This window comes from Opisthocomus hoazin, chromosome 29 (assembly GCF_030867145.1).
Source record: "Opisthocomus hoazin isolate bOpiHoa1 chromosome 29, bOpiHoa1.hap1, whole genome shotgun sequence".
NCBI classification, from domain to species: domain Eukaryota; kingdom Metazoa; phylum Chordata; class Aves; order Opisthocomiformes; family Opisthocomidae; genus Opisthocomus; species Opisthocomus hoazin.
Window position 1 is genome coordinate 1,587,122 of NC_134442.1, and position 69,536 is coordinate 1,656,657.

At 55.1% G+C, this 69,536-nt stretch overlaps 5 protein-coding genes across 5 annotated transcripts; all 5 read left to right on the forward strand.

Moving 5' to 3' along the window:
- Positions 1-28,399: 28,399 nt before the first annotated feature.
- On the forward strand, positions 28,400-30,589 carry LOC142364787 (acrosin-like). Its single transcript, XM_075444915.1, has 5 exons — positions 28,400-28,411; positions 28,564-28,691; positions 29,025-29,268; positions 29,616-29,738; positions 30,224-30,589. The coding sequence occupies exons 1-5, from the start codon at positions 28,400-28,402 to the stop codon at positions 30,587-30,589; spliced, it is 873 nt and encodes a 290-aa protein (XP_075301030.1).
- A 41-nt stretch (positions 30,590-30,630) lies between these two features.
- Positions 30,631-35,921, forward strand: LOC142364788 (acrosin-like). The gene is made up of 5 exons (XM_075444916.1): positions 30,631-30,649; positions 33,785-34,025; positions 34,359-34,624; positions 34,925-35,070; positions 35,556-35,921. The coding sequence occupies exons 1-5, from the start codon at positions 30,631-30,633 to the stop codon at positions 35,919-35,921; spliced, it is 1,038 nt and encodes a 345-aa protein (XP_075301031.1).
- A 3,323-nt stretch (positions 35,922-39,244) lies between these two features.
- On the forward strand, positions 39,245-41,253 carry LOC142364789 (acrosin-like; the record flags this gene model as incomplete). The annotated part of the gene is made up of 4 exons (XM_075444917.1): positions 39,245-39,357; positions 39,691-39,934; positions 40,280-40,402; positions 40,888-41,253. Coding segments are annotated over 4 exons (846 nt in total), but the record flags the coding sequence as incomplete, so codon positions are not given.
- A 41-nt stretch (positions 41,254-41,294) lies between these two features.
- Positions 41,295-46,585, forward strand: LOC142364790 (acrosin-like). Its single transcript, XM_075444918.1, has 5 exons — positions 41,295-41,313; positions 44,491-44,689; positions 45,023-45,288; positions 45,589-45,734; positions 46,220-46,585. Exons 1-5 carry the CDS (start codon positions 41,295-41,297, stop codon positions 46,583-46,585), a joined length of 996 nt encoding a protein of 331 aa, XP_075301033.1.
- A 13,987-nt stretch (positions 46,586-60,572) lies between these two features.
- Positions 60,573-62,580, forward strand: LOC142364791 (acrosin-like; the record flags this gene model as incomplete). Its single annotated transcript, XM_075444919.1, has 4 exons — positions 60,573-60,685; positions 61,019-61,262; positions 61,608-61,730; positions 62,215-62,580. Coding segments are annotated over 4 exons (846 nt in total), but the record flags the coding sequence as incomplete, so codon positions are not given.
- Between the last annotated feature and the right edge of the window lie 6,956 nt (positions 62,581-69,536).

Consider the following 69,536-nt stretch of genomic DNA (forward strand, 5'->3'; position numbering starts at 1 on the left):
GGTGATGTCCCCTTCCCCCTTTGAACCTCGTTTAAAGCCCTCTCAATGAGCCCCGCCAGCTCTGTTTAAAGCCCTCTCAATAATCCCCACAGCTTGTCCGACCTTCTTCTTGAGAGCCATTCCACATCCTTTTCTGTGTGGCCCCGCTCTGTACCTGCTAGAGGGGTGGGTCTAGCGGCCTGGCTGCTGGCGATGGCAGAAGGGAACACAGGTCATAGGGACCCCGCAGTTGGAAAGACCGAGTGTCTCGGGCCAGCTCCTGGTGGGAGCGCTGTGTGCGTGCGCAGTGCACTAGCGAACCTGAAGCTGGCCTAGCTCTCAAGCAAGAGGACAGAGACCTTTTCAGTCCCGTGGGTGGCATGTGGCTGCAACCTACCTGACTGATCAGCCCCAGCTTTCACAGACCTTACAAGAGGACCAGGCCTGCCAACCACCGGCCACATCTCCACCTGCTGGAGTCAGGAAGGACTTGGAGGTGCTTGACCACGCATACCCCGAGCTGCTTCCCACCTAGGCACGTCCCCTCTGCACTACCTGTTTGGGGGCTGTGGTGATTAGGGACAGGGCTCAGCCAAACAAGCAAAGCTGTCTCTGCCAGAGTGCTCTCCCCAGAATGACCCCAGCTCTTCCTTCACATATTGCTGAAGTGTGCCCACCTCTCACACCATTCCCTCTTAACCACCTGCAAAAATCTGCTGCTGGCATCACAGAGTATCCACAGAAGACAAGTGACGTTCTCCAAGGCCACCTTCTGCCTGCTCTAAGCAGATATCGGGCACCACCTTCAGGTCAATTTTTGAAAACCAAAGCAGCGTGGAGTGCGGTTTGTTTGGGGACGTCTTCTAGTGCCTATGAAGCCATGCTGCTTCCAATTGCACGTCTGTGGCCACGCATAGCAGGCAGTGCGACTGCCCGCACCAGTGTTGGCCCAGAAGAGCAATGTAGCTGGTAGACCTTCAGTCTCAACCTGCCATCTGGTTCACCTCCGTTTCTGTCTTGTCTCCTGTCTCTCAGTGCTCTTCCCTCTGCCAGGCACTCTTCCCAGTCACTCCATCACCTGCCAGTGCCTTTCGCTGTTCTCGTGTTTCGATGGCAGGTGGTACCTTGAAAGCACTGTCCCAGCCATGGGACCTGCACCTATTTCTCTCCTTTCGCCTCTTTGTGCTCTGGCTGCGTGACACTTTCTTTGACCTCAGAGGCCCTTTGTGCCTGGCTCTCTCCTGCTGCTAAAGCCTGTTCCTGCAAGAGAAGAGGCAATTAGTTGGTGTCTCCTCCCTGCTATCTCACCTGCATCTCCCTGGCCTGGGCAGCTGGTGGGAACTGTCACCATCAGCCCCAGCTGTCCTAGAAGTCCTCTCCTGGCTCTGGGTGTGCTTGGCATCGAACGTGGTTCCTGAAGGAGAAGAGCAAAACTCCAAGTAACTCCTGGGCACCAACCTGCTGGGAGAGCTCATTTGAAGGCAGGTTGGCAGCAAGCCCCAAGGCTGCTCCAGGGGTGCTCCCTGTCCCGAGCTCAGCCACAGGTCCCACACCCGGCTCTCTTGTTACCAAGAGGGATTTGCTTGCATTCTCCTTTTCTTGTAATTCGTGCGTGGGTGCTGGGAAAAGAGGCAGCAGAAGGACGCACTGGCTAAAACCCCTTCTTACTGCCAGCCATAAAGGTGCCTCTCACCTGGGAGCACGAGAAGGACCCCGTGTTACCACTCTCCATTCCTTACAGGCAGTCTGAAGACTATTCACATATTCATTTTCATACACCACCAAAGTTTTAGCCTCATGTCCCAGCAGTTTGTTTAGAAAAACGTACAATTTAAAAACGTTTTAGAATATCAAGACACCATCTGAAGTCTCCAGCGATGTCTGAAATGTTTTGAGTTGGCTTTGTCCTGTTTCCTTAGATGCTGAAATATAAGTTAGAACAGCACCACACTCGATCACTTCTCTTTTTTTCACATGTCACACAGTGGAATAGAGATGAGAGATCTCCCAGGGAAGTGACAAAAAAGCGGGCCCTGAGCTGGAAGCCACGTGTAGCTGTGTCAGCATGGCACTGTGCTCAGAGCTAAAATCAGTACAATACATAGGCAACCAAGCAGCTCTTTCTGCAAGGTACAATTCCATGTCATACTGACAGAAGTAGATCGTGAGAGTGCCTTGCAATTCTTAAAATGCACAATATTGCATGGCATAGACATGTCTGTTGTCTTTGCCTGCAGCAGAAGGCTGGAGTGGAAGGAAGACACAGAGGGGACTCCTCACAGAGTCAACATGGAATGAGTAAGAAGAGGGGAAAAAAAGTCCCAGAAGCAAAGGTCAAACACATCACCAAGGCATTAAGCTTATTAGCTTGCGGTGCGGTACAGACTGCTTGTTTTCTTTAATAACACTTGATTTTGATTGTGATAAACCACAATACAAACCAAAACACCATACAGCAGTCAATGCAATAAAAAATACAGTACGTACAATAAACGCAACGCCAGGCCCTGCAATACATACCATGCAACTCAACACATACGATACGTACAATACAACACATGCATTACAATAATGCCGTAGCATGACATACAACACAATATAGGATACAACACCAGCACCACAACACAACACGCACAGCACATACAATAGAAAATACAACACACGCATCACATACAACACATGCTACAGCATACACTGTGTACTGCATACAGTCAAATGCATACAGTACTAAAGACAATACAAACCAAAATACAATGCCTACAACACAAACACAGGATATAGACAAGGCAATCTACGCCACACCATACAACACCGTATCATCCAATACCATACAACACACAGTAGGCACCACACGATAAACAATACAATACCGACACAGCATGCAGTACATACAATGCCTGCATACAGTACAGTGCATACCCTAACCTTCATCAAATAGAATACAATAGATACAGTGCAGAACATAAAATACAATACACCATATACCATACGTGACAGACAATGCAATGCATACTAGACAATACAAATCCCAGTAGTCGAGAAAATACAGTACAAGAAACACCATTCCATATATTCTGTACAAAATAATACATAAAATACCTACAATAACATCAATGCCTTACTGTACAATACATTAAAGAGAACACGTAAAATACATTATGACACATAAAATACATAAAATGCAATACAAAATGCAGTGTAACATTATACCATACAATACCATACCATACAATAGATAACATACAGTACAATATAATACAAACTACAATACAAAGAATACAATAAAAACCAGCAGACCATACCATAGAATACAATAAACCCCATACTGTATATACCATACAGCACATGCAATACTTACGAAAAATAAATACCATGCCATGCAATAGAATACATACAGAAAATGCCATACCATAAAATAAAGCGCAAAATTCACTCAGCCTTCTCTCCCTAGACTCAGCTTTGTGCCTGTGGATGGAGGCTGCCCATGCTTCACAGACTCCCATGCCCCATGGGCCAAGTGCCCACCCCTCCTCTGCCACTCCTTGGTACACTTCATGCTTCACACTTCTGATCTTCAGAGCACTGCACCAATATTAACTAATCTTCTCTCAAATTTCTTTTACCTTCTTCCACATACGCTTCCTGAGTTGTTGCCTCATGAAGATGTCTTTGGCCTGCTCTTGTCCCTGAATTGTTATTTTGTTACTTTGAATTTGATATGTTATATAATCTGTGGGGTTGATCCCGGGGTTTGATTTATCTTGAAGATCTCAAAATGCAATCCAGCCTTACAATCGATCTATAACAAATGAAGGACTATCTTGACATTGCAATAATAGATAAAACAGACTGTCTGAAAGAGGCTTGTGTGCAGCTTGGGTATTTGAGAGGACTAGACTGAAGAAATTCAGAACTGTCATAACATGACTGCACTAACTTTTCCGGTAATTGTCTGAACCAGTATCAACTAAATTTTGAAAAAACAAAGCATGTTGGAGGTTGATCATAGAATCACAGAATCACAGATGGTAGAGGTTGGAAGGGACCTCTGTGGGTCATCTAGTCCAACCCCCCTGCCCAAGCAGGGTCACCTACTATAGGCTGTAGAGGACCTTGTTCAGGCGGGTCTTGAATATCTCCGAGAAGAAGACTCCACAACCTCCCTGGGCAGCCTGTTCCAGTGCTCTGTCACCCTCAGAGGGAAGAAGTTCTTCCTCATGTTCAGACGGAACTTCCTGTGCTTCAGTTTGTGCCCGTTGCCCCTTGTCCTGTCACTGGGCACTACTGAAAAGAGCTTGGCCCCATCCTACTGACACCCACCCTGCAGATATTTGTAAGTATATATTAGGTGCCCTCGCAGCCTTCTCTCTTCAGGCTGAACAAGCCCAGCTCCCTTAGCCTCTCCTTATAGGAGAGATGTTCCAGTCCCCTCACCATCCTCGTAGCCCTTCGCTGGACTCTCTCCAGTAGCTCTTCATCTTACTTGAACTGGGGAGCCCAGAACTGAACACAGTTCCAGATGGGGCCTCACCAGGGCAGTGTGAAGGGGAAGAAAATCCTCCCTCGACCTGCTGGCCACTCTCCTCCTAATGCATCCCAGGATCCCATTAGCTTTCTTGGCAGCCATGGCATACTGCTTGCTCATGGTTAACCTGTCGTTCACCAGGACAACCAGATCCCTCTCCGCACAGCTGCTCTCCAGCAGATCCACTCCAAGCCTGTACTGATGCATGGGGTTGTTCCTCCCCAGGAGCAGGACTCTGCATTTGCCTTTGTTGAACCGCATCAGGTTCCTCTCTGCCCAACTTTCCAGCCTATCCAGGTCACGCTGAATGGCAGCACAGCCTTCTGGTGTATATACCACACCTCCCAGTTTGGTGTCATCAGCAAATATGCTGAGGGTACATTCAAACTCTTCATCCAGGTCGTTGATGAAGAAGTGAAACAAGACTGGGCCTAGTACTGACCCCTGAGGGACACCACTAGTTACCGGTCTCCAACTAGACTCAGCGCCGCTGACTACAACCCTCTGAGTTCTGCCATTCAGACAGTTCTCAATCCACTTCACCAACCACTCATCTAGCCCACACTTCCTGAGCTTCCCTAGGAGGATATTATGGGAGACTGTGTCGAAAGCCTTGCTGAAGTCAAGGTAGAAAACATCCACGGCTCTAACTTCATCTAGCCAGCCAGTCATGCCATCGTAGAAAGCTATCAGATTAGTCAGGCATGATTTCCCCTTGGTGAAGCCATGCTGACTACTCCTGATAACCTTCTTTTCCTCCACTTGCTTGATGATGGCCTCCAGGATAAGCTGCTCCATCACCTTTCCCGGGATGGAGGTGAGGCTGACCGGCCTGTAGTTCCCTGGGTCCTCCTTCTTGTCCTTTTAGAAGATTGGAGTGACATTGGCCTTTCTCCAGTCCTCGGGCACCTCTCCTGTCCTCCAGGACCTCTCAAAGATGATGGAGAGTGGCTCAGCAATGACATCTGCCAGCTCCCTCAGCACTTGTGGGTGCATTCCATTGGGGCCCATGGATTTGTGGGTATCCAGATTGTTTAATCGATCCCTCACACAGTCCTCCTCAACCAAGGGAAAGTCGTCCTCTCTGTAGGTTTCTTCTCTTACCTCCAGGGCCTGGGATTCTTGAGGGCCTGCCTTGACACTGAAGACTGAAGCAAAGAAGGCATTCAGTAGCTCTGCCTTCTCTGCATCCTCTGTCACCAGGACACGCACCTCATTCAGCAGCGGCCCCACATTGTCCCTAGCCTTTCTTTTGCTGCTGATGTACTTGAAGAAGCCCTTCTTGTTGTTTTTGACATCCCTTGCCAGCTCCAATTCCAAGTGGGTCTTGGCCTTTCTCGTCACATCCCTGCACGCTCTCACCACGTTTTTGTACTCTTCCCAAGTGGCCTGCCCCTCTTTCCACATTCCACGGACCTTTCTCTTCCACCTGATCTCCACTAGAATCTCCTTGTTCAACCATGCAGGTCTCCTTCCTCCTTTGTTATACTTCTTTCTCAGGGGGATGCACCGCTCCTGAGCGTGGAGGAAGTGACATTAAAACAGCGACCAGCACTCTTGGACCTTCCTGCCTTCGAAAGCCCTGGCCCATGCGATTCTTCCCAGTAGCTCCCTGAAGACGCCAAAGTTAGCCTTTCTGAGGTCCAAGGTTTTGATCCTGTTTATCGCCCTGCTTCCTCCATGCAGGATTCTGAACTCGACCATTCCATGGTCACTGCAGCTGAGTCTACCTCCGACCTTCACAGCCTCCACCAGTCCCTTCTTGTTTCTTAATACAAGGTCCAGCAGAGTGCCTTTCCTTGTGGGTTCCTTCACCACTTGCGTCAGAAAGTTATCATCGATGCTCTATAGGAACCTCCTGGATTGTGCCTGCCTAGCTGTATGGTCTTCCCAGCTAATGTCAGGGTGGTTGAAGTCCCCATGAGAACCAGGGCCTGTGATTTTGAGGCTGCTTGTAGCTGCCTGTAGAAAGCCTCATCAAATCTCACCCCTGACCCTGGCACGCCAAACCTGGGCTCTTCCCTAGTGAGCTGGGTGATGTCCCCTTCCCCCTTTGAACCTCGTTTAAAGCCCTCTCAATGAGCCCCGCCAGCTCTGTTTAAAGCCCTCTCAATAATCCCCACAGCTTGTCCGACCTTCTTCTTGAGAGCCATTCCACATCCTTTTCTGTGTGGCCCCGCTCTGTACCTGCTAGAGGGGTGGGTCTAGCGGCCTGGCTGCTGGCGATGGCAGAAGGGAACACAGGTCATAGGGACCCCGCAGTTGGAAAGACCGAGTGTCTCGGGCCAGCTCCTGGTGGGAGCGCTGTGTGCGTGCGCAGTGCACTAGCGAACCTGAAGCTGGCCTAGCTCTCAAGCAAGAGGACAGAGACCTTTTCAGTCCCGTGGGTGGCATGTGGCTGCAACCTACCTGACTGATCAGCCCCAGCTTTCACAGACCTTACAAGAGGACCAGGCCTGCCAACCACCGGCCACATCTCCACCTGCTGGAGTCAGGAAGGACTTGGAGGTGCTTGACCACGCATACCCCGAGCTGCTTCCCACCTAGGCACGTCCCCTCTGCACTACCTGTTTGGGGGCTGTGGTGATTAGGGACAGGGCTCAGCCAAACAAGCAAAGCTGTCTCTGCCAGAGTGCTCTCCCCAGAATGACCCCAGCTCTTCCTTCACATATTGCTGAAGTGTGCCCACCTCTCACACCATTCCCTCTTAACCACCTGCAAAAATCTGCTGCTGGCATCACAGAGTATCCACAGAAGACAAGTGACGTTCTCCAAGGCCACCTTCTGCCTGCTCTAAGCAGATATCGGGCACCACCTTCAGGTCAATTTTTGAAAACCAAAGCAGCGTGGAGTGCGGTTTGTTTGGGGACGTCTTCTAGTGCCTATGAAGCCATGCTGCTTCCAATTGCACGTCTGTGGCCACGCATAGCAGGCAGTGCGACTGCCCGCACCAGTGTTGGCCCAGAAGAGCAATGTAGCTGGTAGACCTTCAGTCTCAACCTGCCATCTGGTTCACCTCCGTTTCTGTCTTGTCTCCTGTCTCTCAGTGCTCTTCCCTCTGCCAGGCACTCTTCCCAGTCACTCCATCACCTGCCAGTGCCTTTCGCTGTTCTCGTGTTTCGATGGCAGGTGGTACCTTGAAAGCACTGTCCCAGCCATGGGACCTGCACCTATTTCTCTCCTTTCGCCTCTTTGTGCTCTGGCTGCGTGACACTTTCTTTGACCTCAGAGGCCCTTTGTGCCTGGCTCTCTCCTGCTGCTAAAGCCTGTTCCTGCAAGAGAAGAGGCAATTAGTTGGTGTCTCCTCCCTGCTATCTCACCTGCATCTCCCTGGCCTGGGCAGCTGGTGGGAACTGTCACCATCAGCCCCAGCTGTCCTAGAAGTCCTCTCCTGGCTCTGGGTGTGCTTGGCATCGAACGTGGTTCCTGAAGGAGAAGAGCAAAACTCCAAGTAACTCCTGGGCACCAACCTGCTGGGAGAGCTCATTTGAAGGCAGGTTGGCAGCAAGCCCCAAGGCTGCTCCAGGGGTGCTCCCTGTCCCGAGCTCAGCCACAGGTCCCACACCCGGCTCTCTTGTTACCAAGAGGGATTTGCTTGCATTCTCCTTTTCTTGTAATTCGTGCGTGGGTGCTGGGAAAAGAGGCAGCAGAAGGACGCACTGGCTAAAACCCCTTCTTACTGCCAGCCATAAAGGTGCCTCTCACCTGGGAGCACGAGAAGGACCCCGTGTTACCACTCTCCATTCCTTACAGGCAGTCTGAAGACTATTCACATATTCATTTTCATACACCACCAAAGTTTTAGCCTCATGTCCCAGCAGTTTGTTTAGAAAAACGTACAATTTAAAAACGTTTTAGAATATCAAGACACCATCTGAAGTCTCCAGCGATGTCTGAAATGTTTTGAGTTGGCTTTGTCCTGTTTCCTTAGATGCTGAAATATAAGTTAGAACAGCACCACACTCGATCACTTCTCTTTTTTTCACATGTCACACAGTGGAATAGAGATGAGAGATCTCCCAGGGAAGTGACAAAAAAGCGGGCCCTGAGCTGGAAGCCACGTGTAGCTGTGTCAGCATGGCACTGTGCTCAGAGCTAAAATCAGTACAATACATAGGCAACCAAGCAGCTCTTTCTGCAAGGTACAATTCCATGTCATACTGACAGAAGTAGATCGTGAGAGTGCCTTGCAATTCTTAAAATGCACAATATTGCATGGCATAGACATGTCTGTTGTCTTTGCCTGCAGCAGAAGGCTGGAGTGGAAGGAAGACACAGAGGGGACTCCTCACAGAGTCAACATGGAATGAGTAAGAAGAGGGGAAAAAAAGTCCCAGAAGCAAAGGTCAAACACATCACCAAGGCATTAAGCTTATTAGCTTGCGGTGCGGTACAGACTGCTTGTTTTCTTTAATAACACTTGATTTTGATTGTGATAAACCACAATACAAACCAAAACACCATACAGCAGTCAATGCAATAAAAAATACAGTACGTACAATAAACGCAACGCCAGGCCCTGCAATACATACCATGCAACTCAACACATACGATACGTACAATACAACACATGCATTACAATAATGCCGTAGCATGACATACAACACAATATAGGATACAACACCAGCACCACAACACAACACGCACAGCACATACAATAGAAAATACAACACACGCATCACATACAACACATGCTACAGCATACACTGTGTACTGCATACAGTCAAATGCATACAGTACTAAAGACAATACAAACCAAAATACAATGCCTACAACACAAACACAGGATATAGACAAGGCAATCTACGCCACACCATACAACACCGTATCATCCAATACCATACAACACACAGTAGGCACCACACGATAAACAATACAATACCGACACAGCATGCAGTACATACAATGCCTGCATACAGTACAGTGCATACCCTAACCTTCATCAAATAGAATACAATAGATACAGTGCAGAACATAAAATACAATACACCATATACCATACGTGACAGACAATGCAATGCATACTAGACAATACAAATCCCAGTAGTCGAGAAAATACAGTACAAGAAACACCATTCCATATATTCTGTACAAAATAATACATAAAATACCTACAATAACATCAATGCCTTACTGTACAATACATTAAAGAGAACACGTAAAATACATTATGACACATAAAATACATAAAATGCAATACAAAATGCAGTGTAACATTATACCATACAATACCATACCATACAATAGATAACATACAGTACAATATAATACAAACTACAATACAAAGAATACAATAAAAACCAGCAGACCATACCATAGAATACAATAAACCCCATACTGTATATACCATACAGCACATGCAATACTTACGAAAAATAAATACCATGCCATGCAATAGAATACATACAGAAAATGCCATACCATAAAATAAAGCGCAAAATTCACTCAGCCTTCTCTCCCTAGACTCAGCTTTGTGCCTGTGGATGGAGGCTGCCCATGCTTCACAGACTCCCATGCCCCATGGGCCAAGTGCCCACCCCTCCTCTGCCACTCCTTGGTACACTTCATGCTTCACACTTCTGATCTTCAGAGCACTGCACCAATATTAACTAATCTTCTCTCAAATTTCTTTTACCTTCTTCCACATACGCTTCCTGAGTTGTTGCCTCATGAAGATGTCTTTGGCCTGCTCTTGTCCCTGAATTGTTATTTTGTTACTTTGAATTTGATATGTTATATAATCTGTGGGGTTGATCCCGGGGTTTGATTTATCTTGAAGATCTCAAAATGCAATCCAGCCTTACAATCGATCTATAACAAATGAAGGACTATCTTGACATTGCAATAATAGATAAAACAGACTGTCTGAAAGAGGCTTGTGTGCAGCTTGGGTATTTGAGAGGACTAGACTGAAGAAATTCAGAACTGTCATAACATGACTGCACTAACTTTTCCGGTAATTGTCTGAACCAGTATCAACTAAATTTTGAAAAAACAAAGCATGTTGGAGGTTGATCATAGAATCACAGAATCACAGATGGTAGAGGTTGGAAGGGACCTCTGTGGGTCATCTAGTCCAACCCCCCTGCCCAAGCAGGGTCACCTACTATAGGCTGTAGAGGACCTTGTTCAGGCGGGTCTTGAATATCTCCGAGAAGAAGACTCCACAACCTCCCTGGGCAGCCTGTTCCAGTGCTCTGTCACCCTCAGAGGGAAGAAGTTCTTCCTCATGTTCAGACGGAACTTCCTGTGCTTCAGTTTGTGCCCGTTGCCCCTTGTCCTGTCACTGGGCACTACTGAAAAGAGCTTGGCCCCATCCTACTGACACCCACCCTGCAGATATTTGTAAGTATATATTAGGTGCCCTCGCAGCCTTCTCTCTTCAGGCTGAACAAGCCCAGCTCCCTTAGCCTCTCCTTATAGGAGAGATGTTCCAGTCCCCTCACCATCCTCGTAGCCCTTCGCTGGACTCTCTCCAGTAGCTCTTCATCTTACTTGAACTGGGGAGCCCAGAACTGAACACAGTTCCAGATGGGGCCTCACCAGGGCAGTGTGAAGGGGAAGAAAATCCTCCCTCGACCTGCTGGCCACTCTCCTCCTAATGCATCCCAGGATCCCATTAGCTTTCTTGGCAGCCATGGCATACTGCTTGCTCATGGTTAACCTGTCGTTCACCAGGACAACCAGATCCCTCTCCGCACAGCTGCTCTCCAGCAGATCCACTCCAAGCCTGTACTGATGCATGGGGTTGTTCCTCCCCAGGAGCAGGACTCTGCATTTGCCTTTGTTGAACCGCATCAGGTTCCTCTCTGCCCAACTTTCCAGCCTATCCAGGTCACGCTGAATGGCAGCACAGCCTTCTGGTGTATATACCACACCTCCCAGTTTGGTGTCATCAGCAAATATGCTGAGGGTACATTCAAACTCTTCATCCAGGTCGTTGATGAAGAAGTGAAACAAGACTGGGCCTAGTACTGACCCCTGAGGGACACCACTAGTTACCGGTCTCCAACTAGACTCAGCGCCGCTGACTACAACCCTCTGAGTTCTGCCATTCAGACAGTTCTCAATCCACTTCACCAACCACTCATCTAGCCCACACTTCCTGAGCTTCCCTAGGAGGATATTATGGGAGACTGTGTCGAAAGCCTTGCTGAAGTCAAGGTAGAAAACATCCACGGCTCTAACTTCATCTAGCCAGCCAGTCATGCCATCGTAGAAAGCTATCAGATTAGTCAGGCATGATTTCCCCTTGGTGAAGCCATGCTGACTACTCCTGATAACCTTCTTTTCCTCCACTTGCTTGATGATGGCCTCCAGGATAAGCTGCTCCATCACCTTTCCCGGGATGGAGGTGAGGCTGACCGGCCTGTAGTTCCCTGGGTCCTCCTTCTTGTCCTTTTAGAAGATTGGAGTGACATTGGCCTTTCTCCAGTCCTCGGGCACCTCTCCTGTCCTCCAGGACCTCTCAAAGATGATGGAGAGTGGCTCAGCAATGACATCTGCCAGCTCCCTCAGCACTTGTGGGTGCATTCCATTGGGGCCCATGGATTTGTGGGTATCCAGATTGTTTAATCGATCCCTCACACAGTCCTCCTCAACCAAGGGAAAGTCGTCCTCTCTGTAGGTTTCTTCTCTTACCTCCAGGGCCTGGGATTCTTGAGGGCCTGCCTTGACACTGAAGACTGAAGCAAAGAAGGCATTCAGTAGCTCTGCCTTCTCTGCATCCTCTGTCACCAGGACACGCACCTCATTCAGCAGCGGCCCCACATTGTCCCTAGCCTTTCTTTTGCTGCTGATGTACTTGAAGAAGCCCTTCTTGTTGTTTTTGACATCCCTTGCCAGCTCCAATTCCAAGTGGGTCTTGGCCTTTCTCGTCACATCCCTGCACGCTCTCACCACGTTTTTGTACTCTTCCCAAGTGGCCTGCCCCTCTTTCCACATTCCACGGACCTTTCTCTTCCACCTGATCTCCACTAGAATCTCCTTGTTCAACCATGCAGGTCTCCTTCCTCCTTTGTTATACTTCTTTCTCAGGGGGATGCACCGCTCCTGAGCGTGGAGGAAGTGACATTAAAACAGCGACCAGCACTCTTGGACCTTCCTGCCTTCGAAAGCCCTGGCCCATGCGATTCTTCCCAGTAGCTCCCTGAAGACGCCAAAGTTAGCCTTTCTGAGGTCCAAGGTTTTGATCCTGTTTATCGCCCTGCTTCCTCCATGCAGGATTCTGAACTCGACCATTCCATGGTCACTGCAGCTGAGTCTACCTCCGACCTTCACAGCCTCCACCAGTCCCTTCTTGTTTCTTAATACAAGGTCCAGCAGAGTGCCTTTCCTTGTGGGTTCCTTCACCACTTGCGTCAGAAAGTTATCATCGATGCTCTATAGGAACCTCCTGGATTGTGCCTGCCTAGCTGTATGGTCTTCCCAGCTGATGTCAGGGTGGTTGAAGTCCCCATGAGAACCAGGGCCTGTGATTTTGAGGCTGCTTGTAGCTGCCTGTAGAAAGCCTCATCAAATCTCAGCCCTGACCCTGGCACGCCAAACCTGGGCTCTTCCCTAGTGAGCTGGGTGATGTCCCCTTCCCCCTTTGAACCTCGTTTAAAGCCCTCTCAATGAGCCCCGCCAGCTCTGTTTAAAGCCCTCTCAATAATCCCCACAGCTTGTCCGACCTTCTTCTTGAGAGCCATTCCACATCCTTTTCTGTGTGGCCCCGCTCTGTACCTGCTAGAGGGGTGGGTCTAGCGGCCTGGCTGCTGGCGATGGCAGAAGGGAACACAGGTCATAGGGACCCCGCAGTTGGAAAGACCGAGTGTCTCGGGCCAGCTCCTGGTGGGAGCGCTGTGTGCGTGCGCAGTGCACTAGCGAACCTGAAGCTGGCCTAGCTCTCAAGCAAGAGGACAGAGACCTTTTCAGTCCCGTGGGTGGCATGTGGCTGCAACCTACCTGACTGATCAGCCCCAGCTTTCACAGACCTTACAAGAGGACCAGGCCTGCCAACCACCGGCCACATCTCCACCTGCTGGAGTCAGGAAGGACTTGGAGGTGCTTGACCACGCATACCCCGAGCTGCTTCCCACCTAGGCACGTCCCCTCTGCACTACCTGTTTGGGGGCTGTGGTGATTAGGGACAGGGCTCAGCCAAACAAGCAAAGCTGTCTCTGCCAGAGTGCTCTCCCCAGAATGACCCCAGCTCTTCCTTCACATATTGCTGAAGTGTGCCCACCTCTCACACCATTCCCTCTTAACCACCTGCAAAAATCTGCTGCTGGCATCACAGAGTATCCACAGAAGACAAGTGACGTTCTCCAAGGCCACCTTCTGCCTGCTCTAAGCAGATATCGGGCACCACCTTCAGGTCAATTTTTGAAAACCAAAGCAGCGTGGAGTGCGGTTTGTTTGGGGACGTCTTCTAGTGCCTATGAAGCCATGCTGCTTCCAATTGCACGTCTGTGGCCACGCATAGCAGGCAGTGCGACTGCCCGCACCAGTGTTGGCCCAGAAGAGCAATGTAGCTGGTAGACCTTCAGTCTCAACCTGCCATCTGGTTCACCTCCGTTTCTGTCTTGTCTCCTGTCTCTCAGTGCTCTTCCCTCTGCCAGGCACTCTTCCCAGTCACTCCATCACCTGCCAGTGCCTTTCGCTGTTCTCGTGTTTCGATGGCAGGTGGTACCTTGAAAGCACTGTCCCAGCCATGGGACCTGCACCTATTTCTCTCCTTTCGCCTCTTTGTGCTCTGGCTGCGTGACACTTTCTTTGACCTCAGAGGCCCTTTGTGCCTGGCTCTCTCCTGCTGCTAAAGCCTGTTCCTGCAAGAGAAGAGGCAATTAGTTGGTGTCTCCTCCCTGCTATCTCACCTGCATCTCCCTGGCCTGGGCAGCTGGTGGGAACTGTCACCATCAGCCCCAGCTGTCCTAGAAGTCCTCTCCTGGCTCTGGGTGTGCTTGGCATCGAACGTGGTTCCTGAAGGAGAAGAGCAAAACTCCAAGTAACTCCTGGGCACCAACCTGCTGGGAGAGCTCATTTGAAGGCAGGTTGGCAGCAAGCCCCAAGGCTGCTCCAGGGGTGCTCCCTGTCCCGAGCTCAGCCACAGGTCCCACACCCGGCTCTCTTGTTACCAAGAGGGATTTGCTTGCATTCTCCTTTTCTTGTAATTCGTGCGTGGGTGCTGGGAAAAGAGGCAGCCGAAGGACGCACTGGCTAAAACCCCTTCTTACTGCCAGCCATAAAGGTGCCTCTCACCTGGGAGCACGAGAAGGACCCCGTGTTACCACTCTCCATTCCTTACAGGCAGTCTGAAGACTATTCACATATTCATTTTCATACACCACCAAAGTTTTAGCCTCATGTCCCAGCAGTTTGTTTAGAAAAACGTACAATTTAAAAACGTTTTAGAATATCAAGACACCATCTGAAGTCTCCAGCGATGTCTGAAATGTTTTGAGTTGGCTTTGTCCTGTTTCCTTAGATGCTGAAATATAAGTTAGAACAGCACCACACTCGATCACTTCTCTTTTTTTCACATGTCACACAGTGGAATAGAGATGAGAGATCTCCCAGGGAAGTGACAAAAAAGCGGGCCCTGAGCTGGAAGCCACGTGTAGCTGTGTCAGCATGGCACTGTGCTCAGAGCTAAAATCAGTACAATACATAGGCAACCAAGCAGCTCTTTCTGCAAGGTACAATTCCATGTCATACTGACAGAAGTAGATCGTGAGAGTGCCTTGCAATTCTTAAAATGCACAATATTGCATGGCATAGACATGTCTGTTGTCTTTGCCTGCAGCAGAAGGCTGGAGTGGAAGGAAGACACAGAGGAGACTCCTCACAGAGTCAACATGGAATGAGTAAGAAGAGGGGAAAAAAAGTCCCAGAAGCAAAGGTCAAACACATCACCAAGGCATTAAGCTTATTAGCTTGCGGTGCGGTACAGACTGCTTGTTTTCTTTAATAACACTTGATTTTGATTGTGATAAACCACAATACAAACCAAAACACCATACAGCAGTCAATGCAATAAAAAATACAGTACGTACAATAAACGCAACGCCAGGCCCTGCAATACATACCATGCAACTCAACACATACGATACGTACAATACAACACATGCATTACAATAATGCCGTAGCATGACATACAACACAATATAGGATACAACACCAGCACCACAACACAACACGCACAGCACATACAATAGAAAATACAACACACGCATCACATACAACACATGCTACAGCATACACTGTGTACTGCATACAGTCAAATGCATACAGTACTAAAGACAATACAAACCAAAATACAATGCCTACAACACAAACACAGGATATAGACAAGGCAATCTACGCCACACCATACAACACCGTATCATCCAATACCATACAACACACAGTAGGCACCACACGATAAACAATACAATACCGACACAGCATGCAGTACATACAATGCCTGCATACAGTACAGTGCATACCCTAACCTTCATCAAATAGAATACAATAGATACAGTGCAGAACATAAAATACAATACACCATATACCATACGTGACAGACAATGCAATGCATACTAGACAATACAAATCCCAGTAGTCGAGAAAATACAGTACAAGAAACACCATTCCATATATTCTGTACAAAATAATACATAAAATACCTACAATAAAATCAATGCCTTACTGTACAATACATTAAAGAGAACACGTAAAATACATTATGACACATAAAATACATAAAATGCAATACAAAATGCAGTGTAACATTATACCATACAATACCATACCATACAATAGATAACATACAGTACAATATAATACAAACTACAATACAAAGAATACAATAAAAACCAGCAGACCATACCATAGAATACAATAAACCCCATACTGTATATACCATACAGCACATGCAATACTTACGAAAAATAAATACCATGCCATGCAATAGAATACATACAGAAAATGCCATACCATAAAATAAAGCGCAAAATTCACTCAGCCTTCTCTCCCTAGACTCAGCTTTGTGCCTGTGGATGGAGGCTGCCCATGCTTCACAGACTCCCATGCCCCATGGGCCAAGTGCCCACCCCTCCTCTGCCACTCCTTGGTACACTTCATGCTTCACACTTCTGATCTTCAGAGCACTGCACCCATATTAACTAATCTTCTCTCAAATTTCTTTTACCTTCTTCCACATACGCTTCCTGAGTTGTTGCCTCATGAAGATGTCTTTGGCCTGCTCTTGTCCCTGAATTGTTATTTTGTTACTTTGAATTTGATATGTTATATAATCTGTGGGGTTGATCCCGGGGTTTGATTTATCTTGAAGATCTCAAAATGCAATCCAGCCTTACAATCGATCTATAACAAATGAAGGACTATCTTGACATTGCAATAATAGATAAAACAGACTGTCTGAAAGAGGCTTGTGTGCAGCTTGGGTATTTGAGAGGACTAGACTGAAGAAATTCAGAACTGTCATAACATGACTGCACTAACTTTTCCGGTAATTGTCTGAACCAGTATCAACTAAATTTTGAAAAAACAAAGCATGTTGGAGGTTGATCATAGAATCACAGAATCACAGATGGTAGAGGTTGGAAGGGACCTCTGTGGGTCATCTAGTCCAACCCCCCTGCCCAAGCAGGGTCACCTACTATAGGCTGTAGAGGACCTTGTTCAGGCGGGTCTTGAATATCTCCGAGAAGGAGACTCCACAACCTCCCTGGGCAGCCTGTTCCAGTGCTCTGTCACCCTCAGAGGGAAGAAGTTCTTCCTCATGTTCAGACGGAACTTCCTGTGCTTCAGTTTGTGCCCGTTGCCCCTTGTCCTGTCACTGGGCACTACTGAAAAGAGCTTGGCCCCATCCTACTGACACCCACCCTGCAGATATTTGTAAGTATATATTAGGTGCCCTCGCAGCCTTCTCTCTTCAGGCTGAACAAGCCCAGCTCCCTTAGCCTCTCCTTATAGGAGAGATGTTCCAGTCCCCTCACCATCCTCGTAGCCCTTCGCTGGACTCTCTCCAGTAGCTCTTCATCTTACTTGAACTGGGGAGCCCAGAACTGAACACAGTTCCAGATGGGGCCTCACCAGGGCAGTGTGAAGGGGAAGAAAATCCTCCCTCGACCTGCTGGCCACTCTCCTCCTAATGCATCCCAGGATCCCATTAGCTTTCTTGGCAGCCATGGCATACTGCTTGCTCATGGTTAACCTGTCGTTCACCAGGACAACCAGATCCCTCTCCGCACAGCTGCTCTCCAGCAGATCCACTCCAAGCCTGTACTGATGCATGGGGTTGTTCCTCCCCAGGAGCAGGACTCTGCATTTGCCTTTGTTGAACCGCATCAGGTTCCTCTCTGCCCAACTTTCCAGCCTATCCAGGTCACGCTGAATGGCAGCACAGCCTTCTGGTGTATATACCACACCTCCCAGTTTGGTGTCATCAGCAAATATGCTGAGGGTACATTCAAACTCTTCATCCAGGTCGTTGATGAAGAAGTGAAACAAGACTGGGCCTAGTACTGACCCCTGAGGGACACCACTAGTTACCGGTCTCCAACTAGACTCAGCGCCGCTGACTACAACCCTCTGAGTTCTGCCATTCAGACAGTTCTCAATCCACTTCACCAACCACTCATCTAGCCCACACTTCCTGAGCTTCCCTAGGAGGATATTATGGGAGACTGTGTCGAAAGCCTTGCTGAAGTCAAGGTAGAAAACATCCACGGCTCTAACTTCATCTAGCCAGCCAGTCATGCCATCGTAGAAAGCTATCAGATTAGTCAGGCATGATTTCCCCTTGGTGAAGCCATGCTGACTACTCCTGATAACCTTCTTTTCCTCCACTTGCTTGATGATGGCCTCCAGGATAAGCTGCTCCATCACCTTTCCCGGGATGGAGGTGAGGCTGACCGGCCTGTAGTTCCCTGGGTCCTCCTTCTTGTCCTTTTAGAAGATTGGAGTGACATTGGCCTTTCTCCAGTCCTCGGGCACCTCTCCTGTCCTCCAGGACCTCTCAAAGATGATGGAGAGTGGCTCAGCAATGACATCTGCCAGCTCCCTCAGCACTTGTGGGTGCATTCCATTGGGGCCCATGGATTTGTGGGTATCCAGACTGTTTAATCGATCCCTCACACAGTCCTCCTCAACCAAGGGAAAGTCGTCCTCTCTGTAGGTTTCTTCTCTTACCTCCAGGGCCTGGGATTCTTGAGGGCCTGCCTTGACACTGAAGACTGAAGCAAAGAAGGCATTCAGTAGCTCTGCCTTCTCTGCATCCTCTGTCACCAGGACACCCACCTCATTCAGCAGCGGCCCCACATTGTCCCTAGCCTTTCTTTTGCTGCTGATGTACTTGAAGAAGCCCTTCTTGTTGTTCTTGACATCCCTTGCCAGCTCCAATTCCAAGTGGGTCTTGGCCTTTCTCGTCACATCCCTGCACGCTCTCACCACGTTTTTGTACTCTTCCCAAGTGGCCTGCCCCTCTTTCCACATTCCACAGACCTTTCTCTTCCAACTGATCTCCACTAGAATCTCCTTGTTCAACCATGCAGGTCTCCTTCCTCCTTTGTTATACTTCTTTCTCAGGGGGATGCACCGCTCCTGAGCGTGGAGGAAGTGACATTTAAACAGCGACCAGCACTCTTGGACCTTCCTGCCTTCGAAAGCCCTGGCCCATGAGATTCTTCCCAGTAGCTCCCTGAAGACGCCAAAGTTAGCCTTTCTGAGGTCCAAGGTTTTGATCCTGCTTATCGCCCTGCTTCCTCCATGCAGGATTCTGAACTCGACCATTCCATGGTCACTGCAGCTGAGTCTACCTCCGACCTTCACAGCCTCCACCAGTCCCTCCTTGTTTCTTAATACAAGGTCCAGCAGAGTGCCTTTCCTTGTGGGTTCCTTCACCACTTGCGTCAGAAAGTTATCGTCGATGCTCTGTAGGAACCGCCTGGATTGTGCCTGCCTAGCTGTATGGTCTTCCCAGCTGATGTCAGGGTGGTTGAAGTCCCCATGAGAACCAGGGCCTGTGATTTTGAGGCTGCTTGTAGCTGCCTGTAGAAAGCCTCATCAATTTCCTTCTCCTGGTCAGGTGGCACTGTAATGTCACCCGTGTGAGACTGTCCCTTAATTCTTACCCACAAGCTCTCAACTCGTTCCTCATTTGCCCCCAGGCCAACCTCAATGCATTCCAGTTGCTCCCTCACATATAGAGCAACTCCACCACCTCTCCTTGTTGGCCTGTCTTTCCTAAAGAGTCTGTAGCCATCCATGACAGCATGCCAGTCATGCGAGTTGTCCGACCGCGTTTCTGTGATGGCGACCAAGTCATAGCCGTCCTGCTGTATAATGGCTTCCAGCTCCTCCTGTTTTTGCCCATGCTACGTGCGTTGGTATAGACACACTTGAGCTGGGCAGCAAATCTCACCCCTGACCCTGGCACGCCAAACCTGGGCTCTTCCCTAGTGAGCTGGGTGATGTCCCCTTCCCCCTTTGAACCTCGTTTAAAGCCCTCTCAATGAGCCCCGCCAGCTCTGTTTAAAGCCCTCTCAATAATCCCCACAGCTTGTCCGACCTTCTTCTTGAGAGCCATTCCACATCCTTTTCTGTGTGGCCCCGCTCTGTACCTGCTAGAGGGGTGGGTCTAGCGGCCTGGCTGCTGGCGATGGCAGAAGGGAACACAGGTCATAGGGACCCCGCAGTTGGAAAGACCGAGTGTCTCGGGCCAGCTCCTGGTGGGAGCGCTGTGTGCGTGCGCAGTGCACTAGCGAACCTGAAGCTGGCCTAGCTCTCGAGCAAGAGGACAGAGACCTTTTCAGTCCCGTGGGTGGCATGTGGCTGCAACCTACCTGACTGATCAGCCCCAGCTTTCACAGACCTTACAAGAGGACCAGGCCTGCCAACCACCGGCCACATCTCCACCTGCTGGAGTCAGGAAGGACTTGGAGGTGCTTGACCACGCATACCCCGAGCTGCTTCCCACCTAGGCACGTCCCTTCTGCACTACCTGTTTGGGGGCTGTGGTGATTAGGGACAGGGCTCAGCCAAACAAGCAAAGCTGTCTCTGCCAGAGTGCTCTCCCCAGAATGACCCCAGCTCTTCCTTCACATATTGCTGAAGTGTGCCCACCTCTCACACCATTCCCTCTTAACCACCTGCAAAAATCTGCTGCTGGCATCACAGAGTATCCACAGAAGACAAGTGACGTTCTCCAAGGCCACCTTCTGCCTGCTCTAAGCAGATATCGGGCACCACCTTCAGGTCAATTTTTGAAAACCAAAGCAGCGTGGAGTGCGGTTTGTTTGGGGACGTCTTCTAGTGCCTATGAAGCCATGCTGCTTCCAATTGCACGTCTGTGGCCACGCATAGCAGGCAGTGCGACTGCCCGCACCAGTGTTGGCCCAGAAGAGCAATGTAGCTGGTAGACCTTCAGTCTCAACCTGCCATCTGGTTCACCTCCGTTTCTGTCTTGTCTCCTGTCTCTCAGTGCTCTTCCCTCTGCCAGGCACTCTTCCCAGTCACTCCATCACCTGCCAGTGCCTTTCGCTGTTCTCGTGTTTCGATGGCAGGTGGTACCTTGAAAGCACTGTCCCAGCCATGGGACCTGCACCTATTTCTCTCCTTTCGCCTCTTTGTGCTCTGGCTGCGTGACACTTTCTTTGACCTCAGAGGCCCTTTGTGCCTGGCTCTCTCCTGCTGCTAAAGCCTGTTCCTGCAAGAGAAGAGGCAATTAGTTGGTGTCTCCTCCCTGCTATCTCACCTGCATCTCCCTGGCCTGGGCAGCTGGTGGGAACTGTCACCATCAGCCCCAGCTGTCCTAGAAGTCCTCTCCTGGCTCTGGGTGTGCTTGGCATCGAACGTGGTTCCTGAAGGAGAAGAGCAAAACTCCAAGTAACTCCTGGGCACCAACCTGCTGGGAGAGCTCATTTGAAGGCAGGTTGGCAGCAAGCCCCAAGGCTGCTCCAGGGGTGCTCCCTGTCCCGAGCTCAGCCACAGGTCCCACACCCGGCTCTCTTGTTACCAAGAGGGATTTGCTTGCATTCTCCTTTTCTTGTAATTCGTGCGTGGGTGCTGGGAAAAGAGGCAGCAGAAGGACGCACTGGCTAAAACCCCTTCTTACTGCCAGCCATAAAGGTGCCTCTCGCCTGGGAGCACGAGAAGGACCCCGTGTTACCACTCTCCATTCCTTACAGGCAGTCTGAAGACTATTCACATATTCATTTTCATACACCACCAAAGTTTTAGCCTCATGTCCCAGCAGTTTGTTTAGAAAAACGTACAATTTAAAAACGTTTTAGAATATCAAGACACCATCTGAAGTCTCCAGCGATGTCTGAAATGTTTTGAGTTGGCTTTGTCCTGTTTCCTTAGATGCTGAAATATAAGTTAGAACAGCACCACACTCGATCACTTCTCTTTTTTTCACATGTCACACAGTGGAATAGAGATGAGAGATCTCCCAGGGAAGTGACAAAAAAGCGGGCCCTGAGCTGGAAGCCACGTGTAGCTGTGTCAGCATGGCACTGTGCTCAGAGCTAAAATCAGTACAATACATAGGCAACCAAGCAGCTCTTTCTGCAAGGTACAATTCCATGTCATACTGACAGAAGTAGATCGTGAGAGTGCCTTGCAATTCTTAAAATGCACAATATTGCATGGCATAGACATGTCTGTTGTCTTTGCCTGCAGCAGAAGGCTGGAGTGGAAGGAAGACACAGAGGGGACTCCTCACAGAGTCAACATGGAATGAGTAAGAAGAGGGGAAAAAAAGTCCCAGAAGCAAAGGTCAAACACATCACCAAGGCATTAAGCTTATTAGCTTGCGGTGCGGTACAGACTGCTTGTTTTCTTTAATAACACTTGATTTTGATTGTGATAAACCACAATACAAACCAAAACACCATACAGCAGTCAATGCAATAAAAAATACAGTACGTACAATAAACGCAACGCCAGGCCCTGCAATACATACCATGCAACTCAACACATACGATACGTACAATACAACACATGCATTACAATAATGCCGTAGCATGACATACAACACAATATAGGATACAACACCAGCACCACAACACAACACGCACAGCACATACAATAGAAAATACAACACACGCATCACATACAACACATGCTACAGCATACACTGTGTACTGCATACAGTCAAATGCATACAGTACTAAAGACAATACAAACCAAAATACAATGCCTACAACACAAACACAGGATATAGACAAGGCAATCTACGCCACACCATACAACACCGTATCATCCAATACCATACAACACACAGTAGGCACCACACGATAAACAATACAATACCGACACAGCATGCAGTACATACAATGCCTGCATACAGTACAGTGCATACCCTAACCTTCATCAAATAGAATACAATAGATACAGTGCAGAACATAAAATACAATACACCATATACCATACGTGACAGACAATGCAATGCATACTAGACAATACAAATCCCAGTAGTCGAGAAAATACAGTACAAGAAACACCATTCCATATATTCTGTACAAAATAATACATAAAATACCTACAATAAAATCAATGCCTTACTGTACAATACATTAAAGAGAACACGTAAAATACATTATGACACATAAAATACATAAAATGCAATACAAAATGCAGTGTAACATTATACCATACAATACCATACCATACAATAGATAACATACAGTACAATATAATACAAACTACAATACAAAGAATACAATAAAAACCAGCAGACCATACCATAGAATACAATAAACCCCATACTGTATATACCATACAGCACATGCAATACTTACGAAAAATAAATACCATGCCATGCAATAGAATACATACAGAAAATGCCATACCATAAAATAAAGCACAAAATTCACTCAGCCTTCTCTCCCTAGACTCAGGTTTGTGCCTGTGGATGGAGGCTGCCCATGCTTCACAGACTCCCATGCCCCATGGGCCAAGTGCCCACCCCTCCTCTGCCACTCCTTGGTACACTTCATGCTTCACACTTCTGATCTTCAGAGCACTGCACCAATATTAACTAATCTTCTCTCAAATTTCTTTTACCTTCTTCCACATACGCTTCCTGAGTTGTTGCCTCATGAAGATGTCTTTGGCCTGCTCTTGTCCCTGAATTGTTATTTTGTTACTTTGAATTTGATATGTTATATAATCTGTGGGGTTGATCCCGGGGTTTGATTTATCTTGAAGATCTCAAAATGCAATCCAGCCTTACAATCGATCTATAACAAATGAAGGACTATCTTGACATTGCAATAATAGATAAAACAGACTGTCTGAAAGAGGCTTGTGTGCAGCTTGGGTATTTGAGAGGACTAGACTGAAGAAATTCAGAACTGTCATAACATGACTGCACTAACTTTTCTGGTAATTGTCTGAACCAGTATCAACTAAATTTTGAAAAAACAAAGCATGTTGGAGGTTGATCATAGAATCACAGAATCACAGATGGTAGAGGTTGGAAGGGACCTCTGTGGGTCATCTAGTCCAACCCCCCTGCCCAAGCAGGGTCACCTACTATAGGCTGTAGAGGACCTTGTTCAGGCGGGTCTTGAATATCTCCGAGAAGGAGACTCCACAACCTCCCTGGGCAGCCTGTTCCAGTGCTCTGTCACCCTCAGAGGGAAGAAGTTCTTCCTCATGTTCAGACGGAACTTCCTGTGCTTCAGTTTGTGCCCGTTGCCCCTTGTCCTGTCACTGGGCACTACTGAAAAGAGCTTGGCCCCATCCTACTGACACCCACCCTGCAGATATTTGTAAGTATATATTAGGTGCCCTCGCAGCCTTCTCTCTTCAGGCTGAACAAGCCCAGCTCCCTTAGCCTCTCCTTATAGGAGAGATGTTCCAGTCCCCTCACCATCCTCGTAGCCCTTCGCTGGACTCTCTCCAGTAGCTCTTCATCTTACTTGAACTGGGGAGCCCAGAACTGAACACAGTTCCAGATGGGGCCTCACCAGGGCAGTGTGAAGGGGAAGAAAATCCTCCCTCGACCTGCTGGCCACTCTCCTCCTAATGCATCCCAGGATCCCATTAGCTTTCTTGGCAGCCATGGCATACTGCTTGCTCATGGTTAACCTGTCGTTCACCAGGACAACCAGATCCCTCTCCGCACAGCTGCTCTCCAGCAGATCCACTCCAAGCCTGTACTGATGCATGGGGTTGTTCCTCCCCAGGAGCAGGACTCTGCATTTGCCTTTGTTGAACCGCATCAGGTTCCTCTCTGCCCAACTTTCCAGCCTATCCAGGTCACGCTGAATGGCAGCACAGCCTTCTGGTGTATATACCACACCTCCCAGTTTGGTGTCATCAGCAAATATGCTGAGGGTACATTCAAACTCTTCATCCAGGTCGTTGATGAAGAAGTGAAACAAGACTGGGCCTAGTACTGACCCCTGAGGGACACCACTAGTTACCGGTCTCCAACTAGACTCAGCGCCGCTGACTACAACCCTCTGAGTTCTGCCATTCAGACAGTTCTCAATCCACTTCACCAACCACTCATCTAGCCCACACTTCCTGAGCTTCCCTAGGAGGATATTATGGGAGACTGTGTCGAAAGCCTTGCTGAAGCCAAGGTAGAAAACATCCACGGCTCTAACTTCATCTAGCCAGCGAGTCATGCCATCGTAGAAAGCTATCAGATTAGTCAGGCATGAGTTCCCCTTGGTGAAGCCATGCTGACTACTCCTGATAACCTTCTTTTCCTCCACTTGCTTGATGATGGCCTCCAGGATAAGCTGCTCCATCACCTTTCCCGGGATGGAGGTGAGGCTGACCGGCCTGTAGTTCCCTGGGTCCTCCTTCTTGTCCTTTTAGAAGATTGGAGTGACATTGGCCTTTCTCCAGTCCTCGGGCACCTCTCCTGTCCTCCAGGACCTCTCAAAGATGATGGAGAGTGGCTCAGCAATGACATCTGCCAGCTCCCTCAGCACTTGTGGGTGCATTCCATTGGGGCCCATGGATTTGTGGGTATCCAGATTGTTTAATCGATCCCTCACACAGTCCTCCTCAACCAAGGGAAAGTCGTCCTCTCTCTAGGTTTCTTCTCTTACCTCCAGGGCCTGGGATTCTTGAGGGCCTGCCTTGACACTGAAGACTGAAGCAAAGAAGGCATTCAGTAGCTCTGCCTTCTCTGCATCCTCTGTCACCAGGACACCCACCTCATTCAGCAGCGGCCCCACATTGTCCCTAGCCTTTCTTTTGCTGCTGATGTACTTGAAGAAGCCCTTCTTGTTGTTTTTGACATCCCTTGCCAGCTCCAATTCCAAGTGGGTCTTGGCCTTTCTCGTCACATCCCTGCACGCTCTCACCACGTTTTTGTACTCTTCCCAAGTGGCCTGCCCCTCTTTCCACATTCCACGGACCTTTCTCTTCCACCTGATCTCCACTAGAATCTCCTTGTTCAACCATGCAGGTCTCCTTCCTCCTTTGTTATACTTCTTTCTCAGGGGGATGCACCGCTCCTGAGCGTGGAGGAAGTGACATTTAAACAGCGACCAGCACTCTTGGACCTTCCTGCCTTCGAAAGCCCTGGCCCATGCGATTCTTCCCAGTAGCTCCCTGAAGACGCCAAAGTTAGCCTTTCTGAGGTCCAAGGTTTTGATCCTGCTTATCGCCCTGCTTCCTCCATGCAGGATTCTGAACTCGACCATTCCATGGTCACTGCAGCTGAGTCTACCTCCGACCTTCACAGCCTCCACCAGTCCCTCCTTGTTTCTTAATACAAGGTCCAGCAGAGTGCCTTTCCTTGTGGGTTCCTTCACCACTTGCGTCAGAAAGTTATCATCGATGCTCTATAGGAACCTCCTGGATTGTGCCTGCCTAGCTGTATGGTCTTCCCAGCTGATGTCAGGGTGGTTGAAGTCCCCATGAGAACCAGGGCCTGTGATTTTGAGGCTGCTTGTAGATGCCTGTAGAAGGCCTCATCAACTCTCAGCCCTGACCCTGGCACGCCAAACCTGGGCTCTTCCCTAGTGAGCTGGGTGATGTCCCCTTCCCCCTTTGAACCTCGTTTAAAGCCCTCTCAATGAGCCCCGCCAGCTCTGTTTAAAGCCCTCTCAATAATCCCCACAGCCTGTCCGACCTTCTTCTTGAGAGCCATTCCACATCCTTTTCTGTGTGGCCCCGCTCTGTACCTGCTAGAGGGGTGGGTCTAGCGGCCTGGCTGCTGGCGATGGCAGAAGGGAACACAGGTCATAGGGACCCCGCAGTTGGAAAGACCGAGTGTCTCGCGCCAGCTCCTGGTGGGAGCGCTGTGTGCGTGCGCAGTGCACTAGGGAACCTGAAGCTGGCCTAGCTCTCGAGCAAGAGGACAGAGACCTTTTCAGTCCCGTGGGTGGCATGTGGCTGCAACCTACCTGACTGATCAGCCCCAGCATTCACAGACCTTACAAGAGGACCAGGCCTGCCAACCACCGGCCACATCTCCACCTGCTGGAGTCAGGAAGGACTTGGAGGTGCTTGACCACGCATACCCCGAGCTGCTTCCCACCTAGGCACGTCCCCTCTGCACTACCTGTTTGGGGGCTGTGGTGATTAGGGACAGGGCTCAGCCAAACAAGCAAAGCTGTCTCTGCCAGAGTGCTCTCCCCAGAATGACCCCAGCTCTTCCTTCACATATTGCTGAAGTGTGCCCACCTCTCACACCATTCCCTCTTAACCACCTGCAAAAATCTGCTGCTGGCATCACAGAGTATCCACAGAAGACAAGTGACGTTCTCCAAGGCCACCTTCTGCCTGCTCTAAGCAGATATCGGGCACCACCTTCAGGTCAATTTTTGAAAACCAAAGCAGCGTGGAGTGCGGTTTGTTTGGGGACGTCTTCTAGTGCCTATGAAGCCATGCTGCTTCCAATTGCACGTCTGTGGCCACGCATAGCAGGCAGTGCGACTGCCCGCACCAGTGTTGGCCCAGAAGAGCAATGTAGCTGGTAGACAGCAAGGACACGGAGCCTGTCAGAGGGCGTTGCGGTGGCAGACAGAGCCAGCGTGGAGCGTGCTCCATCTGTGTTTCGCTGTGCTTTGTGCAGGACAGGATGGCAGTGCTTGGCTATACTTGGTTGATTTGGCTTGCACATCCCTGCTTGCCTGCCGCGGCTGTAAGCAGATTGGCTCTTCAGCCCCCAACCAGGTGCCTACTGCCTGTAGTAGTTCCGTTCTGCGGTGTCAGTTTCTTTGGGAAGGACCTGGTGGCAAGCGGCTGCGCAGAGCGGGGTGGCAGTGAACTTCCCAAAGAGGCTATGGTGCCACACTTGGTTCTCCCGGCTAGCTGTTAGCAGGCAGCAGTGGGAGGCAGGCGCTGCTGCCTGCCACGAGGTCTGCAGAGCCTCGTCCCGCAAGCAGAGCATTCAGCGGGGGTCTGCTGGGGGTGTCCGAGCCCAGCTTCTGCCTCCCCTCCTGCTCGGAACCCTCCATGTTGCCCGCCCCCCCCTAGAATCCACCGTGCCCAGCACCCGGAACCAGCCACTCTGTGACATCAGCCACGGGGCCAAGGGTTCCCTGGGCAGCGGGACTGCTGCAGGCACTACGTCGGCTGCTGCACTGCTGGCCACCAGCTCTCGCTTCTTGCAGCTGCCACGTGCCGCTGGCAGCCATGAATTTTCTCCCCGTCCTGGTCCTGCTGGCCGTGTGCTGGCCGGCGTACGGCATGTGGGACAACTGTGGGTAAGTGGCCCGAGGCTCTGGGAGGGAGCTGGGGCAGCCCTTGTGGGCTTCACTGGCGGGTGCTCGCTTTTCCCCCTGGCCACACCAAAGCTTCCCAAACGCCATGTGGGAGCCTCAGTTCCTTGCCAGCAGCCAGGCCGCTGGCACAACTCGCCTACGGGGCTCAAGCACAAACAGGGGTAGATGGACGCATGCCCCACAGGATTCCGCGGTCCTGCGGTCCATGCAGCGCCTGGTGGGGGGGAAGGGGGCTGACCTGCAGCCTCAACAGCAGCAAGCCACCGAGCAGGACATTCATCAGTTTCTGCTTACAGAGGGACCTGCGGGCACCGGCCCATGGATTCTTACTACGGCATGTCACGCGTCGTGGGTGGCACCGATGCTCAGCTAGGGGCCTGGCCCTGGATCGTCAGCATCCAGAAGCCCATCATAGGAGGCATAGCGCATGTCTGCGGAGGGTCGCTCATCAGCCCACAGTGGGTGCTGACAGCAGCCCACTGCTTCATCACGCCCGGGTAAGGAGGACCAGGGAACAGCCCCACAGCACTAGCACGTGCCCGCTCCACAGCAGCACGTGCTAGCGCCATCTCGCTTCCTTGCAGCACGCCCAGTGCCTGGGCACTGCCAAGCCCAGCTGAGAGACTGCTCGCGAGAGGGCTGGGCTCACGCCACGGCCTCCTAGCAGCCTCCCGCCCGACACTCCTTGTGCCCAAGGCGTGCTAGGGCAGTCGCACCCTCCGTAGCGCTGCCTTCCTCTCTGCCCTGTGCAGCAGAAGACAGGCAACTGCTGGGCTGCTTGCAGCACGTGGCTGCGCTCCCTCTGACCCCTCTCTCCACCTGCCTTGCAGGCACATCACCATGTGGCACGTGGTGATCGGGGCCAGCCACTTGACTCAGCTGGGCCCTGAGACCCAAGTGCGCACTATTAAGCGGCTACTGGTTCACGAGCACTACAACAACATCACGCAGAGGAACGACATTGCCTTGCTGGAATTGGACCAGCCTGTCCTGTGCGGCTACTACGTGCAGCTTGCCTGTGTGCCCGACGCCTGGCTGAGAGTGTCGCAGCTGAGAAGCTGCTACGTCAGTGGCTGGGGTTCCACGACTGCAAGAGGTGAGTTCCCAAAAGGGAGTGGTGTCCTGAGCGCAGGCTGGGCACACTGGGGAGGCGGGGTGGGCTTCCTGACAGCAGAGGCGAAAGCCAGAGTCGGGCTGCGGGGTGCATGCCGATGGAGAGGTGGGCCTGGCCCATTACCCCAAGCAAGACAGAAGGGAGACAGCAGCGGCACAGTGCCTCTGGAGACGCAAAGCCCAGCCCTAGGGCAGGGCTTCAGCCAGACGCCGGGGAGGGGGTGTGGGGAGGAGAGGAGAACTGGCAGCGAGCTGCTGGCTGTTAACTCCTTTCTGTGCTGACAGCTGGGGGACCAAGTTATGTCCTGCAGGAGGCCAAGGTCCGCCTCATCGATATCAAGCTCTGCAACAGCAGCCGCTGGTACGGAGGGGCCATCCACAGCCACAACTTGTGTGCTGGCTATCCGCAGGGCGGCATCGACACCTGCCAGGTAGGAGCGTGCTACAAGTCCACCCCCAACAGCACAGGCAGCCCTGTGGCAACCGCCCAAACCTGCCCCAGCGCGTGCTTTGCCTGGCAAGTCAGCCTGCCACTGCTGGGTCCCCTCCACTCTTGGGGTTCACCTCCCCTTGCCCAGATGCAGGTCCTTGCCCAGGGCCGCCCTTGTCCCAGAGGCCTGGCTCTCTGCCCACAAAGCCCATCTAGTGCTCTGGGCAGCCCACAGCTCCAGAGCCCAGTCCTGCAACATCCCCCTTCCACACATCCAGGATCACTGTGCAAAGAGGACAGAGAGAGAGCCCTGCCTGACTGGCCCACCACCCCCTGCCAGACAAGCTTCTGTAGGCTCCAGCACCTGAGCAGAGCCTTTGTGTGCAGTCAGGACAGCTCTGGCAGCTGCTGCGGGAGAGAAGGAGCCAGCCAGAGTGCTGACCGGGGCCACCCAACACCACCTTAACCCTCTCTCCTCCGCTGCAGGGTGACAGCGGTGGTCCTCTGGTCTGCAAAGATAACACCAACGACTACTTCTGGCTTGTTGGAGTGACCAGCTGGGGGAGAGGCTGTGCCAGACCAAACCAGCCTGGAGTCTACACCTCCACGCAGCACTTCTACGACTGGATCCTGCTACAGATGGGACTGCGCTCAGCAAGAAGAGATAGTCCAACAGCACAGCCATGGAGTCATTTTCTCTCCACCTCAAGCCCCTCTCAGAGGCCAAGGCCAACACCAGCACCAACACAGTCGGGCAGCATTAGCTCCTGTCCATTTCCACGCCAGAAGCTGGTGGAATTCTTTACTCTTCTGAAGGAGCTCCTGCAGTTCCTCAGGGGAAAAAAGGCTTGAGGAGCAGGATCAACAGGAACCAGCGCAGGCTGCACTGGACCATGATCATTTCCTTCTGGGGCAATGCCTGCTGCTCCAAAGGCAGCCTCAGCATCAAAGGCCTGCTCTGTGCTGCCCGCTCTCCTCCCTGTGGAGGATGAAGCATTAAAGGACTGGGGACATGTGAGCAATCCAGCATTTCTCTAGAAGGCCATGAAGCCTTAGCCTAAGGCCGCAGAGCCTTAGCATAAGGCCGCAAGAGCATCCAGAGGACAAACTGCGGTTGGAATGAGGAAGTAAGAATGCAGAGACAAACAACTCCCAGATGCCGAAGAGGAACTTGCCGCCTGCAAGAAGGCCACGAGCACTGCGCGTGAGCTAGTGACGCACACCAATCATAATCGAGTTACTATGTGAGTTAAATTGATTATCACCAATGGGGAATCGCCGCGTATGTAGTGGGGAATATAAAAGTGAGCTATCTGAGGCTAATAAACGGCTTGTACGTGATCACATTGATCATCGTGTCGAGTCCGGTTCTTCCTCCGCAACACTTCCCAGTGCACACAAATGCTGAAGCTGACTTAGTTCTTGGAATAAAGTTGCCAGGTTTCACAGTTAACCGTGCCTGAGTCCAATTCACTCTCGTGCGCAAGGCAAGGATTTCCACGCCCGGCAAAATGGGGCTGCAGGCAGTCAAGGAGGGCACAAAGGGCAAGAGTCGCTCAGCAGGGCTGACACCATGGCTGGTCAGACAGGAGCGTGCTCAGAGCCACCATGGCATGAAGAAGACTGGCACATTGAGGCTAGCAAGAGGATGCAAAATAATGATGCGACATGCAGACAACTCTGGGGATGATGATTAGGACCTGGTTGAAGCCTTTGCTAAATGGAAAGATGAAAGAAAGCTGGCAGGAGTTACAGTGCCATGAGGAAGAGCCAGATGTCACCAGAAGTTAAGGGGGAATGGTGTGAGAGGTGGCCAGACTTCAGCAATATCTGAAGGAAGAGCCGGGGTCATTCTGGGGAGAGGACTCTGGCAGGGACAGCTGTAGCCAGGAAACCACTGCAGTAATGCCACGCAAGGCCAAGATGACCTAGCTAACAGCCCCTGAAAGACCTAATCTGTTCCCAGATGTGACAGACCTGGGAGCAAGGGGGACTAGTAGGCGGGGCTAGGTCCCTTGATTGGGAGGAGACAAGGGCAGAGAAAGTGAGGAGCCAAGGAAGTCGAGGGGGATGAATAAGTGTGGAAAATGGAGAGAAGGGGGGCTCAAGAAGCTCGTCCTTGAGCATAAGCAAAGTGCCGGTTGCTTAGCTTGTTTGGCTGAACCCTGTCCCTACTCCCCACAGCCTGTCCGACCTTCTTCTTGAGAGCCATTCCACATCCTTTTCTGTGTGGCCCCGCTCTGTACCTGCTAGAGGGGTGGGTCTAGCGGCCTGGCTGCTGGCGATGGCAGAAGGGAACACAGGTCATAGGGACCCCGCAGTTGGAAAGACCGAGTGTCTCGGGCCAGCTCCTGGTGGGAGCGCTGTGTGCGTGCGCAGTGCACTAGCGAACCTGAAGCTGGCCTAGCTCTCGAGCAAGAGGACAGAGACCTTTTCAGTCCCGTGGGTGGCATGTGGCTGCAACCTACCTGACTGATCAGCCCCAGCATTCACAGACCTTACAAGAGGACCAGGCCTGCCAACCACCGGCCACATCTCCACCTGCTGGAGTCAGGAAGGACTTGGAGGTGCTTGACCACGCATACCCCGAGCTGCTTCCCACCTAGGCACGTCCCCTCTGCACTACCTGTTTGGGGGCTGTGGTGATTAGGGACAGGGCTCAGCCAAACAAGCAAAGCTGTCTCTGCCAGAGTGCTCTCCCCAGAATGACCCCAGCTCTTCCTTCACATATTGCTGAAGTGTGCCCACCTCTCACACCATTCCGTCTTAACCACCTGCAAAAATCTGCTGCTGGCATCACAGAGTATCCACAGAAGACAAGTGACGTTCTCCAAGGCCACCTTCTGCCTGCTCTAAGCAGATGTCGGGCACCACCTTCAGGTCAATTTTTGAAAACCAAAGCAGCGTGGAGTGCGGTTTGTTTGGGGACGTCTTCTAGTGCCTATGAAGCCATGCTGCTTCCAATTGCACTTCTGTGGCCACGCATAGCAGGCAGTGCGACTGCCCGCACCAGTGTTGGCCCAGAAGAGCAATGTAGCTGGTAGACAGCAAGGACACGGAGCCTGTCAGAGGGCGTTGCGGTGGCAGACAGAGCCAGCGTGGAGCGTGCTCCATCTGTGTTTCGCTGTGCTTTGTGCAGGACAGGATGGCAGTGCTTGGCTATACTTGGTTGATTTGGCTTGCACATCCCTGCTTGCCTGCCGCGGTTGTAAGCAGATTGGCTCTTCAGCCCCCAACCAGGTGCCTACTGCCTGTAGTAGTTCCGTTCTGCGGTGTCAGTTTCTTTGGGAAGGACCTGGTGGCAAGCGGCTGCGCAGAGCGGGGTGGCAGTGAACTTCCCAAAGAGGCTATGGTGCCACACTTGGTTTTGCCGGCTAGCTGTTAGCAGGCAGCAGTGGGAGGCAGGCGCTGCTGCCTGCCACGAGGTCTGCAGAGCCTCGTCCCGCAAGCAGAGCATTCAGCGGGGGTCTGCTGGGGGTGTCCGAGCCCAGCTTCTGCCTCCCCTCCTGCTCGGAACCCTCCATGTTGCCCGCCCCCCCCTAGAATCCACCGTGCCCAGCACCCGGAACCAGCCACTCTGTGACATCAGCCACGGGGCCAAGGGTTCCCTGGGCAGCGGCACTGCTGCAGGCACTACGTCGGCTGCTGCACTGCTGGCCACCAGCTCTCGCTTCTTGCAGCTGCCACGTGCCGCTGGCAGCCATGAATTTTCTCCCCGTCCTGGTCCTGCTGGCCGTGTGCTGGCCGGCGTACGGCATGTGGGACAACTGTGGGTAAGTGGCCCGAGGCTCTGGGAGGGAGCTGGGGCAGCCCTTGTGGGCTTCACTGGCGGGTGCTCGCTTTTCCCCCTGGCCACACCAAAGCTTCCCAAACGCCATGTGGGAGCCTCAGTTCCTTGCCAGCAGCCAGGCCGCTGGCACAACTCGCCTACGGGGCTCAAGCACAAACAGGGGTAGATGGACGCATGCCCCACAGGGTTCCGCGGTCCTGCTGTCCATGCAGCGCCTGGTGGGGGGGAAGGGGGCTGACCTGCAGCCTCAATAGCAGCAAGCCACCGAGCAGGACATTCATCAGTTTCTGCTTACAGAGGGACCTGTGGGCACCGGCCCATGGATTCTTACTACGGCATGTCACGCGTCGTGGGTGGCACCGATGCTCAGCTAGGGGCCTGGCCCTGGATCGTCAGCATCCAGAAGCCCATCATAGGAGGCATAGCGCATGTCTGCGGAGGGTCGCTCATCAGCCCACAGTGGGTACTGACAGCAGCCCACTGCTTCATCACGCCCGGGTAAGGAGGACCAGGGAACAGCCCCACAGCACTAGCACGTGCCCGCTCCACAGCAGCACATGCTAGCGCCATCTCGCTTCCTTGCAGCACGCCCAGTGCCTGGGCACTGCCAAGCCCAGCTGAGAGACTGCTCGCGAGAGGGCTGGGCTCACGCCACGGCTTCCTAGCAGCCTCCCGCCCGACACTCCTTGTGCCCAAGGCGTGCTAGGGCAGTCGCACCCTCCGTAGCGCTGCCTTCCTCTCTGCCCTGTGCAGCAGAAGGCAGGCAACTGCTGGGCTGCTTGCAGCACGTGGCTGCGCTCCCTCTGACCCCTCTCTCCACCTGCCTTGCAGGCACATCACCATGTGGCACGTGGTGATCGGGGCCAGCCACTTGACTCAGCTGGGCCCTGAGACCCAAGTGCGCACTATTAAGCGGCTACTGGTTCACGAGCACTACAACAACATCACGCAGAGGAACGACATTGCCTTGCTGGAATTGGACCAGCCTGTCCTGTGCGGCTACTACGTGCAGCTTGCCTGTGTGCCCGACGCCTGGCTGAGAGTGTCGCAGCTGAGAAGCTGCTACGTCAGTGGCTGGGGTTCCACGACTGCAAGAGGTGAGTTCCCAAAAGGGAGTGGTGTCCTGAGCGCAGGCTGGGCACACTGGGGAGGCGGGGTGGGCTTCCTGACAGCAGAGGCGAAAGCCAGAGTCGGGCTGCGGGGTGCATGCCGATGGAGAGGTGGGCCTGGCCCATTACCCCAAGCAAGACAGAAGGGAGACAGCAGCGGCACAGTGCCTCTGGAGACGCAAAGCCCAGCCCTAGGGCAGGGCTTCAGCCAGACACTGGGGGGGTGGGGGGGAGGAGAGGAGAACTGGCAGCGAGCTGCTGGCTGTTAACTCCTTTCTGTGCTGACAGCTGGGGGACCAAGTTATGTCCTGCAGGAGGCCAAGGTCCGCCTCATCGATATCAAGCTCTGCAACAGCAGCCGCTGGTACGGAGGGGCCATCCACAGCCACAACTTGTGTGCTGGCTATCCGCAGGGCGGCATCGACACCTGCCAGGTAGGAGCGTGCTACAAGTCCACCCCCAACAGCACAGGCAGCCCTGTGGCAACCGCCCAAACCTGCCCCAGTGCGTGCTTTGCCTGGCAAGTCAGCCTGCCACTGCTGGGTCCCCTCCACTCTTGGGGTTCACCTCCCCTTGCCCAGATGCAGGTCCTTGCCCAGGGCCGCCCTTGTCCCAGAGGCCTGGCTCTCTGCCCACAAAGCCCATCTAGTGCTCTGGGCAGCCCACAGCTCCAGAGCCCAGTCCTGCAACATCCCCCTTCCACACATCCAGGATCACTGTGCAAAGAGGACAGAGAGAGAGCCCTGCCTGACTGGCCCACCACCCCCTGCCAGACAAGCTTCTGTAGGCTCCAGCACCTGAGCAGAGCCTTTGTGTGCAGTCAGGACAGCTCTGGCAGCTGCTGCGGGAGAGAAGGAGCCAGCCAGAGTGCTGACCGGGGCCACCCAACACCACCTTAACCCTCTCTCCTCCGCTGCAGGGTGACAGCGGTGGTCCTCTGGTCTGCAAAGATAACACCAACGACTACTTCTGGCTTGTTGGAGTGACCAGCTGGGGGAGAGGCTGTGCCAGACCAAACCAGCCTGGAGTCTACACCTCCACGCAGCACTTCTACGACTGGATCCTGCTACAGATGGGACTGCGCTCAGCAAGAAGAGATAGTCCAACAGCACAGCCATGGAGTCATTTTCTCTCCACCTCAAGCCCCTCTCAGAGGCCAAGGCCAACACCAGCACCAACACAGTCGGGCAGCATTAGCTCCTGTCCATTTCCACGCCAGAAGCTGGTGGAATTCTTTACTCTTCTGAAGGAGCTCCTGCAGTTCCTCAGGGGAAAAAAGGCTTGAGGAGCAGGATCAACAGGAACCAGCGCAGGCTGCACTGGACCATGATCATTTCCTTCTGGGGCAATGCCTGCTGCTCCAAAGGCAGCCTCAGCATCAAAGGCCTGCTCTGTGCTGCCCGCTCTCCTCCCTGTGGAGGATGAAGCATTAAAGGACTGGGGACATGTGAGCAATCCAGCATTTCTCTAGAAGGCCATGAAGCCTTAGCCTAAGGCCGCAGAGCCTTAGCATAAGGCCGCAAGAGCATCCAGAGGACAAACTGCGGTTGGAATGAGGAAGTAAGAATGCAGAGACAAACAACTCCCAGATGCCGAAGAGGAACTTGCCGCCTGCAAGAAGGCCACGAGCACTGCGCGTGAGCTAGTGACGCACACCAATCATAATCGAGTTACTATGTGAGTTAAATTGATTATCACCAATGGGGAATCGCCGCATATGTAGTGGGGAATATAAAAGTGAGCTATCTGAGGCTAATAAACGGCTTGTACGTGATCACATTGATCATCGTGTCGAGTCCGGTTCTTCCTCCGCAACACTTCCCAGTGCACACAAATGCTGAAGCTGACTTAGTTCTTGGAATAAAGTTGCCAGGTTTCACAGTTAACCGTGCCTGAGTCCAATTCACTCTCGTGCGCAAGGCAAGGATTTCCACGCCCGGCAAAATGGGGCTGCAGGCAGTCAAGGAGGGCACAAAGGGCAAGAGTCGCTCAGCAGGGCTGACACCATGGCTGGTCAGACAGGAGCGTGCTCAGAGCCACCATGGCATGAAGAAGACTGGCACATTGAGGCTAGCAAGAGGATGCAAAATAATGATGCGACATGCAGACAACTCTGGGGATGATGATTAGGACCTGGTTGAAGCCTTTGCTAAATGGAAAGATGAAAGAAAGCTGGCAGGAGTTACAGTGCCATGAGGAAGAGCCAGATGTCACCAGAAGTTAAGGGGGAATGGTGTGAGAGGTGGCCAGACTTCAGCAATATCTGAAGGAAGAGCCGGGGTCATTCTGGGGAGAGGACTCTGGCAGGGACAGCAGTAGCCAGGAAACCACTGCAGTAATGCCACGCAAGGCCAAGATGACCTAGCTAACAGCCCCTGAAAGACCCAATCTGTTCCCAGATGTGACAGACCTGGAAGCAAGGGGGACTAGTAGGCGGGGCTAGGTGCCTTGATTGGGAGGAGACAAGGGCAGAGAAAGTGAGGAGCCAAGGAAGTCGAGGGGGATGAATAAGTGTGGAAAATGGAGAGAAGGGGGGCTCAAGAAGCTCGTCCTTGAGCATAAGCAAAGTGCCGGTTGCTTAGCTTGTTTGGCTGAACCTTGTCCCTACTCCCCACAGCCTGTCCGACCTTCTTCTTGAGAGCCATTCCACATCCTTTTCTGTGTGGCCCCGCTCTGTACCTGCTAGAGGGGTGGGTCTAGCGGCCTGGCTGCTGGCGATGGCAGAAGGGAACACAGGTCATAGGGACCCCGCAGTTGGAAAGACCGAGTGTCTCGGGCCAGCTCCTGGTGGGAGCGCTGTGTGCGTGCGCAGTGCACTAGCGAACCTGAAGCTGGCCTAGCTCTCGAGCAAGAGGACAGAGACCTTTTCAGTCCCGTGGGTGGCATGTGGCTGCAGCCTACCTGACTGATCAGCCCCAGCATTCACAGACCTTACAAGAGGACCAGGCCTGCCAACCACCGGCCACATCTCCACCTGCTGGAGTCAGGAAGGACTTGGAGGTGCTTGACCACGCATACCCCGAGCTGCTTCCCACCTAGGCACGTCCCCTCTGCACTACCTGTTTGGGGGCTGTGGTGATTAGGGACAGGGCTCAGCCAAACAAGCAAAGCTGTCTCTGCCAGAGTGCTCTCCCCAGAATGACCCCAGCTCTTCCTTCACATATTGCTGAAGTGTGCCCACCTCTCACACCATTCCGTCTTAACCACCTGCAAAAATCTGCTGCTGGCATCACAGAGTATCCACAGAAGACAAGTGACGTTCTCCAAGGCCACCTTCTGCCTGCTCTAAGCAGATATCGGGCACCACCTTCAGGTCAATTTTTGAAAACCAAAGCAGCGTGGAGTGCGGTTTGTTTGGGGACGTCTTCTAGTGCCTATGAAGCCATGCTGCTTCCAATTGCACGTCTGTGGCCACGCATAGCAGGCAGTGCGACTGCCCGCACCAGTGTTGGCCCAGAAGAGCAATGTAGCTGGTAGACAGCAAGGACACGGAGCCTGTCAGAGGGCGTTGCGGTGGCAGACAGAGCCAGCGTGGAGCGTGCTCCATCTGTGTTTCGCTGTGCTTTGTGCAGGACAGGATGGCAGTGCTTGGCTATACTTGGTTGATTTGGCTTGCACATCCCTGCTTGCCTGCCGCGGCTGTAAGCAGATTGGCTCTTCAGCCCCCAACCAGGTGCCTACTGCCTGTAGTAGTTCCGTTCTGCGGTGTCAGTTTCTTTGGGAAGGACCTGGTGGCAAGCGGCTGCGCAGAGCAGGATGGCAGTGAACTTCCCAAAGAGGCTATGGTGCCACACTTGGTTTTGCCGGCTAGCTGTTAGCAGGCAGCAGTGGGAGGCAGGCGCTGCTGCCTGCCACGAGGTCTGCAGAGCCTCGTCCCGCAAGCAGAGCATTCAGCGGGGGTCTGCTGGGGGTGTCCGAGCCCAGCTTCTGCCTCCCCTCCTGCTCGGAACCCTCCATGTTGCCCGCCCCCCCCTAGAATCCACCGTGCCCAGCACCCGGAACCAGCCACTCTGTGACATCAGCCACGGGGCCAAGGGTTCCCTGGGCAGCGGGACTGCTGCAGGCACTACGTCGGCTGCTGCACTGCTGGCCACCAGCTCTCGCTTCTTGCAGCTGCCACGTGCCGCTGGCAGCCATGAATTTTCTCCCCGTCCTGGTCCTGCTGGCCGTGTGCTGGCCGGCGTACGGCATGTGGGACAACTGTGGGTAAGTGGCCCGAGGCTCTGGGAGGGAGCTGGGGCAGCCCTTGTGGGCTTCACTGGCGGGTGCTCGCTTTTCCCCCTGGCCACACCAAAGCTTCCCAAACGCCATGTGGGAGCCTCAGTTCCTTGCCAGCAGCCAGGCCGCTGGCACAACTCGCCTACGGGGCTCAAGCACAAACAGGGGTAGATGGACGCATGCCCCACAGGGTTCCGCGGTCCTGCTGTCCATGCAGCGCCTGGTGGGGGGGAAGGGGGCTGACCTGCAGCCTCAACAGCAGCAAGCCACCGAGCAGGACATTCATCAGTTTCTGCTTACAGAGGGACCTGCGGGCACCGGCCCATGGATTCTTACTACGGCATGTCACGCGTCGTGGGTGGCACCGATGCTCAGCTAGGGGCCTGGCCCTGGATCGTCAGCATCCAGAAGCCCATCATAGGAGGCATAGCGCATGTCTGCGGAGGGTCGCTCATCAGCCCACAGTGGGTGCTGACAGCAGCCCACTGCTTCATCACGCCCGGGTAAGGAGGACCAGGGAACAGCCCCACAGCACTAGCACGTGCCCGCTCCACAGCAGCACGTGCTAGCGCCATCTCGCTTCCTTGCAGCACGCCCAGTGCCTGGGCACTGCCAAGCCCAGCTGAGAGACTGCTCGCGAGAGGGCTGGGCTCACGCCACGGCTTCCTAGCAGCCTCCCGCCCGACACTCCTTGTGCCCAAGGCGTGCTAGGGCAGTCGCACCCTCCGTAGCGCTGCCTTCCTCTCTGCCCTGTGCAGCAGAAGGCAGGCAACTGCTGGGCTGCTTGCAGCACGTGGCTGCGCTCCCTCTGACCCCTCTCTCCACCTGCCTTGCAGGCACATCACCATGTGGCACGTGGTGATCGGGGCCAGCCACTTGACTCAGCTGGGCCCTGAGACCCAAGTGCGCACTATTAAGCGGCTACTGGTTCACGAGCACTACAACAACATCACGCAGAGGAACGACATTGCCTTGCTGGAATTGGACCAGCCTGTCCTGTGCGGCTACTACGTGCAGCTTGCCTGTGTGCCCGACGCCTGGCTGAGAGTGTCGCAGCTGAGAAGCTGCTACGTCAGTGGCTGGGGTTCCACGACTGCAAGAGGTGAGTTCCCAAAAGGGAGTGGTGTCCTGAGCGCAGGCTGGGCACACTGGGGAGGCGGGGTGGGCTTCCTGACAGCAGAGGCGAAAGCCAGAGTCGGGCTGCGGGGTGCATGCCGATGGAGAGGTGGGCCTGGCCCATTACCCCAAGCAAGACAGAAGGGAGACAGCAGCGGCACAGTGCCTCTGGAGACGCAAAGCCCAGCCCTAGGGCAGGGCTTCAGCCAGACACCGGGGGGGTGGGGGGGAGGAGAGGAGAACTGGCAGCGAGCTGCTGGCTGTTAACTCCTTTCTGTGCTGACAGCTGGGGGACCAAGTTATGTCCTGCAGGAGGCCAAGGTCCGCCTCATCGATATCAAGCTCTGCAACAGCAGCCGCTGGTACGGAGGGGCCATCCACAGCCACAACTTGTGTGCTGGCTATCCGCAGGGCGGCATCGACACCTGCCAGGTAGGAGCGTGCTACAAGTCCACCCCCAACAGCACAGGCAGCCCTGTGGCAACCGCCCAAACCTGCCCCAGCGCGTGCTTTGCCTGGCAAGTCAGCCTGCCACTGCTGGGTCCCCTCCACTCTTGGGGTTCACCTCCCCTTGCCCAGATGCAGGTCCTTGCCCAGGGCCACCCTTGTCCCAGAGGCCTGGCTCTCTGCCCACAAAGCCCATCTAGTGCTCTGGGCAGCCCACAGCTCCAGAGCCCAGTCCTGCAACATCCCCCTTCCACACATCCAGGATCACTGTGCAAAGAGGACAGAGAGAGAGCCCTGCCTGACTGGCCCACCACCCCCTGCCAGACAAGCTTCTGTAGGCTCCAGCACCTGAGCAGAGCCTTTGTGTGCAGTCAGGACAGCTCTGGCAGCTGCTGCGGGAGAGAAGGAGCCAGCCAGAGTGCTGACCGGGGCCACCCAACACCACCTTAACCCTCTCTCCTCCGCTGCAGGGTGACAGCGGTGGTCCTCTGGTCTGCAAAGATAACACCAACGACTACTTCTGGCTTGTTGGAGTGACCAGCTGGGGGAGAGGCTGTGCCAGACCAAACCAGCCTGGAGTCTACACCTCCACGCAGCACTTCTACGACTGGATCCTGCTACAGATGGGACTGCGCTCAGCAAGAAGAGATAGTCCAACAGCACAGCCATGGAGTCATTTTCTCTCCACCTCAAGCCCCTCTCAGAGGCCAAGGCCAACACCAGCACCAACACAGTCGGGCAGCATTAGCTCCTGTCCATTTCCACGCCAGAAGCTGGTGGAATTCTTTACTCTTCTGAAGGAGCTCCTGCAGTTCCTCAGGGGAAAAAAGGCTTGAGGAGCAGGATCAACAGGAACCAGCGCAGGCTGCACTGGACCATGATCATTTCCTTCTGGGGCAATGCCTGCTGCTCCAAAGGCAGCCTCAGCATCAAAGGCCTGCTCTGTGCTGCCCGCTCTCCTCCCTGTGGAGGATGAAGCATTAAAGGACTGGGGACATGTGAGCAATCCAGCATTTCTCTAGAAGGCCATGAAGCCTTAGCCTAAGGCCGCAGAGCCTTAGCATAAGGCCGCAAGAGCATCCAGAGGACAAACTGCGGTTGGAATGAGGAAGTAAGAATGCAGAGACAAACAACTCCCAGATGCCGAAGAGGAACTTGCCGCCTGCAAGAAGGCCACGAGCACTGCGCGTGAGCTAGTGACGCACACCAATCATAATCGAGTTACTATGTGAGTTAAATTGATTATCACCAATGGGGGATCGCCGCGTATGTAGTGGGGAATATAAAAGTGAGCTATCTGAGGCTAATAAACGGCTTGTACGTGATCACATTGATCATCGTGTCGAGTCCGGTTCTTCCTCCGCAACACTTCCCAGTGCACACAAATGCTGAAGCTGACTTAGTTCTTGGAATAAAGTTGCCAGGTTTCACAGTTAACCGTGCCTGAGTCCAATTCACTCTCGTGCGCAAGGCAAGGATTTCCACGCCCGGCAAAATGGGGCTGCAGGCAGTCAAGGAGGGCACAAAGGGCAAGAGTCGCTCAGCAGGGCTGACACCATGGCTGGTCAGACAGGAGCGTGCTCAGAGCCACCATGGCATGAAGAAGACTGGCACATTGAGGCTAGCAAGAGGATGCAAAATAATGATGTGACATGCAGACAACTCTGGGGATGATGATTAGGACCTGGTTGAAGCCTTTGCTAAATGGAAAGATGAAAGAAAGCTGGCAGGAGTTACAGTGCCATGAGGAAGAGCCAGATGTCACCAGAAGTTAAGGGGGAATGGTGTGAGAGGTGGCCAGACTTCAGCAATATCTGAAGGAAGAGCCGGGGTCATTCTGGGGAGAGGACTCTGGCAGGGACAGCAGTAGCCAGGAAACCACTGCAGTAATGCCACGCAAGGCCAAGATGACCTAGCTAACAGCCCCTGAAAGACCTAATCTGTTCCCAGATGTGACAGACCTGGGAGCAAGGGGGACTAGTAGGCGGGGCTAGGTCCCTTGATTGGGAGGAGACAAGGGCAGAGAAAGTGAGGAGCCAAGGAAGTCGAGGGGGATGAATAAGTGTGGAAAATGGAGAGAAGGGGGGCTCAAGAAGCTCGTCCTTGAGCATAAGCAAAGTGCCGGTTGCTTAGCTTGTTTGGCTGAACCCTGTCCCTACTCCCCACAGCCTGTCCGACCTTCTTCTTGAGAGCCATTCCACATCCTTTTCTGTGTGGCCCCGCTCTGTACCTGCTAGAGGGGTGGGTCTAGCGGCCTGGCTGCTGGCGATGGCAGAAGGGAACACAGGTCATAGGGACCCCGCAGTTGGAAAGACCGAGTGTCTCGGGCCAGCTCCTGGTGGGAGCGCTGTGTGCGTGCGCAGTGCACTAGCGAACCTGAAGCTGGCCTAGCTCTCGAGCAAGAGGACAGAGACCTTTTCAGTCCCGTGGGTGGCATGTGGCTGCAGCCTACCTGACTGATCAGCCCCAGCATTCACAGACCTTACAAGAGGACCAGGCCTGCCAACCACCGGCCACATCTCCACCTGCTGGAGTCAGGAAGGACTTGGAGGTGCTTGACCACGCATACCCCGAGCTGCTTCCCACCTAGGCACGTCCCCTCTGCACTACCTGTTTGGGGGCTGTGGTGATTAGGGACAGGGCTCAGCCAAACAAGCAAAGCTGTCTCTGCCAGAGTGCTCTCCCCAGAATGACCCCAGCTCTTCCTTCACATATTGCTGAAGTGTGCCCACCTCTCACACCATTCCCTCTTAACCACCTGCAAAAATCTGCTGCTGGCATCACAGAGTATCCACAGAAGACAAGTGACGTTCTCCAAGGCCACCTTCTGCCTGCTCTAAGCAGATATCGGGCACCACCTTCAGGTCAATTTTTGAAAACCAAAGCAGCATGGAGTGCGGTTTGTTTGGGGACGTCTTCTAGTGCCTATGAAGCCATGCTGCTTCCAATTGCACGTCTGTGGCCACGCATAGCAGGCAGTGCGACTGCCCGCACCAGTGTTGGCCCAGAAGAGCAATGTAGCTGGTAGACAGCAAGGACACGGAGCCTGTCAGAGGGCGTTGCGGTGGCAGACAGAGCCAGCGTTGAGCGTGCTCCATCTGTGTTTCGCTGTGCTTTGTGCAGGACAGGATGGCAGTGCTTGGCTATACTTGGTTGATTTGGCTTGCACATCCCTGCTTGCCTGCCGCGGCTGTAAGCAGATTGGCTCTTCAGCCCCCAACCAGGTGCCTACTGCCTGTAGTAGTTCCGTTCTGCGGTGTCAGTTTCTTTGGGAAGGACCTGGTGGCAAGCGGCTGCGCAGAGCGGGGTGGCAGTGAACTTCCCAAAGAGGCTATGGTGCCACACTTGGTTCTCCCGGCTAGCTGTTAGCAGGCAGCACTGGGAGGCAGGCGCTGCTGCCTGCCACGAGGTCTGCAGAGCCTCGTCCCGCAAGCAGAGCATTCAGCGGGGGTCTGCTGGGGGTGTCCGAGCCCAGCTTCTGCCTCCCCTCCTGCTCGGAACCCTCCATGTTGCCCGCCCCCCCCTAGAATCCACCGTGCCCAGCACCCGGAACCAGCCACTCTGTGACATCAGCCACGGGGCCAAGGGTTCCCTGGGCAGCGGGACTGCTGCAGGCACTACGTCGGCTGCTGCACTGCTGGCCACCAGCTCTCGCTTCTTGCAGCTGCCACGTGCCGCTGGCAGCCATGAATTTTCTCCCCATCCTGGTCCTGCTGGCCGTGTGCTGGCCGGCGTACGGCATGTGGGACAACTGTGGGTAAGTGGCCCGAGGCTCTGGGAGGGAGCTGGGGCAGCCCTTGTGGGCTTCACTGGCGGGTGCTCGCTTTTCCCCCTGGCCACACCAAAGCTTCCCAAACGCCATGTGGGAGCCTCAGTTCCTTGCCAGCAGCCAGGCCGCTGGCACAACTCGCCTACGGGGCTCAAGCACAAACAGGGGTAGATGGACGCATGCCCCACAGGGTTCCGCGGTCCTGCTGTCCATGCAGCGCCTGGTGGGGGGGAAGGGGGCTGACCTGCAGCCTCAACAGCAGCAAGCCACCGAGCAGGACATTCATCAGTTTCTGCTTACAGAGGGACCTGCGGGCACCGGCCCATGGATTCTTACTACGGCATGTCACGCGTCGTGGGTGGCACCGATGCTCAGCTAGGGGCCTGGCCCTGGATCGTCAGCATCCAGAAGCCAATCATAGGAGGCATAGCGCATGTCTGCGGAGGGTCGCTCATCAGCCCACAGTGGGTGCTGACAGCAGCCCACTGCTTCATCACGCCCGGGTAAGGAGGACCATGGAACAGCCCCACAGCACTAGCACGTGCCCGCTCCACAGCAGCACGTGCTAGCGCCATCTCGCTTCCTTGCAGCACGCCCAGTGCCTGGGCACTGCCAAGCCCAGCTGAGAGACTGCTCGCGAGAGGGCTGGGCTCACGCCACGGCTTCCTAGCAGCCTCCCGCCCGACACTCCTTGTGCCCAAGGCGTGCTAGGGCATTCGCACCCTCCGTAGCGCTGCCTTCCTCTCTGCCCTGTGCAGCAGAAGGCAGGCAACTGCTGGGCTGCTTGCAGCACGTGGCTGCGCTCCCTCTGACCCCTCTCTCCACCTGCCTTGCAGGCACATCATCATGTGGCACGTGGTGATCGGGGCCAGCCACTTGACTCAGCTGGGCCCTGAGACCCAAGTGCGCACTATTAAGCGGCTACTGGTTCACGAGCACTACAACAACATCACGCAGAGGAACGACATTGCCTTGCTGGAATTGGACCAGCCTGTCCTGTGCGGCTACTACGTGCAGCTTGCCTGTGTGCCCGACGCCTGGCTGAGAGTGTCACAGCTGAGAAGCTGCTACGTCAGTGGCTGGGGTTCCACGACTGCAAGAGGTGAGTTCCCAAAAGGGAGTGGTGTCCTGAGCGCAGGCTGGGCACACTGGGGAGGCGGGGTGGGCTTCCTGACAGCAGAGGCGAAAGCCAGAGTCGGGCTGCGGGGTGCATGCCGATGGAGAGGTGGGCCTGGCCCATTACCCCAAGCAAGACAGAAGGGAGACAGCAGCGGCACAGTGCCTCTGGAGACGCAAAGCCCAGCCCTAGGGCAGGGCTTCAGCCAGACACCGGGGGGGTGGGGGGGAGGAGAGGAGAACTGGCAGCGAGCTGCTGGCTGTTAACTCCTTTCTGTGCTGACAGCTGGGGGACCAAGTTATGTCCTGCAGGAGGCCAAGGTCCGCCTCATCGATATCAAGCTCTGCAACAGCAGCCGCTGGTACGGAGGGGCCATCCACAGCCACAACTTGTGTGCTGGCTATCCGCAGGGCGGCATCGACACCTGCCAGGTAGGAGCGTGCTACAAGTCCACCCCCAACAGCACAGGCAGCCCTGTGGCAACCGCCCAAACCTGCCCCAGCGCGTGCTTTGCCTGGCAAGTCAGCCTGCCACTGCTGGGTCCCCTCCACTCTTGGGGTTCACCTCCCTTTGCCCAGATGCAGGTCCTTGCCCAGGGCCGCCCTTGTCCCAGAGGCCTGGCTCTCTGCCCACAAAGCCCATCTAGTGCTCTGGGCAGCCCACAGCTCCAGAGCCCAGTCCTGCAACATCCCCCTTCCGCACATCCAGGATCACTGTGCAAAGAGGACAGAGAGAGAGCCCTGCCTGACTGGCCCACCACCCCCTGCCAGACAAGCTTCTGTAGGCTCCAGCACCTGAGCAGAGCCTTTGTGTGCAGTCAGGACAGCTCTGGCAGCTGCTGCGGGAGACAAGGAGCCAGCCAGAGTGCTGACCGGGGCCACCCAACACCACCTTAACCCTCTCTCCTCCGCTGCAGGGTGACAGCGGTGGTCCTCTGGTCTGCAAAGATAACACCAACGACTACTTCTGGCTTGTTGGAGTGACCAGCTGGGGGAGAGGCTGTGCCAGACCAAACCAGCCTGGAGTCTACACCTCCACGCAGCACTTCTACGACTGGATCCTGCTACAGATGGGACTGCGCTCAGCAAGAAGAGATAGTCCAACAGCACAGCCATGGAGTCATTTTCTCTCCACCTCAAGCCCCTCTCAGAGGCCAAGGCCAACACCAGCACCAACACAGTCGGGCAGCATTAGCTCCTGTCCATTTCCACGCCAGAAGCTGGTGGAATTCTTTACTCTTCTGAAGGAGCTCCTGCAGTTCCTCAGGGGAAAAAAGGCTTGAGGAGCAGGATCAACAGGAACCAGCGCAGGCTGCACTGGACCATGATCATTTCCTTCTGGGGCAATGCCTGCTGCTCCAAAGGCAGCCTCAGCATCAAAGGCCTGCTCTGTGCTGCCCGCTCTCCTCCCTGTGGAGGATGAAGCATTAAAGGACTGGGGACATGTGAGCAATCCAGCATTTCTCTAGAAGGCCATGAAGCCTTAGCCTAAGGCCGCAGAGCCTTAGCATAAGGCCGCAAGAGCATCCAGAGGACAAACTGCGGTTGGAATGAGGAAGTAAGAATGCAGAGACAAACAACTCCCAGATGCCGAAGAGGAACTTGCCGCCTGCAAGAAGGCCACGAGCACTGCGCATGAGCTAGTGACGCACACCAATCATAATCGAGTTACTATGTGAGTTAAATTGATTATCACCAATGGGGGATCGCCGCGTATGTAGTGGGGAATATAAAAGTGAGCTATCTGAGGCTAATAAACGGCTTGTACGTGATCACATTGATCATCGTGTCGAGTCCGGTTCTTCCTCCGCAACACTTCCCAGTGCACACAAATGCTGAAGCTGACTTAGTTCTTGGAATAAAGTTGCCAGGTTTCACAGTTAACCGTGCCTGAGTCCAATTCACTCTCGTGCGCAAGGCAAGCATTTCCACGCCCGGCAAAATGGGGCTGCAGGCAGTCAAGGAGGGCACAAAGGGCAAGAGTCGCTCAGCAGGGCTGACACCATGGCTGGTCAGACAGGAGCGTGCTCAGAGCCACCATGGCATGAAGAAGACTGGCACATTGAGGCTAGCAAGAGGATGCAAAATAATGATGCGACATGCAGACAACTCTGGGGATGATGATTAGGACCTGGTTGAAGCCTTTGCTAAATGGAAAGATGAAAGAAAGCTGGCAGGAGTTACAGTGCCATGAGGAAGAGCCAGATGTCACCAGAAGTTAAGGGGGAATGGTGTGAGAGGTGGGCAGACTTCAGCAATATCTGAAGGAAGAGCCGGGGTCATTCTGGGGAGAGGACTCTGGCAGGGACAGCAGTAGCCAGGAAACCACTGCAGTAATGCCACGCAAGGCCAAGATGACCTAGCTAACAGCCCCTGAAAGACCTAATCTGTTCCCAGATGTGACAGACCTGGGAGCAAGGGGGACTAGTAGGCGGGGCTAGGTGCCTTGATTGGGAGGAGACAAGGGCAGAGAAAGTGAGGAGCCAAGGAAGTCGAGGGGGATGAATAAGTGTGGAAAATGGAGAGAAGGGGGGCTCAAGAAGCTCGTCCTTGAGCATAAGCAAAGTGCCGGTTGCTTAGCTTGTTTGGCTGAACCCTGTCCCTACTCCCCACAGCCTGTCCGACCTTCTTCTTGAGAGCCATTCCACATCCTTTTCTGTGTGGCCCCGCTCTGTACCTGCTAGAGGGGTGGGTCTAGCGGCCTGGCTGCTGGCGATGGCAGAAGGGAACACAGGTCATAGGGACCCCGCAGTTGGAAAGACCGAGTGTCTCGGGCCAGCTCCTGGTGGGAGCGCTGTGTGCGTGCGCAGTGCACTAGCGAACCTGAAGCTGGCCTAGCTCTCGAGCAAGAGGACAGAGACCTTTTCAGTCCCGTGGGTGGCATGTGGCTGCAGCCTACCTGACTGATCAGCCCCAGCATTCACAGACCTTACAAGAGGACCAGGCCTGCCAACCACCGGCCACATCTCCACCTGCTGGAGTCAGGAAGGACTTGGAGGTGCTTGACCACGCATACCCCGAGCTGCTTCCCACCTAGGCACGTCCCCTCTGCACTACCTGTTTGGGGGCTGTGGTGATTAGGGACAGGGTTCAGCCAAACAAGCAAAGCTGTCTCTGCCAGAGTGCTCTCCCCAGAATGACCCCAGCTCTTCCTTCACATATTGCTGAAGTGTGCCCACCTCTCACACCATTCCCTCTTAACCACCTGCAAAAATCTGCTGCTGGCATCACAGAGTATCCACAGAAGACAAGTGACGTTCTCCAAGGCCACCTTCTGCCTGCTCTAAGCAGATATCGGGCACCACCTTCAGGTCAATTTTTGAAAACCAAAGCAGCATGGAGTGCGGTTTGTTTGGGGACGTCTTCTAGTGCCTATGAAGCCATGCTGCTTCCAATTGCACGTCTGTGGCCACGCATAGCAGGCAGTGCGACTGCCCGCACCAGTGTTGGCCCAGAAGAGCAATGTAGCTGGTAGACAGCAAGGACACGGAGCCTGTCAGAGGGCGTTGCGGTGGCAGACAGAGCCAGCGTGGAGCGTGCTCCATCTGTGTTTCGCTGTGCTTTGTGCAGGACAGGATGGCAGTGCTTGGCTATACTTGGTTGATTTGGCTTGCACATCCCTGCTTGCCTGTCACAGCTGTAAGCAGATTGGCTCTTCAGCCCCCAACCAGGTGCCTACTGCCTGTAGTAGTTCCGTTCTGCGGTGTCAGTTTCTTTGGGAAGGACCTGGTGGCAAGCGGCTGCGCAGAGCGGGGTGGCAGTGAACTTCCCAAAGAGGCTATGGTGCCACACTTGGTTCTCCCGGCTAGCTGTTAGCAGGCAGCACTGGGAGGCAGGCGCTGCTGCCTGCCACGAGGTCTGCAGAGCCTCGTCCCGCAAGCAGAGCATTCAGCGGGGGTCTGCTGGGGGTGTCCGAGCCCAGCTTCTGCCTCCCCTCCTGCTCGGAACCCTCCATGTTGCCCGCCCCCCCCTAGAATCCACCGTGCCCAGCACCCGGAACCAGCCACTCTGTGACATCAGCCACGGGGCCAAGGGTTCCCTGGGCAGCGGGACTGCTGCAGGCACTACGTCGGCTGCTGCACTGCTGGCCACCAGCTCTCGCTTCTTGCAGCTGCCACGTGCCGCTGGCAGCCATGAATTTTCTCCCCGTCCTGGTCCTGCTGGCCGTGTGCTGGCCGGCGTACGGCATGTGGGACAACTGTGGGTAAGTGGCCCGAGGCTCTGGGAGGGAGCTGGGGCAGCCCTTGTGGGCTTCACTGGCGGGTGCTTGCTTTTCCCCCTGGCCACACCAAAGCTTCCCAAACGCCATGTGGGAGCCTCAGTTCCTTGCCAGCAGCCAGGCCGCTGGCACAACTCGCCTACGGGGCTCAAGCACAAACAGGGGTAGATGGACGCATGCCCCACAGGGTTCCGCGGTCCTGCTGTTCATGCAGCGCCTGGTGGGGGGGAAGGGGGCTGACCTGCAGCCTCAACAGCAGCAAGCCACCGAGCAGGACATTCATCAGTTTCTGCTTACAGAGGGACCTGCGGGCACCGGCCCATGGATTCTTACTACGGCATGTCACGCGTCGTGGGTGGCACCGATGCTCAGCTAGGGGCCTGGCCCTGGATCGTCAGCATCCAGAAGCCCATCATAGGAGGCATAGCGCATGTCTGCGGAGGGTCGCTCATCAGCCCACAGTGGGTGCTGACAGCAGCCCACTGCTTCATCACGCCCGGGTAAGGAGGACCATGGAACAGCCCCACAGCACTAGCACGTGCCCGCTCCACAGCAGCACGTGCTAGCGCCATCTCGCTTCCTTGCAGCACGCCCAGTGCCTGGGCACTGCCAAGCCCAGCTGAGAGACTGCTCGCGAGAGGGCTGGGCTCACGCCACGGCTTCCTAGCAGCCTCCCGCCCGACACTCCTTGTGCCCAAGGCGTGCTAGGGCAGTCGCACCCTCCGTAGCGCTGCCTTCCTCTCTGCCCTGTGCAGCAGAAGGCAGGCAACTGCTGGGCTGCTTGCAGCACGTGGCTGCGCTCCCTCTGACCCCTCTCTCCACCTGCCTTGCAGGCACATCACCATGTGGCACGTGGTGATCGGGGCCAGCCACTTGACTCAGCTGGGCCCTGAGACCCAAGTGCGCACTATTAAGCGGCTACTGGTTCACGAGCACTACAACAACATCACGCAGAGGAACGACATTGCCTTGCTGGAATTGGACCAGCCTGTCCTGTGCGGCTACTACGTGCAGCTTGCCTGTGTGCCCGACGCCTGGCTGAGAGTGTCGCAGCTGAGAAGCTGCTACGTCAGTGGCTGGGGTTCCACGACTGCAAGAGGTGAGTTCCCAAAAGGGAGTGGTGTCCTGAGCGCAGGCTGGGCACACTGGGGAGGCGGGGTGGGCTTCCTGACAGCAGAGGCGAAAGCCAGAGTCGGGCTGCGGGGTGCATGCCGATGGAGAGGTGGGCCTGGCCCATTACCCCAAGCAAGACAGAAGGGAGACAGCAGCGGCACAGTGCCTCTGGAGACGCAAAGCCCAGCCCTAGGGCAGGGCTTCAGCCAGACACCGGGGGGGTGGGGGGGAGGAGAGGAGAACTGGCAGCGAGCTGCTGGCTGTTAACTCCTTTCTGTGCTGACAGCTGGGGGACCAAGTTATGTCCTGCAGGAGGCCAAGGTCCGCCTCATCGATATCAAGCTCTGCAACAGCAGCCGCTGGTACGGAGGGGCCATCCACAGCCACAACTTGTGTGCTGGCTATCCGCAGGGCGGCATCGACACCTGCCAGGTAGGAGCGTGCTACAAGTCCACCCCCAACAGCACAGGCAGCCCTGTGGCAACCGCCCAAACCTGCCCCAGCGCGTGCTTTGCCTGGCAAGTCAGCCTGCCACTGCTGGGTCCCCTCCACTCTTGGGGTTCACCTCCCCTTGCCCAGATGCAGGTCCTTGCCCAGGGCCGCCCTTGTCCCAGAGGCCTGGCTCTCTGCCCACAAAGCCCATCTAGTGCTCTGGGCAGCCCACAGCTCCAGAGCCCAGTCCTGCAACATCCCCCTTCCGCACATCCAGGATCACTGTGCAAAGAGGACAGAGAGAGAGCCCTGCCTGACTGGCCCACCACCCCCTGCCAGACAAGCTTCTGTAGGCTCCAGCACCTGAGCAGAGCCTTTGTGTGCAGTCAGGACAGCTCTGGCAGCTGCTGCGGGAGACAAGGAGCCAGCCAGAGTGCTGACCGGGGCCACCCAACACCACCTTAACCCTCTCTCCTCCGCTGCAGGGTGACAGCGGTGGTCCTCTGGTCTGCAAAGATAACACCAACGACTACTTCTGGCTTGTTGGAGTGACCAGCTGGGGGAGAGGCTGTGCCAGACCAAACCAGCCTGGAGTCTACACCTCCACGCAGCACTTCTACGACTGGATCCTGCTACAGATGGGACTGCGCTCAGCAAGAAGAGATAGTCCAACAGCACAGCCATGGAGTCATTTTCTCTCCACCTCAAGCCCCTCTCAGAGGCCAAGGCCAACACCAGCACCAACACAGTCGGGCAGCATTAGCTCCTGTCCATTTCCACGCCAGAAGCTGGTGGAATTCTTTACTCTTCTGAAGGAGCTCCTGCAGTTCCTCAGGGGAAAAAAGGCTTGAGGAGCAGGATCAACAGGAACCAGCGCAGGCTGCACTGGACCATGATCATTTCCTTCTGGGGCAATGCCTGCTGCTCCAAAGGCAGCCTCAGCATCAAAGGCCTGCTCTGTGCTGCCCGCTCTCCTCCCTGTGGAGGATGAAGCATTAAAGGACTGGGGACATGTGAGCAATCCAGCATTTCTCTAGAAGGCCATGAAGCCTTAGCCTAAGGCCGCAGAGCCTTAGCATAAGGCCGCAAGAGCATCCAGAGGACAAACTGCGGTTGGAATGAGGAAGTAAGAATGCAGAGACAAACAACTCCCAGATGCCGAAGAGGAACTTGCCGCCTGCAAGAAGGCCACGAGCACTGCGCGTGAGCTAGTGACGCACACCAATCATAATCGAGTTACTATGTGAGTTAAATTGATTATCACCAATGGGGGATCGCCGCGTATGTAGTGGGGAATATAAAAGTGAGCTATCTGAGGCTAATAAACGGCTTGTACGTGATCACATTGATCATCGTGTCGAGTCCGGTTCTTCCTCCGCAACACTTCCCAGTGCACACAAATGCTGAAGCTGACTTAGTTCTTGGAATAAAGTTGCCAGGTTTCACAGTTAACCGTGCCTGAGTCCAATTCACTCTCGTGCGCAAGGCAAGGATTTCCACGCCCGGCAAAATGGGGCTGCAGGCAGTCAAGGAGGGCACAAAGGGCAAGAGTCGCTCAGCAGGGCTGACGCCATGCCTGGTCAGACAGGAGCGTGCTCAGAGCCACCATGGCATGAAGAAGACTGGCACATTGAGGCTAGCAAGAGGATGCAAAATAATGATGCGACATGCAGACAACTCTGGGGATGATGATTAGGACCTGGTTGAAGCCTTTGCTAAATGGAAAGATGAAAGAAAGCTGGCAGGAGTTACAGTGCCATGAGGAAGAGCCAGATGTCACCAGAAGTTAAGGGGGAATGGTGTGAGAGGTGGGCAGACTTCAGCAATATCTGAAGGAAGAGCCGGGGTCATTCTGGGGAGAGGACTCTGGCAGGGACAGCAGTAGCCAGGAAACCACTGCAGTAATGCCACGCAAGGCCAAGATGACCTAGCTAACAGCCCCTGAAAGACCTAATCTGTTCCCAGATGTGACAGACCTGGGAGCAAGGGGGACTAGTAGGCGGGGCTAGGTCCCTTGATTGGGAGGAGACAAGGGCAGAGAAAGTGAGGAGCCAAGGAAGTCGAGGGGGATGAATAAGTGTGGAAAATGGAGAGAAGGGGGGCTCAAGAAGCTCGTCCTTGAGCATAAGCAAAGTGCCGGTTGCTTAGCTTGTTTGGCTGAACCCTGTCCCTACTCCCCACAGCCTGTCCGACCTTCTTCTTGAGAGCCATTCCACATCCTTTTCTGTGTGGCCCCGCTCTGTACCTGCTAGAGGGGTGGGTCTAGCGGCCTGGCTGCTGGCGATGGCAGAAGGGAACACAGGTCATAGGGACCCCGCAGTTGGAAAGACCGAGTGTCTCGGGCCAGCTCCTGGTGGGAGCGCTGTGTGCGTGCGCAGTGCACTAGCGAACCTGAAGCTGGCCTAGCTCTCGAGCAAGAGGACAGAGACCTTTTCAGTCCCGTGGGTGGCATGTGGCTGCAGCCTACCTGACTGATCAGCCCCAGCATTCACAGACCTTACAAGAGGACCAGGCCTGCCAACCACCGGCCACATCTCCACCTGCTGGAGTCAGGAAGGACTTGGAGGTGCTTGACCACGCATACCCCGAGCTGCTTCCCACCTAGGCACGTCCCCTCTGCACTACCTGTTTGGGGGCTGTGGTGATTAGGGACAGGGCTCAGCCAAACAAGCAAAGCTGTCTCTGCCAGAGTGCTCTCCCCAGAATGACCCCAGCTCTTCCTTCACATATTGCTGAAGTGTGCCCACCTCTCACACCATTCCCTCTTAACCACCTGCAAAAATCTGCTGCTGGCATCACAGAGTATCCACAGAAGACAAGTGACGTTCTCCAAGGCCACCTTCTGCCTGCTCTAAGCAGATATCGGGCACCACCTTCAGGTCAATTTTTGAAAACCAAAGCAGCGTGGAGTGCGGTTTGTTTGGGGACGTCTTCTAGTGCCTATGAAGCCATGCTGCTTCCAATTGCACGTCTGTGGCCACGCATAGCAGGCAGTGCGACTGCCCGCACCAGTGTTGGCCCAGAAGAGCAATGTAGCTGGTAGACAGCAAGGACACGGAGCCTGTCAGAGGGCGTTGCGGTGGCAGACAGAGCCAGCGTTGAGCGTGCTCCATCTGTGTTTCGCTGTGCTTTGTGCAGGACAGGATGGCAGTGCTTGGCTATACTTGGTTGATTTGGCTTGCACATCCCTGCTTGCCTGTCACAGCTGTAAGCAGATTGGCTCTTCAGCCCCCAACCAGGTGCCTACTGCCTGTAGTAGTTCCGTTCTGCGGTGTCAGTTTCTTTGGGAAGGACCTGGTGGCAAGCGGCTGCGCAGAGCGGGGTGGCAGTGAACTTCCCAAAGAGGCTATGGTGCCACACTTGGTTCTCCCGGCTAGCTGTTAGCAGGCAGCACTGGGAGGCAGGCGCTGCTGCCTGCCACGAGGTCTGCAGAGCCTCGTCCCGCAAGCAGAGCATTCAGCGGGGGTCTGCTGGGGGTGTCCGAGCCCAGCTTCTGCCTCCCCTCCTGCTCGGAACCCTCCATGTTGCCCGCCCCCCCCTAGAATCCACCGTGCCCAGCACCCGGAACCAGCCACTCTGTGACATCAGCCACGGGGCCAAGGGTTCCCTGGGCAGCGGGACTGCTGCAGGCACTACGTCGGCTGCTGCACTGCTGGCCACCAGCTCTCGCTTCTTGCAGCTGCCACGTGCCGCTGGCAGCCATGAATTTTCTCCCCGTCCTGGTCCTGCTGGCCGTGTGCTGGCCGGCGTACGGCATGTGGGACAACTGTGGGTAAGTGGCCCGAGGCTCTGGGAGGGAGCTGGGGCAGCCCTTGTGGGCTTCACTGGCGGGTGCTTGCTTTTCCCCCTGGCCACACCAAAGCTTCCCAAACGCCATGTGGGAGCCTCAGTTCCTTGCCAGCAGCCAGGCCGCTGGCACAACTCGCCTACGGGGCTCAAGCACAAACAGGGGTAGATGGACGCATGCCCCACAGGGTTCCGCGGTCCTGCTGTTCATGCAGCGCCTGGTGGGGGGGAAGGGGGCTGACCTGCAGCCTCAACAGCAGCAAGCCACCGAGCAGGACATTCATCAGTTTCTGCTTACAGAGGGACCTGCGGGCACCGGCCCATGGATTCTTACTACGGCATGTCACGCGTCGTGGGTGGCACCGATGCTCAGCTAGGGGCCTGGCCCTGGATCGTCAGCATCCAGAAGCCCATCATAGGAGGCATAGCGCATGTCTGCGGAGGGTCGCTCATCAGCCCACAGTGGGTGCTGACAGCAGCCCACTGCTTCATCACGCCCGGGTAAGGAGGACCATGGAACAGCCCCACAGCACTAGCACGTGCCCGCTCCACAGCAGCACGTGCTAGCGCCATCTCGCTTCCTTGCAGCACGCCCAGTGCCTGGGCACTGCCAAGCCCAGCTGAGAGACTGCTCGCGAGAGGGCTGGGCTCACGCCACGGCTTCCTAGCAGCCTCCCGCCCGACACTCCTTGTGCCCAAGGCGTGCTAGGGCAGTCGCACCCTCCGTAGCGCTGCCTTCCTCTCTGCCCTGTGCAGCAGAAGGCAGGCAACTGCTGGGCTGCTTGCAGCACGTGGCTGCGCTCCCTCTGACCCCTCTCTCCACCTGCCTTGCAGGCACATCACCATGTGGCACGTGGTGATCGGGGCCAGCCACTTGACTCAGCTGGGCCCTGAGACCCAAGTGCGCACTATTAAGCGGCTACTGGTTCACGAGCACTACAACAACATCACGCAGAGGAACGACATTGCCTTGCTGGAATTGGACCAGCCTGTCCTGTGCGGCTACTACGTGCAGCTTGCCTGTGTGCCCGACGCCTGGCTGAGAGTGTCGCAGCTGAGAAGCTGCTACGTCAGTGGCTGGGGTTCCACGACTGCAAGAGGTGAGTTCCCAAAAGGGAGTGGTGTCCTGAGCGCAGGCTGGGCACACTGGGGAGGCGGGGTGGGCTTCCTGACAGCAGAGGCGAAAGCCAGAGTCGGGCTGCGGGGTGCATGCCGATGGAGAGGTGGGCCTGGCCCATTACCCCAAGCAAGACAGAAGGGAGACAGCAGCGGCACAGTGCCTCTGGAGACGCAAAGCCCAGCCCTAGGGCAGGGCTTCAGCCAGACACCGGGGGGGTGGGGGGGAGGAGAGGAGAACTGGCAGCGAGCTGCTGGCTGTTAACTCCTTTCTGTGCTGACAGCTGGGGGACCAAGTTATGTCCTGCAGGAGGCCAAGGTCCGCCTCATCGATATCAAGCTCTGCAACAGCAGCCGCTGGTACGGAGGGGCCATCCACAGCCACAACTTGTGTGCTGGCTATCCGCAGGGCGGCATCGACACCTGCCAGGTAGGAGCGTGCTACAAGTCCACCCCCAACAGCACAGGCAGCCCTGTGGCAACCGCCCAAACCTGCCCCAGCGCGTGCTTTGCCTGGCAAGTCAGCCTGCCACTGCTGGGTCCCCTCCACTCTTGGGGTTCACCTCCCCTTGCCCAGATGCAGGTCCTTGCCCAGGGCCGCCCTTGTCCCAGAGGCCTGGCTCTCTGCCCACAAAGCCCATCTAGTGCTCTGGGCAGCCCACAGCTCCAGAGCCCAGTCCTGCAACATCCCCCTTCCGCACATCCAGGATCACTGTGCAAAGAGGACAGAGAGAGAGCCCTGCCTGACTGGCCCACCACCCCCTGCCAGACAAGCTTCTGTAGGCTCCAGCACCTGAGCAGAGCCTTTGTGTGCAGTCAGGACAGCTCTGGCAGCTGCTGCGGGAGACAAGGAGCCAGCCAGAGTGCTGACCGGGGCCACCCAACACCACCTTAACCCTCTCTCCTCCGCTGCAGGGTGACAGCGGTGGTCCTCTGGTCTGCAAAGATAACACCAACGACTACTTCTGGCTTGTTGGAGTGACCAGCTGGGGGAGAGGCTGTGCCAGACCAAACCAGCCTGGAGTCTACACCTCCACGCAGCACTTCTACGACTGGATCCTGCTACAGATGGGACTGCGCTCAGCAAGAAGAGATAGTCCAACAGCACAGCCATGGAGTCATTTTCTCTCCACCTCAAGCCCCTCTCAGAGGCCAAGGCCAACACCAGCACCAACACAGTCGGGCAGCATTAGCTCCTGTCCATTTCCACGCCAGAAGCTGGTGGAATTCTTTACTCTTCTGAAGGAGCTCCTGCAGTTCCTCAGGGGAAAAAAGGCTTGAGGAGCAGGATCAACAGGAACCAGCGCAGGCTGCACTGGACCATGATCATTTCCTTCTGGGGCAATGCCTGCTGCTCCAAAGGCAGCCTCAGCATCAAAGGCCTGCTCTGTGCTGCCCGCTCTCCTCCCTGTGGAGGATGAAGCATTAAAGGACTGGGGACATGTGAGCAATCCAGCATTTCTCTAGAAGGCCATGAAGCCTTAGCCTAAGGCCGCAGAGCCTTAGCATAAGGCCGCAAGAGCATCCAGAGGACAAACTGCGGTTGGAATGAGGAAGTAAGAATGCAGAGACAAACAACTCCCAGATGCCGAAGAGGAACTTGCCGCCTGCAAGAAGGCCACGAGCACTGCGCGTGAGCTAGTGACGCACACCAATCATAATCGAGTTACTATGTGAGTTAAATTGATTATCACCAATGGGGGATCGCCGCGTATGTAGTGGGGAATATAAAAGTGAGCTATCTGAGGCTAATAAACGGCTTGTACGTGATCACATTGATCATCGTGTCGAGTCCGGTTCTTCCTCCGCAACACTTCCCAGTGCACACAAATGCTGAAGCTGACTTAGTTCTTGGAATAAAGTTGCCAGGTTTCACAGTTAACCGTGCCTGAGTCCAATTCACTCTCGTGCGCAAGGCAAGGATTTCCACGCCCGGCAAAATGGGGCTGCAGGCAGTCAAGGAGGGCACAAAGGGCAAGAGTCGCTCAGCAGGGCTGACGCCATGCCTGGTCAGACAGGAGCGTGCTCAGAGCCACCATGGCATGAAGAAGACTGGCACATTGAGGCTAGCAAGAGGATGCAAAATAATGATGCGACATGCAGACAACTCTGGGGATGATGATTAGGACCTGGTTGAAGCCTTTGCTAAATGGAAAGATGAAAGAAAGCTGGCAGGAGTTACAGTGCCATGAGGAAGAGCCAGATGTCACCAGAAGTTAAGGGGGAATGGTGTGAGAGGTGGGCAGACTTCAGCAATATCTGAAGGAAGAGCCGGGGTCATTCTGGGGAGAGGACTCTGGCAGGGACAGCAGTAGCCAGGAAACCACTGCAGTAATGCCACGCAAGGCCAAGATGACCTAGCTAACAGCCCCTGAAAGACCTAATCTGTTCCCAGATGTGACAGACCTGGGAGCAAGGGGGACTAGTAGGCGGGGCTAGGTCCCTTGATTGGGAGGAGACAAGGGCAGAGAAAGTGAGGAGCCAAGGAAGTCGAGGGGGATGAATAAGTGTGGAAAATGGAGAGAAGGGGGGCTCAAGAAGCTCGTCCTTGAGCATAAGCAAAGTGCCGGTTGCTTAGCTTGTTTGGCTGAACCCTGTCCCTACTCCCCACAGCCTGTCCGACCTTCTTCTTGAGAGCCATTCCACATCCTTTTCTGTGTGGCCCCGCTCTGTACCTGCTAGAGGGGTGGGTCTAGCGGCCTGGCTGCTGGCGATGGCAGAAGGGAACACAGGTCATAGGGACCCCGCAGTTGGAAAGACCGAGTGTCTCGGGCCAGCTCCTGGTGGGAGCGCTGTGTGCGTGCGCAGTGCACTAGCGAACCTGAAGCTGGCCTAGCTCTCGAGCAAGAGGACAGAGACCTTTTCAGTCCCGTGGGTGGCATGTGGCTGCAGCCTACCTGACTGATCAGCCCCAGCATTCACAGACCTTACAAGAGGACCAGGCCTGCCAACCACCGGCCACATCTCCACCTGCTGGAGTCAGGAAGGACTTGGAGGTGCTTGACCACGCATACCCCGAGCTGCTTCCCACCTAGGCACGTCCCCTCTGCACTACCTGTTTGGGGGCTGTGGTGATTAGGGACAGGGCTCAGCCAAACAAGCAAAGCTGTCTCTGCCAGAGTGCTCTCCCCAGAATGACCCCAGCTCTTCCTTCACATATTGCTGAAGTGTGCCCACCTCTCACACCATTCCCTCTTAACCACCTGCAAAAATCTGCTGCTGGCATCACAGAGTATCCACAGAAGACAAGTGACGTTCTCCAAGGCCACCTTCTGCCTGCTCTAAGCAGATATCGGGCACCACCTTCAGGTCAATTTTTGAAAACCAAAGCAGCGTGGAGTGCGGTTTGTTTGGGGACGTCTTCTAGTGCCTATGAAGCCATGCTGCTTCCAATTGCACGTCTGTGGCCACGCATAGCAGGCAGTGCGACTGCCCGCACCAGTGTTGGCCCAGAAGAGCAATGTAGCTGGTAGACAGCAAGGACACGGAGCCTGTCAGAGGGCGTTGCGGTGGCAGACAGAGCCAGCGTTGAGCGTGCTCCATCTGTGTTTCGCTGTGCTTTGTGCAGGACAGGATGGCAGTGCTTGGCTATACTTGGTTGATTTGGCTTGCACATCCCTGCTTGCCTGCCGCGGCTGTAAGCAGATTGGCTCTTCAGCCCCCAACCAGGTGCCTACTGCCTGTAGTAGTTCCGTTCTGCGGTGTCAGTTTCTTTGGGAAGGACCTGGTGGCAAGCGGCTGCGCAGAGCGGGGTGGCAGTGAACTTCCCAAAGAGGCTATGGTGCCACACTTGGTTCTCCCGGCTAGCTGTTAGCAGGCAGCAGTGGGAGGCAGGCGCTGCTGCCTGCCACGAGGTCTGCAGAGCCTCGTCCCGCAAGCAGAGCATTCAGCGGGGGTCTGCTGGGGGTGTCCGAGCCCAGCTTCTGCCTCCCCTCCTGCTCGGAACCCTCCATGTTGCCCGCCCCCCCCTAGAATCCACCGTGCCCAGCACCCGGAACCAGCCACTCTGTGACATCAGCCACGGGGCCAAGGGTTCCCTGGGCAGCGGGACTGCTGCAGGCACTACGTCGGCTGCTGCACTGCTGGCCACCAGCTCTCGCTTCTTGCAGCTGCCACGTGCCGCTGGCAGCCATGAATTTTCTCCCCGTCCTGGTCCTGCTGGCCGTGTGCTGGCCGGCGTACGGCATGTGGGACAACTGTGGGTAAGTGGCCCGAGGCTCTGGGAGGGAGCTGGGGCAGCCCTTGTGGGCTTCACTGGCGGGTGCTCGCTTTTCCCCCTGGCCACACCAAAGCTTCCCAAACGCCATGTGGGAGCCTCAGTTCCTTGCCAGCAGCCAGGCCGCTGGCACAACTCGCCTACGGGGCTCAAGCACAAACAGGGGTAGATGGACGCATGCCCCACAGGGTTCCGCGGTCCTGCTGTCCATGCAGCGCCTGGTGGGGGGGAAGGGGGCTGACCTGCAGCCTCAACAGCAGCAAGCCACCGAGCAGGACATTCATCAGTTTCTGCTTACAGAGGGACCTGCGGGCACCGGCCCATGGATTCTTACTACGGCATGTCACGCGTCGTGGGTGGCACCGATGCTCAGCTAGGGGCCTGGCCCTGGATCGTCAGCATCCAGAAGCCCATCATAGGAGGCATAGCGCATGTCTGCGGAGGGTCGCTCATCAGCCCACAGTGGGTGCTGACAGCAGCCCACTGCTTCATCACGCCCGGGTAAGGAGGACCAGGGAACAGCCCCACAGCACTAGCACGTGCCCGCTCCACAGCAGCACGTGCTAGCGCCATCTCGCTTCCTTGCAGCACGCCCAGTGCCTGGGCACTGCCAAGCCCAGCTGAGAGACTGCTCGCGAGAGGGCTGGGCTCACGCCACGGCTTCCTAGCAGCCTCCCGCCCGACACTCCTTGTGCCCAAGGCGTGCTAGGGCAGTCGCACCCTCCGTAGCGCTGCCTTCCTCTCTGCCCTGTGCAGCAGAAGGCAGGCAACTGCTGGGCTGCTTGCAGCACGTGGCTGCGCTCCCTCTGACCCCTCTCTCCACCTGCCTTGCAGGCACATCACCATGTGGCACGTGGTGATCGGGGCCAGCCACTTGACTCAGCTGGGCCCTGAGACCCAAGTGCGCACTATTAAGCGGCTACTGGTTCACGAGCACTACAACAACATCACGCAGAGGAACGACATTGCCTTGCTGGAATTGGACCAGCCTGTCCTGTGCGGCTACTACGTGCAGCTTGCCTGTGTGCCCGACGCCTGGCTGAGAGTGTCGCAGCTGAGAAGCTGCTACGTCAGTGGCTGGGGTTCCACGACTGCAAGAGGTGAGTTCCCAAAAGGGAGTGGTGTCCTGAGCGCAGGCTGGGCACACTGGGGAGGCGGGGTGGGCTTCCTGACAGCAGAGGCGAAAGCCAGAGTCGGGCTGCGGGGTGCATGCCGATGGAGAGGTGGGCCTGGCCCATTACCCCAAGCAAGACAGAAGGGAGACAGCAGCGGCACAGTGCCTCTGGAGACGCAAAGCCCAGCCCTAGGGCAGGGCTTCAGCCAGACACCGGGGGGGTGGGGGAGAGGAGAGGAGAACTGGCAGCGAGCTGCTGGCTGTTAACTCCTTTCTGTGCTGACAGCTGGGGGACCAAGTTATGTCCTGCAGGAGGCCAAGGTCCGCCTCATCGATATCAAGCTCTGCAACAGCAGCCGCTGGTACGGAGGGGCCATCCACAGCCACAACTTGTGTGCTGGCTATCCGCAGGGCGGCATCGACACCTGCCAGGTAGGAGCGTGCTACAAGTCCACCCCCAACAGCACAGGCAGCCCTGTGGCAACCGCCCAAACCTGCCCCAGCGCGTGCTTTGCCTGGCAAGTCAGCCTGCCACTGCTGGGTCCCCTCCACTCTTGGGGTTCACCTCCCCTTGCCCAGATGCAGGTCCTTGCCCAGGGCCGCCCTTGTCCCAGAGGCCTGGCTCTCTGCCCACAAAGCCCATCTAGTGCTCTGGGCAGCCCACAGCTCCAGAGCCCAGTCCTGCAACACCCCCTTCCACACATCCAGGATCACTGTGCAAAGAGGACAGAGAGAGAGCCCTGCCTGACTGGCCCACCACCCCCTGCCAGACAAGCTTCTGTAGGCTCCAGCACCTGAGCAGAGCCTTTGTGTGCAGTCAGGACAGCTCTGGCAGCTGCTGCGGGAGACAAGGAGCCAGCCAGAGTGCTGACCGGGGCCACCCAACACCACCTTAACCCTCTCTCGTCCGCTGCAGGGTGACAGCGGTGGTCCTCTGGTCTGCAAAGATAACACCAACGACTACTTCTGGCTTGTTGGAGTGACCAGCTGGGGGAGAGGCTGTGCCAGACCAAACCAGCCTGGAGTCTACACCTCCACGCAGCACTTCTACGACTGGATCCTGCTACAGATGGGACTGCGCTCAGCAAGAAGAGATAGTCCAACAGCACAGCCATGGAGTCATTTTCTCTCCACCTCAAGCCCCTCTCAGAGGCCAAGGCCAACACCAGCACCAACACAGTCGGGCAGCATTAGCTCCTGTCCATTTCCACGCCAGAAGCTGGTGGAATTCTTTACTCTTCTGAAGGAGCTCCTGCAGTTCCTCAGGGGAAAAAAGGCTTGAGGAGCAGGATCAACAGGAACCAGCGCAGGCTGCACTGGACCATGATCATTTCCTTCTGGGGCAATGCCTGCTGCTCCAAAGGCAGCCTCAGCATCAAAGGCCTGCTCTGTGCTGCCCGCTCTCCTCCCTGTGGAGGATGAAGCATTAAAGGACTGGGGACATGTGAGCAATCCAGCATTTCTCTAGAAGGCCATGAAGCCTTAGCCTAAGGCCGCAGAGCCTTAGCATAAGGCCGCAAGAGCATCCAGAGGACAAACTGCGGTTGGAATGAGGAAGTAAGAATGCAGAGACAAACAACTCCCAGATGCCGAAGAGGAACTTGCCGCCTGCAAGAAGGCCACGAGCACTGCGCGTGAGCTAGTGACGCACACCAATCATAATCGAGTTACTACGTGAGTTAAATTGATTATCACCAATGGGGGATCGCCGCGTATGTAGTGGGGAATATAAAAGTGAGCTATCTGAGGCTAATAAACGGCTTGTACGTGATCACATTGATCATCGTGTCGAGTCCGGTTCTTCCTCCGCAACACTTCCCAGTGCACACAAATGCTGAAGCTGACTTAGTTCTTGGAATAAAGTTGCCAGGTTTCACAGTTAACCGTGCCTGAGTCCAATTCACTCTCGTGCGCAAGGCAAGGATTTCCACGCCCGGCAAAATGGGGCTGCAGGCAGTCAAGGAGGGCACAAAGGGCAAGAGTCGCTCAGCAGGGCTGACGCCATGCCTGGTCAGACAGGAGCGTGCTCAGAGCCACCATGGCATGAAGAAGACTGGCACATTGAGGCTAGCAAGAGGATGCAAAATAATGATGCGACATGCAGACAACTCTGGGGATGATGATTAGGACCTGGTTGAAGCCTTTGCTAAATGGAAAGATGAAAGAAAGCTGGCAGGAGTTACAGTGCCATGAGGAAGAGCCAGATGTCACCAGAAGTTAAGGGGGAATGGTGTGAGAGGTGGGCAGACTTCAGCAATATCTGAAGGAAGAGCCGGGGTCATTCTGGGGAGAGGACTCTGGCAGGGACAGCTGTAGCCAGGAAACCACTGCAGTAATGCCACGCAAGGCCAAGATGACCTAGCTAACAGCCCCTGAAAGACCTAATCTGTTCCCAGATGTGACAGACCTGGGAGCAAGGGGGACTAGTAGGCGGGGCTAGGTCCCTTGATTGGGAGGAGACAAGGGCAGAGAAAGTGAGGAGCCAAGGAAGTCGAGGGGGATGAATAAGTGTGGAAAATGGAGAGAAGGGGGGCTCAAGAAGCTCGTCCTTGAGCATAAGCAAAGTGCCGGTTGCTTAGCTTGTTTGGCTGAACCCTGTCCCTACTCCCCACAGCCTGTCCGACCTTCTTCTTGAGAGCCATTCCACATCCTTTTCTGTGTGGCCCCGCTCTGTACCTGCTAGAGGGGTGGGTCTAGCGGCCTGGCTGCTGGCGATGGCAGAAGGGAACACAGGTCATAGGGACCCCGCAGTTGGAAAGACCGAGTGTCTCGGGCCAGCTCCTGGTGGGAGCGCTGTGTGCGTGCGCAGTGCACTAGCGAACCTGAAGCTGGCCTAGCTCTCGAGCAAGAGGACAGAGACCTTTTCAGTCCCGTGGGTGGCATGTGGCTGCAGCCTACCTGACTGATCAGCCCCAGCATTCACAGACCTTACAAGAGGACCAGGCCTGCCAACCACCGGCCACATCTCCACCTGCTGGAGTCAGGAAGGACTTGGAGGTGCTTGACCACGCATACCCCGAGCTGCTTCCCACCTAGGCACGTCCCCTCTGCACTACCTGTTTGGGGGCTGTGGTGATTAGGGACAGGGCTCAGCCAAACAAGCAAAGCTGTCTCTGCCAGAGTGCTCTCCCCAGAATGACCCCAGCTCTTCCTTCACATATTGCTGAAGTGTGCCCACCTCTCACACCATTCCCTCTTAACCACCTGCAAAAATCTGCTGCTGGCATCACAGAGTATCCACAGAAGACAAGTGACGTTCTCCAAGGCCACCTTCTGCCTGCTCTAAGCAGATATCGGGCACCACCTTCAGGTCAATTTTTGAAAACCAAAGCAGCGTGGAGTGCGGTTTGTTTGGGGACGTCTTCTAGTGCCTATGAAGCCATGCTGCTTCCAATTGCACTTCTGTGGCCACGCATAGCAGGCAGTGCGACTGCCCGCACCAGTGTTGGCCCAGAAGAGCAATGTAGCTGGTAGACAGCAAGGACACGGAGCCTGTCAGAGGGCGTTGCGGTGGCAGACAGAGCCAGCGTGGAGCGTGCTCCATCTGTGTTTCGCTGTGCTTTGTGCAGGACAGGATGGCAGTGCTTGGCTATGCTTGGTTGATTTGGCTTGCACATCCCTGCTTGCCTGCCGCGGCTGTAAGCAGATTGGCTCTTCAGCCCCCAACCAGGTGCCTACTGCCTGTAGTAGTTCCGTTCTGCGGTGTCAGTTTCTTTGGGAAGGACCTGGTGGCAAGCGGCTGCGCAGAGCGGGGTGGCAGTGAACTTCCCAAAGAGGCTATGGTGCCACACTTGGTTTTCCCGGCTAGCTGTTAGCAGGCAGCAGTGGGAGGCAGGCGCTGCTGCCTGCCACGAGGTCTGCAGAGCCTCGTCCCGCAAGCAGAGCATTCAGCGGGGGTCTGCTGGGGGTGTCCGAGCCCAGCTTCTGCCTCCCCTCCTGCTCGGAACCCTCCATGTTGCCCGCCCCCCCCTAGAATCCACCGTGCCCAGCACCCGGAACCAGCCACTCTGTGACATCAGCCACGGGGCCAAGGGTTCCCTGGGCAGCGGCACTGCTGCAGGCACTACGTCGGCTGCTGCACTGCTGGCCACCAGCTCTCGCTTCTTGCAGCTGCCACGTGCCGCTGGCAGCCATGAATTTTCTCCCCGTCCTGGTCCTGCTGGCCGTGTGCTGGCCGGCGTACGGCATGTGGGACAACTGTGGGTAAGTGGCCCGAGGCTCTGGGAGGGAGCTGGGGCAGCCCTTGTGGGCTTCACTGGCGGGTGCTCGCTTTTCCCCCTGGCCACACCAAAGCTTCCCAAACGCCATGTGGGAGCCTCAGTTCCTTGCCAGCAGCCAGGCCGCTGGCACAACTCGCCTACGGGGCTCAAGCACAAACAGGGGTAGATGGACGCATGCCCCACAGGGTTCCGCGGTCCTGCTGTCCATGCAGCGCCTGGTGGGGGGGAAGGGGGCTGACCTGCAGCCTCAATAGCAGCAAGCCACCGAGCAGGACATTCATCAGTTTCTGCTTACAGAGGGACCTGCGGGCACCGGCCCATGGATTCTTACTACGGCATGTCACGCGTCGTGGGTGGCACCGATGCTCAGCTAGGGGCCTGGCCCTGGATCGTCAGCATCCAGAAGCCCATCATAGGAGGCATAGCGCATGTCTGCGGAGAGTCGCTCATCAGCCCACAGTGGGTGCTGACAGCAGCCCACTGCTTCATCACGCCCGGGTAAGGAGGACCATGGAACAGCCCCACAGCACTAGCACGTGCCCGCTCCACAGCAGCACGTGCTAGCGCCATCTCGCTTCCTTGCAGCACGCCCAGTGCCTGGGCACTGCCAAGCCCAGCTGAGAGACTGCTCGCGAGAGGGCTGGGCTCACGCCACGGCTTCCTAGCAGCCTCCCGCCCGACACTCCTTGTGCCCAAGGCGTGCTAGGGCAGTCGCACCCTCCGTAGCGCTGCCTTCCTCTCTGCCCTGTGCAGCAGAAGGCAGGCAACTGCTGGGCTGCTTGCAGCACGTGGCTGCGCTCCCTCTGACCCCTCTCTCCACCTGCCTTGCAGGCACATCACCATGTGGCACGTGGTGATCGGGGCCAGCCACTTGACTCAGCTGGGCCCTGAGACCCAAGTGCGCACTATTAAGCGGCTACTGGTTCACGAGCACTACAACAACATCACGCAGAGGAACGACATTGCCTTGCTGGAATTGGACCAGCCTGTCCTGTGCGGCTACTACGTGCAGCTTGCCTGTGTGCCCGACGCCTGGCTGAGAGTGTCGCAGCTGAGAAGCTGCTACGTCAGTGGCTGGGGTTCCACGACTGCAAGAGGTGAGTTCCCAAAAGGGAGTGGTGTCCTGAGCGCAGGCTGGGCACACTGGGGAGGCGGGGTGGGCTTCCTGACAGCAGAGGCGAAAGCCAGAGTCGGGCTGCGGGGTGCATGCCGATGGAGAGGTGGGCCTGGCCCATTACCCCAAGCAAGACAGAAGGGAGACAGCAGCGGCACAGTGCCTCTGGAGACGCAAAGCCCAGCCCTAGGGCAGGGCTTCAGCCAGACACCGGGGGGGTGGGGGGGAGGAGAGGAGAACTGGCAGCGAGCTGCTGGCTGTTAACTCCTTTCTGTGCTGACAGCTGGGGGACCAAGTTATGTCCTGCAGGAGGCCAAGGTCCGCCTCATCGATATCAAGCTCTGCAACAGCAGCCGCTGGTACGGAGGGGCCATCCACAGCCACAACTTGTGTGCTGGCTATCCGCAGGGCGGCATCGACACCTGCCAGGTAGGAGCGTGCTACAAGTCCACCCCCAACAGCACAGGCAGCCCTGTGGCAACCGCCCAAACCTGCCCCAGCGCGTGCTTTGCCTGGCAAGTCAGCCTGCCACTGCTGGGTCCCCTCCACTCTTGGGGTTCACCTCCCCTTGCCCAGATGCAGGTCCTTGCCCAGGGCCGCCCTTGTCCCAGAGGCCTGGCTCTCTGCCCACAAAGCCCATCTAGTGCTCTGGGCAGCCCACAGCTCCAGAGCCCAGTCCTGCAACATCCCCCTTCCACACATCCAGGATCACTGTGCAAAGAGGACAGAGAGAGAGCCCTGCCTGACTGGCCCACCACCCCCTGCCAGACAAGCTTCTGTAGGCTCCAGCACCTGAGCAGAGCCTTTGTGTGCAGTCAGGACAGCTCTGGCAGCTGCTGCGGGAGAGAAGGAGCCAGCCAGAGTGCTGACCGGGGCCACCCAACACCACCTTAACCCTCTCTCCTCCGCTGCAGGGTGACAGCGGTGGTCCTCTGGTCTGCAAAGATAACACCAACGACTACTTCTGGCTTGTTGGAGTGACCAGCTGGGGGAGAGGCTGTGCCAGACCAAACCAGCCTGGAGTCTACACCTCCACGCAGCACTTCTACGACTGGATCCTGCTACAGATGGGACTGCGCTCAGCAAGAAGAGATAGTCCAACAGCACAGCCATGGAGTCATTTTCTCTCCACCTCAAGCCCCTCTCAGAGGCCAAGGCCAACACCAGCACCAACACAGTCGGGCAGCATTAGCTCCTGTCCATTTCCACGCCAGAAGCTGGTGGAATTCTTTACTCTTCTGAAGGAGCTCCTGCAGTTCCTCAGGGGAAAAAAGGCTTGAGGAGCAGGATCAACAGGAACCAGCGCAGGCTGCACTGGACCATGATCATTTCCTTCTGGGGCAATGCCTGCTGCTCCAAAGGCAGCCTCAGCATCAAAGGCCTGCTCTGTGCTGCCCGCTCTCCTCCCTGTGGAGGATGAAGCATTAAAGGACTGGGGACATGTGAGCAATCCAGCATTTCTCTAGAAGGCCATGAAGCCTTAGCCTAAGGCCGCAGAGCCTTAGCATAAGGCCGCAAGAGCATCCAGAGGACAAACTGCGGTTGGAATGAGGAAGTAAGAATGCAGAGACAAACAACTCCCAGATGCCGAAGGGGAACTTGCCGCCTGCAAGAAGGCCACGAGCACTGCGCGTGAGCTAGTGACGCACACCAATCATAATCGAGTTACTACGTGAGTTAAATTGATTATCACCAATGGGGGATCGCCGCGTATGTAGTGGGGAATATAAAAGTGAGCTATCTGAGGCTAATAAACGGCTTGTACGTGATCACATTGATCATCGTGTCGAGTCCGGTTCTTCCTCCGCAACACTTCCCAGTGCACACAAATGCTGAAGCTGACTTAGTTCTTGGAATAAAGTTGCCAGGTTTCACAGTTAACCGTGCCTGAGTCCAATTCACTCTCGTGCGCAAGGCAAGCATTTCCACGCCCGGCAAAATGGGGCTGCAGGCAGTCAAGGAGGGCACAAAGGGCAAGAGTCTCTCAGCAGGGCTGACACCATGGCTGGTCAGACAGGAGCGTGCTCAGAGCCACCATGGCATGAAGAAGACTGGCACATTGAGGCTAGCAAGAGGATGCAAAATAATGATGCGACATGCAGACAACTCTGGGGATGATGATTAGGACCTGGTTGAAGCCTTTGCTAAATGGAAAGATGAAAGAAAGCTGGCAGGAGTTACAGTGCCATGAGGAAGAGCCAGATGTCACCAGAAGTTAAGGGGGAATGGTGTGAGAGGTGGCCAGACTTCAGCAATATCTGAAGGAAGAGCCGGGGTCATTCTGGGGAGAGGACTCTGGCAGGGACAGCTGTAGCCAGGAAACCACTGCAGTAATGCCACGCAAGGCCAAGATGACCTAGCTAACAGCCCCTGAAAGACCCAATCTGTTCCCAGATGTGACAGACCTGGGAGCAAGGGGGACTAGTAGGCGGGGCTAGGTCCCTTGATTGGGAGGAGACAAGGGCAGAGAAAGTGAGGAGCCAAGGAAGTCGAGGGGGATGAATAAGTGTGGAAAATGGAGAGAAGGGGGGCTCAAGAAGCTCGTCCTTGAGCATAAGCAAAGTGCCGGTTGCTTAGCTTGTTTGGCTGAACCCTGTCCCTACTCCCCACAGCCTGTCCGACCTTCTTCTTGAGAGCCATTCCACATCCTTTTCTGTGTGGCCCCGCTCTGTACCTGCTAGAGGGGTGGGTCTAGCGGCCTGGCTGCTGGCGATGGCAGAAGGGAACACAGGTCATAGGGACCCCGCAGTTGGAAAGACCGAGTGTCTCGCGCCAGCTCCTGGTGGGAGCGCTGTGTGCGTGCGCAGTGCACTAGCGAACCTGAAGCTGGCCTAGCTCTCGAGCAAGAGGACAGAGACCTTTTCAGTCCCGTGGGTGGCATGTGGCTGCAGCCTACCTGACTGA

Bases quoted from the DNA above. Each gene is read 5' to 3' on its own strand.
- LOC142364787 (XM_075444915.1), top strand. The intron at 28,692-29,024 runs GTAAGGAGGACC...CCTGCCTTGCAG, and splicing joins CACTGCTTCATCACGCCCGG to GCACATCACCATGTGGCACG. The intron at 29,269-29,615 runs TGGGGTTCCACG...AGTTATGTCCTG, and splicing joins GAAGCTGCTACGTCAGTGGC to CAGGAGGCCAAGGTCCGCCT.
- LOC142364788 (XM_075444916.1), top strand. The intron at 34,026-34,358 runs GTAAGGAGGACC...CCTGCCTTGCAG, and splicing joins CACTGCTTCATCACGCCCGG to GCACATCACCATGTGGCACG. The intron at 34,625-34,924 runs GTGAGTTCCCAA...CTGTGCTGACAG, and splicing joins GGGTTCCACGACTGCAAGAG to CTGGGGGACCAAGTTATGTC.
- LOC142364790 (XM_075444918.1), top strand. The intron at 44,690-45,022 runs GTAAGGAGGACC...CCTGCCTTGCAG, and splicing joins CACTGCTTCATCACGCCCGG to GCACATCATCATGTGGCACG. The intron at 45,289-45,588 runs GTGAGTTCCCAA...CTGTGCTGACAG, and splicing joins GGGTTCCACGACTGCAAGAG to CTGGGGGACCAAGTTATGTC.